Raw genomic sequence first — 72,089 nt, forward strand, 5'->3', positions numbered from 1 at the left:
TAGATTTTATCTGGGCAATGCTTATGTAGGGAAAGTCACATCTAGCCCCGCAGCCCTTAAAATGGCGTCGATCTTGCCATGGAAAGCCACGTCTAGCCCTGCAGCCTTTAAGATGGCATCGATCTTGCCAGGGAAAGCCACGTCTAGCCCTGCAGTCCTTAAGATGGCGTCGATCTTGCCAGGGAGAGCCACGTCTAGCCCTGCAGCCCTTAAGATAGCGTCCATCTTGCCAGGGAAAGCCACGTCTATCTCTGCAGCCCTTAAGCTGGCATCGATCTTGCCAGGGAAAGCCACGTCTAGCCCTGCAGTCCTTAAGATGGCGTTGATCTTGCCAGGGAGAGCCGCATCTAGCCCTGCAGCCCTTAAGATGGTGTTGATCTTGCCAGGGAGAGCCACATCTAGCCCTGCAGCCCTTAAAATGGCGTCGATCTTGCCAGGGAGAGCCACATCTAGCCCTGCAGCTCTTAAGGTGGCGTCAGTCTTGCCAGGGATAGACACATCTAGCCCTGCAGCCCCTAAAATGGCATTGATCTTGCCCGGGAGAGCCACATCTAGCCCTGCAGCCCTTAAGATGGCATCTATCTTGCCAGGGAAAGCCACAACTAGCCCTTCAGTCCTTAAGATAGCTTCGATCTTGCCAGGGAAAGCCGCATCTAGCCCTGCAGCCCTTACAATGGTGTTGATCTTGCCAGGGAAAGCCACATCTAGCCCTGCAGCCCTTAAGATGGCATCCATCTTGCCAAGGAAAGCCACAACTAGCCCTGCAGTCCTTAAAATGGCATCAATCTTGCCAGGGAGAGCCATGTCTAGCCCTGCAGCCCTTAAAATGGCATCGATCTTGCCAGGGAAAGCCACGTCTAGCCCTGCAGCCCTTAAGATGGCGTTGATCTTGCCAGGGAAAGCCACGTCTAGCACTGCAGCCCTTATGATGGTGTCGATCTTGCCAGGCAAAGCCACGTCTAGCCCTACAGCCCTTAAGATGGCGTCGATCTTGCCAGGGAAAGCCACATCTAGCCTGCAGCTCTTAAAATGGCGTTGATCTTGCCAGGGAAAGCCACGGCGTTGATCTTGCCAGGGAAAGCCACATCTAGCCCTGCAGCCTTTACGATTGCATTGATCTTGCCCTAGAATAATGCTGTGGTGTGGCAACTGTCAAAAGGTACCCGATAGAACATTCATAGGCTTTCCCTGGGACCCTTCAATTAAATGCAAGAGTCCACATATTATAATGAATATCACGGTCCCCACACTCTTTGTACAGTCAAACTGATAGCCGAAAAGCAAAATCTGCGAGAAACATTTCTCTGTTACGTTTACCGGTTCCTTCTGCCTAGCCATTAAAGGCGCTCCTCAAGTCTGACAAAATTATTGTGGATCTGGTTTGTATCACCTCTCAAGCATCTTCATTTTAATAGCAGGTAGTGAAAGGGTCACTGAATTTCAAAAAAGGCAAAAGCAAAGCCATCAAACAGTGAGAGTTTCTGTGAAGCATTCAATTTGTAATCTAGTCATTGGTCCTGAAATCATAGAACCAGTGTTTGTATTAATCCTTGTGGGGAATTCGACCATCCGCATGGTGGGCGTGCGCTCGCCTGAGCTTTTTGAAATAAATTAAATGGAGTGATGGTAGACCAACCTCTGGAAAATGTGGGGGCTAATTTACAAATATTTTGCTATGCTCACACCATGACAAACGCAAAGACCTGTGTACTGTGGGTGGACACAGCCTACAGGCAGAGTCCACTCTGACAAATTTAGTTGGAATGTAGTAGCCAGGAGTGCACATGTCATCTTCAGAAAAGTGGAGGGCTAACCTTCCCCCTCGCATGGTCAGCCTGATTAACTAACAAAGGCTCCATGGAATCGCCCTTCTCTTTTGTAAGGCCCTGCAGCTGGTGGCAGAAATTAACATACTGATAGAGTGTACTTCAAAAAGGCCCACATGGGGCCTGGCTGCAGAGGTTAACAAAGGAGACAGAAAAAACCCAACAACCTTTCATATATAACTGTGTCAATCTGAAGCCAGCTCCCATCTTCAGTATCAATGACAGTGAACTGTCATGTCTGGAGCTGGGGTTTCCAGTATCCCCGCCACCCCCAGTAGGGGGAGCCCATTTATAAGATATGAGAATGTGGTTTGCAGAAGCCAGAGAGTCTAGTCTCGATGCAGATTCAAGGGAGACCTGTCGCTTTAATCAGGACCAACAGAGAGATCAATTGACCAGAGAGACTCTTTGATCAACAATAGACAGGAATATGGGTGGGACTTAGAATCAGAAGTTTACTCCCCTTTACCTTTCCTGTAGCAAAAAGCTCTGGTTATGACCTCACACATACACGAGATTGTTGGTAGGGACCCCAGGATTGGTTTGTTAAGGTGGGCTTAGCCTACACCAATCACTGTGACCCAATCGGCTTTAAAAGACGACTGAGCCCTTCTTTTCATAGATCATCTGAAGACTTCACAAGAAGTAGGAAAGAAGACCTCTTTGAACCCTGGCTGAAGGTACAGTATGCCTTACAGTTTCTGCCAGCCAGTGAAAGAAGGTTGGGACATTCAAAGAGCGAAGCAAGATCGCTCCCCTTAACTTCTCCCAGGGAACAGAGGTAGATAAAGAATTCAGAGGAACCTCCAGCCACTCTAGAACTGGTATCCAGCCAGCACACAAGATGTCCTGCTAGGCTCTGCAGCAACCTCCCTGAACAGGGAGTGCGAGAAGGTCTCTGAACCTTCAACCAAGGACAAGGCAGCTGCCTGAAACACACACCTCAGCTTTGGGCCAACCACCTTAAAGGACGACACAAGTCCATTGAAGAATCTGGGAGAAGTGCCTTGACAAGCATCTACTGTCGTATGCCTTAAAGGACATTTTTGTGCCAGTCGAGTTCCTCGAGCTGCAACTGACTGCAATGCTGACCGTTGTCAAGCCGCAGTTGCTTAAAGACATCCAAGATATCTCGACCAGTGCTTCAGAACTGCAGATCAGCACTGAGACACCAATTCCTGACCCCAAGCTGCTGTATATGCCTGCCTGCCTGGACACTCCTTTTATCCTTGGGTAATAATTGTATTTTTGCTCTGTTACAACTAACCAACGATCCACCCCTTTTGCAGATAAGCCTGCCACTCCATCAACGTTACCAAAATTGGAAGGGGAGCTTTATAATGTGTTTGTTATACAATCTGTTTGGATCCCTTCTGGTGTATTAGCGGTGTAGGGCTGATTGGTGGTTTAAAAACCAATATTCATGCCTGGACCACTGGAACCCCCGGAAGTTCATTCGTCACAATCTTAGTACAGAAAATAGCACAGCTGCCTGGGAGCAAATGCTCAAAATGAAGGATGAAATGTTTTATCCTACCAACTTCTTAGGTGGCCAACATGGACGTCATTTGGGGGGTTACAGCTTCTAACTCAAGCAATCTCCTTGGTACCCCTGGCACTACCTCCTCGACCCTTAGACTACTGGCCCTCACACTTATATCGAAAAGAGTAATTGATTACTCAGTGAAAATTCAGTATTTTATTTATTTAATTTATTTATGCTTGGTTTATCACAAACCTTTCACATAACACAATCCTAAAATACAATTCATTAAATCTTATAAAACCAACATCATCATTATTACATCACAATTATCCCAAAACATCCCTTATTAAAAATTAAAAACTTCATCAAAATGTTATCCACGCAAAGCCCAAAGACGGATTTTCACCAGATAAGAACATGATCCACCACTCATCAACAGTTAATGAGGTAACATTCTAAACAAACTTTGTAAATAAAATGATCTAAGTGAAGTTAAAGCAACACAATCAATTATTATATGCTTCAATGTCTCCACTATACCCAAGGCTGAACATAATCTACATCCTTTGTCTGTCCAAGAACCCTGCTTCTGGGAAAATAATACTTACTTGGTTGAGCATAGGTTCAATCTTAAACGCAAAAACTGAGTCAGATGATAGAAGCTCGGAAACTTAGACATGTCTTTGGGTATGACACTCATAGCACGAGATGTAAAGGCAAGATCCAAGGCTAATTTATAGATTTCTCTCTTGTTTTGAGAGTCAATCCAACCCTGGCATCTACAGCCTCAGGAATTTCTTTTACCAATGTCTCCATTGAGGTTTCTAAAGTCTTTAAGCAGTCAATACATTTCTGTGTCCAGGCACCAATGGGCCAAGTAGCCTCTCTAACTGCTCCCATTCTTAAAATGTCATACAGAGCAGTAGAATCCTGCATGACACATTTCCGCACATGAGAGACAGAGATTTCCAAAGTGTCCCTGAATACAGGGATTGAAGTGCCAGTTCATATTTACATATTGCAATCGATAGGCCCGTTGGAAGACATAACACCTTCTTCCAGAACGCACCTTCTAGGGCTTCCCAAATTTTCCATGGTAAATGTAGGCCTGCCTCGGTCCCATAAGTTAGAACTGCTACTGCCTTCTGTTTATAGAAGGTCAAAATAGGTAGCATGTTAACCTTACCATACCTCCTTTAAAGTATGGACCATTGGGCGGATAAGATCTTAACTTTAGTTTTTAATTCTGCAACACAGGGGTTTTCATACTAGCTTCTGTTAATAAGGATCCCTCAGTGGAGCATTGTATTGACATGTTCCAGATATTTATTACCCACTTGCCACCTACATTTTCTTTCCCTTCAATGTACTAAGGATCAATATTTTTTCACATTTATCCTTAGGTCATTGGTTGTCATGTAAGCCTGTAATTGTGTCAATCTACGCTGGAGTCCTTTGGGTGTTTGGTCTACGGGGACCAAATCATCCACGTAGAACATCCATGGCACTAGACTCCCATTCACCTTAGACGGGAAGGCATTATCTTTGTCCAATAAAACTTTCATATTCGATAGAAATAGGTTGAATAAGGCAGTTGCAAGAGGGCAGCCTTGCTTCAACCCGCTATAAGTTTTAATTCTCTTGGAAAGCAAGCCTTGTGATTTTAACTTGACCTGCATCATGGTGTTTGAATATAAAATTGTATTTGCTTGTAGCAGGTCTCTAAAACAGTTCCAGGATACCAATTTCCTCCATAAACTGTCTTTATTCACACCGTCAAAAGCTTGTTCCAAGTCTATAAATAGGGATTTACATCAGTACCAACTCCTTTGGTAAACCCTGCTTGATGGGGATCCAAGCAACCTTCTTCCTTTGCCCAAGTAATGGGATGGCATAGCACTATTGATGCAAACAATTTGCCCAAGACATCAACAGGGCTGTATGCTGATACTTTCCTGGATTCGTCCTATGTCCCTTTTTGAAAATCGTAATAATTATTGCTGACTTTCAAAAAGAAGGGGTGGACTTTGCCTTCAAAATCTGTTTAAACATCAAAAAAGTGAACTTGGACCATGATTCTCGTTGAGCATATAATTAGTGAGGCCACCAGGTCCTAGGGAACGAGATGGGTTAAAGGTTCTTATATAGCTCTCTATTTCATCTATTTCAAAGTCTAGGGACCAATCACCAATGGATTGCCTGTCATCTTCCTCAACGACTGGATTAATGGGAGAAAACATGGTTTTAAAATGCTTAACTCAGCAACTTTTAGACACCCTTTTAATCAAGAGGGAGGTCTGAAATGAATCATTGTTTTTAATTAAATCCCAAGTTTATCTCTCATTTTTTTTACATTGTTTGTTTGTCTTGCATTGGTTCCACCTCCTGTTGGTATTTCGTCATTCTAAACGAGATTAGCCAATTCATATAGTTTTGCTTCCTTTTTTTTTATTAGGACGCTTGATGATCTCGTCCCATCTCGCTTTAAATTTCTAACATCCGCTCTCAGTACTTTCCTTTGTTTAATCTGTCTTCCGGCCACCTCTTCATAGAGAGAAAGAATAGGGGTATATTCCAAACCGGGCTTACCCCTGTCCAAAATCTCCATATATTTAAACAAAATGAAATCAACATCATCAGGCTTTATCATTCATCTATTCTTCCCTAGTGTAACACCAAGGGTTCTTAGATTCGCCAATTCAAATTGCCTCTTCCAGCTCTTCCATGTCATTCTTAAAAGGCTATGATCACTGTTGATCATGCAAGAGAAAGGTTCTGTGACACAAGAACATTATCCAGGGAGGTCTTTATATTTGCCCGTCCCCAAGTTGGTCGTCCCGGCATATCCCCTTAGTCTGACCATTCAACATCTAGCATTCCCTCTCATTCTGTTTGCGCATCCATAAAGCCACTCTCTCTTGGTTGGGAGAAGAAGTCGTTTTAAAAAGGGGCAAAGGATTGCCCAATATGTCCAAACATCTGATGTTTAGGTCCCCACAGATGATAAAGTGGGGATTGCACAGTGGAATGGACGCCTCATCCATTAAATCTCTAACAGAATGAATAAAAGAAGTATAGTCTATCCTAGCCGAGTTCCAATATAAATTGAACAAAACAATAGCCTTAGATTCACGAGGTGCATTTTTTTTTTTTTTACATTTGTATAGCGCACAAACAGCCCTTGGGCATAGAGGCGCTGTTACTTGTGAAGAACATAGTTACAGGGGTACTGGAAGTGCAGGTTAGACATATACATTTATACTTTATAGACAGTCAGGGTAAATGTCCTGCCGGCATAGATCACAGAATTGCAAGGATGGGGTGGATGGCGTGATTAGGTGAAGAGTAGCGTTTTTACCGCATGTTCATGGCACTTCAAGATCAACATTTGAATAAATCAATTTGGGTTCCTTCACTCAACCACAGACAGGCATTTCCCACTTTTCTTAACAGAGTTAACAAGCCTGAGTAGGGTATTACCCTTATGCCTTTCAGCGCTGAGTTTATATGCATAGAAATCCCATCATACGTTAGAAGTGAGCGTATCCACGTTTCCTGCAAACATAAATGTCACCTGGTTGATTATCATTGAACAAATTATTCCAACAGACCACTATTGGCAAGATATAAATCACTCGCTCTGGCACTCTAAGTGTGTTTAGTCCCTTTCACCTTTTCAGAATAAGAACTTCTTGTAAAGTGTAAGCCATGGCATGCTCGGAACCATTCATGTGTGGCTAGCTGTATTCCTATGTATGCAGTGTGTGTCTATGGGCCTCATTACACGGTAGGCGGTAAGGGTTTACCGGTACCGGTATTTTACTGGTACCGGTAAATCCTTACCGCCTTACTACGAGGTCCCTTTGCGGGTTGGGGAATTTAACGCCTGCTTTTTGCAGGCGTTAAAAACCAACCCGCAAAGGGACCACTGGAGCTAATTACTGTACCGCAATTTGAGGTACCGTAATTAGCGCCTTCCCCATTCCCATAGAGCCCTATGGCGCAAAAATGGGAATGGGGAAGGGCAATGGTGGAAGGGGGAATTACTGCCCAGCCAACCTTGGAATAGGGCGGTAATTCCCCTTTCCACCAAGGCGTGCCGGTATTTTACCGGCATGAACCATGGCGCTAATAGCGCCATGGTTCACCGTCTTCCGTGTATTGAGGCCCTATGTGTGTACACACCATCTCTGTGTTTATAGTTTAAGTGTGATGTGTTATGTCTTATGTGTGACACTTCATTGTAAACTGTGTGACCAGTCATTTCTATGCACGTTTGTACATTTAGGAAATTAACATTTGTATAGATAATGTGCAATGGATGAAGATAGCTCCGTGATTGCTGTTTGTTGGTCTGGCCCCTCCTGCATCAAATCAAAATGCATCATTCTTTCTTTACCAAACAGGTTTCGATAAAGATTTCTTTTATATTTTCAGATTCATTTAAAATGTGGTTTTGTGCTTTGCATTTCCGCTTGATTAAACAGGAACAACTGTGTCTACCCACAGGGACATCATTTTGGGGGGTGCCAGTGGTAGCAGCTGTTACCCCTGGCCCCCCTTTACTACCCCTAAACCTGTTCTTGCTACCCCTTAGCTACTGGATAAAGAGGCAGTGCCAAGAGCAAATATCTGTTTTCCACCTGAAAAAGGTGGTTGTAAATGCAGCTAAATGTGCCACAGCTTTTTTCACCAGGAATCTAGATCTCGTTAACCATGAAGCCACCGTCACCAACAGGTTGGCAGTCAATTAGTGAAGAATGCCTGAATGGTTGGGTTCAGACGCGGGGCTGTCTGTACAGCTCATACCCAGTACTGTAGCAACAGGGAGGATATGGGTGCTAGGTCTAGCTGGCTGGGAATGAGTAAAAGCAGCCTGCAGTACTCGGTGACAGCACAGCATGAATGCAGCTCATCAGTGTTTCTCGTTGTCTGATTTGCACCTCCAGTGAGCCACTGAGCCTGTGATGGGAGGGGTGTGCCCCAGTGGCTTCTGCCACCAGTCCTGCCTGACACTTTGTGACCTGACCCAGATCTGCCAGACATGCATCACAGGCACACTGTAGATAGAAGCATGGTGAGATAATTAATTTACATGAAGTTGCCCTCCGAAGTAAACCATCTGTTATTTCCTCAAGGAAAAAATATATATTTGGCAGGATAGCTCAGGGGCAATGCACTTGCTTTGGGAACAGGAGGATGCAGTGCAACATGGGATCAGTTCCATTGCTTAGCAGCTGGAGGAGGCTGGGATTGCGCAAGATATAAAGGACCAACCAAAATAATAAAATGGGCATTTTCTAGGGGTGGTGCCATGGAGCTGCTGCTGCTTACATTTTAAGATAATGAAAACCTGTAATTACTGTGACCTGCAACACATCTTTCCCCTCTATCTCCCAGCTAACAAAAAAAACCTGTGGGTTACTTAGCAAATAATACATTAATATATTGATGTTATTTGAAGAAATACAAAGTGCACAGATATAATTGTAGGCACAGGTCTCAACGCCACCAAGAATGATCTCTCTCATGTGCTCTCTCACGCTCCACCTCACATTCACATTTATTTGGTAATATGGGCCTATACACACTGATATTAACGCTACATATGGTGATCCATTCTTGTATGAAATGTATACCATATTACAATGATATCCTAACCATATTTTTCTTAGTGTACTGAGGAACAATGCTATGTGATGCCACTTCCTCTTTTGTCAAGGGGTGAAAGGTTGTGTGCTATCACTTCCATTGTTGTCACTTTGGGGCGAGCCAAATGACATCAGTCCATGTGATGTCATTAGAGGTCAAGGGTCATTTGATGTCACTTCCGCTACCCCAGGCATTTTGGTGAAATGAAGTCCCTGTCTACTCATGAAAGAACACAATGCAAAAAGGTCAGTATGTTGGTGTACAATTAAAGAAGGGATGGTAGGAGATGTGGTCTACTGGGTAAATTGGAGAAAGTGAAATAGCCACAAGTCTCAGATTTTCTCTTGACCAACATGTGTGATCCTGGGCAAATCACTTTCCCTCACTCTGCCTAATTTGCCCTAAATTCTCCAACTTGAGATCATCAAAAGTAATTCAGTTAAGCGTTCACTGTGAAGAAGCAAGTGGAATCATGTATTTAGAATGCCAGACCTTAGCTGCCCTTCGATGACAGTTCTTGGGGGATTGAGCCTGCACTTGGGAATGATCTCAGCTCTTGGGCTCGTAAGGCGGTTGGCTCCTTATGATGGTTAGTCATGCCAAAATGTACTTAACCTGGTGTATAACGACACTATAGGATAGATGAGGTTACAGTTAGCATTTTAGTGCCTGGCATTTGAAGCAGCATTATTGTTATACCTGAAATGTGAGGCTTTTAACTGTTTGTGAATGACCAGATGAGGCAGTACTACCACACGAAAGCAGTGTTTTCCTTGCCTATGGTGGTGTTGTCAGCTGTGCCCCAGGCATATGACTTTACCCATAAGATATTGGGACACCACTGCAGTTAATTTAAGGTTGAAAAGTGAAATTGAAGTTTGTCTGCAGTAGTACTATTTATCACTTTATGAATCTTACGCTTATTTTAGTTTGTTTGTGATGTCACTTCCCGCAATGTCACCAAGGCGAAAGATCATATGACATCACTTCCAGTGATGATGTCACTTCTTGTAATGTCATCCGGTACATGATGTTCATTCTGCTCCTCCCGGCACTCTGGTGAATTGGCATCCTTCTAGACAAGTCATTGTAAACTGCTGGAGCTCCCAAAGACACTGTTTGTTTTCAACGGTGTACACCAACAGTTGCTGTTGCAGGCATAAAAGAGGTCCTGAACACTAGGTTTAGGGGGGTATTCAGTAACCACTCTTTCTCATAATAATAAACTGGTAAAGGAAATCATAGTTAAAACAGAGATTCTTACCTTCTGAGCATAATGTATCCCATGGTTGGCAGATCTCCAAACTTCTGGCAGCCTGTGTGTAATGAACTGCCGTGCTGTGATATTCAAGACTGATGTTCTGCGTGCAAACACTGCAGCATGCATATGCAAGAGCATCGTGGTTTGTGTGTCCACAGCGAGTTCAATCACCATATTTAGGGAGGAAACACGTATGTGTGTGTATGTGTGTTCTATAGAGATGGGTATTCTATCTCCCAGACTTCCCATTGCATAAATAGGCTAGACCGCCACATTTCTCTCTTCCTAAGTTATTCAAGAGCCATCTCGGAATGTATTTGAAGCAGATGTGTCATTTATAGACTGAACACGATTTAGCCTTTAATTCAAGGCTGTTCACATCGCTGGTCACATTATAGGCGGTTTAAAATCTTTCATGTAGTAACGCATCTAAAAATAAAGATTGGTATCCCAATTTGATGAGCAATTATAGCAGACAATAGTCATGTAGCATATTCACTGCAAGTTGCTGCCTGTCCGTTGATAGTTTATCCCAAACTGCCAACAACATTATTTTTGTCTTTTGTTTCCCTTTTGTTTTTGCTGCCTGTCCGTTGATAGTTTATCCCAAACTGCCAACAACATTATTTTTGTCTTTTGTTTCTCTTTTGTTTTTGCTGCCTGTCCGTTGATAGTTTATCCCAAACTGCCAACAACATTATTTTTGTCTTTTGTTTCTTATCACCGAGTACTGCAATATGACTATTACCCGGCTCATCCGTGTTTGTCATAGGACCATGCTACTGCCGGTCGGTGCCATTCCATTGCCTCATTAACGCGTCTCCTGTTGGTGTTCAGTCAGTAGACCCACTGTTGTTCTCTTAGTAACAGAATTCTCTCTGTTTTGCTTCACCTGGGTGGTGATTCAACTTGTTTAGTAACTGCCCAGTATAAATTGTTAGGCCTGTGTTTCATATTCACGTGCTGTGTTCCCCTATACAGACCTAGAATGTTCTAGTTGTCATCCCTTTAATGCATAGACCACATGGCCTTGTAATGAGGTAAGCCTCATTCCGAGTTTGGCGAATTTACCAGAGGTAAATCTGCGAAATGCAATTACTGCTACCATCAGGATAATCCCTCGGAACTGGAGGTGCATCCTCCTTATTCTGAGGTGGTGTTAATCCCCATTTTGGAGTCCCATATGATGAGGAAAAAGTATCAGTCGTGACTCTGGTGGATTGGTGAATACTTTCTTAGTAGAAAGCAGTTACAGCATGAACCTCTCAGAACCCGTTAAACTTGCTTTCAATTGCACTTTAGTAGGGGTATTTACTGACTCAATATCACCCTCACTAGCCCACTCCTCACCAGATGTCCTGGCTTGATCCTCCTCAGAGTCCTCATATGAAATGTCCCTTCTTCTTTCTCTCAAAGTCTCGTTCTTGGGTTTCGGTTTGTTATAGGATCGGGCTCCCCTGGAAGCCACTTTGCCAATTCAGCAATCTTGCTCGGCAGCAGGGACCCCAGGGAGCCTGCCCCAGGCCAGGGAAAAGCAGGTGCTTAAAAACCCTGGTGATGCGACTGGAGAGGGTGTGGTTGTAGAAGTCCTTGTTGAATCTTAGTAGGCACGTTTCCGGTTGATCTTGTATCCAAGTAAGTATCCTGCTGAGTTTGTTTCCAGGGGTGGAGTACATGCATGTTCCAGATGAACCGGTACACAGTTCAAATACACACTATGTAAAAACTAGGTGTGAACAGGCACAATCCTGAGAAAGCCTCAGAGAGGGTAAATACAATCACAAGTATAAGGAAAGGAAGGATAAGCAAAGAGGCAGCCACGCGAGCCGCGGCAGGAAAGCTCTGAGAACAAAATAATGGAACCAGTAATGGAAGGGTAAGCTAAGCGGGAGCCACGGGAGCTGCTGCAGGATAGCAATGAAAGGAAGGAAACAGTATGCACCGAAGAGGTGGTGCTACAGAGGAAGCAAACAGTAGAAGGCAAGGGGACAAGACCGAAATAAACTTTGGACACGCAGCATAACCGCAACACAGAAAGCGAGTTGCAATGCTCTCAGCCAAAACACAGGTGTGCGGATATTGGAAGCTAATCTGCCATCTTGAAAAGGATTAGACAGTTACTCCTAGAACGTAACGGAACAGGCAGTGCCGCTAACGTATCCTCCAACGATCCCAGACTTTCCATGGTCGGATCATGACAGAACCCAACAGTAGCATGAGACACACAGTTTTGAGCATCCCCTTCCCTCCGAGCTCCACAGCCTTTATTCCCACAAGAGCACATGCTTTCCAAAGTAAGGCGTGGTCCCAACAGGTCAAGGTTGCACACAAAAGACATCCTGCTTGCAAAGAACAAAGCTCCATTATATCAGTCTGTGACATTGACAACAGCTGCAGTCTTTTATGTAAGCCAGTGGGATCAATGAGGTCACCCTGTCGTAACTCAGTCAAGGTGCCCACACTTCTTGAAGATTCCCTTTGAGATGAGTGAGAGCGTTAGCAATACGACGATTCTGCTCCCATGTGCTGCTTTTCTTAAGAAAGCGAGTTTAGATCCTGCTTGCATATGCCAAAAGGGAAACACGTCAGAAGCGAGAGATGAGAATGTGAGCATTGCAAAAAGCTAAGCGAGAGCCCTTCATTGCAAAGACATGCTCACTACGTCCTACTGTGACTACCTCGCATATGTAAGAAAAACTGGGCCTCATTACAAGGTTGGAGGTAGCCTTGCCGGTAAAACTGGCAAGGCTACCTCCAAACTTGCAACAGGATCTGGCACCTGCGAATGGGCAATTACAGGGGTATTCCGGCTCCGCTGGACCCCGTAATTGCCCTTTCGCGGGTGCCGCAGCCGGTAGATCCCCATTGGGCTCAATGGGAATGGGGATGCCTGTAGCACCGGCACGGTTCATTAACTTGCTGGTGCTACAGGCATGCTGTGCTCGCGGGTGCCTTTCATTCCGCCAGGTCAGACCTGGTGGAATGAAAGGCACACGCGAGCACAACTCAGAGTTTGCCGGTCTGGATACAACGGTACCTGTAAGCTTACCAGTACCGTTGTATCCGGACCAGCAACCTTATAATGAGGCCCACTGTTTATTCATGGCAGGTTACAGGGCATAGTCACTCTAATACTGCAGTGCCAGTACATAAAATGTTAATTTCCCAATTTTCCTCCATAGTCCCCTCCTATTAGACCGACCTACACGCCAATCACATTGCACTCATCTCTAGAGGAACAAACATTGCATTCCATCAGGTCATATCACGTTATAGCTTCCTCAACTTGACAGTAAAGCACTTAAACAGGTTGTGACACTTCAGAACAGGGGGTGCATAACTGATAGTAAAGGCTTTTGCCCACCATTAAGAGACAAGACCACGCAAAAATGATGACAATGACTACGAGCAGAAACTGTCTGAGAGATGCCCCCAGGGATCCCAGTTGCCCCTCGATCCACATCCCGAAGGACCAGGACACCTCCGCCTAGTGTGCAGGAGGCATACGGTATGCTGAAAGTGAGTAATGATGTCAGAGATATTGCTTGTGTAATCTGGCATAAAAGTACAGCACTCACTCTTTACGACTGCAAAGAACCATGTCTGGGAGGCCAGAACCATGTCTAACGCCTTGCAGTTCTTAAAAACCATGGTTCGGATGTCACCTGTTCCCAGAACAGCATAGACAAGGAGGAGGCTGCCTCATTGGCAATATCCTCCGCCAACAGTGAGAGCTGCATTAACCAATTTCTTTTTATCTTAATTCCCAGCTATGGTATCAGGTAGCTCTAGCCTGCCACAAAGCCCTTCCATGAAAAACGTTGCTTAGGGCAAGGCAGTGCGGGTAATGTAGAGGTGTGACAAACTGCTGGCAGAACATATCCCAAGGAGCAACTCCCTCCCCAATTGCCAGATAACCATGGGTATGCCTTATCTCCACAGATGAAATAAGTTACTGGATAAGTGGCACACCCAGCCAGGGAAAATGTGAAATTCCGATCAAAAGTAAATGTGTGAGGAATTGGGGAGCTGGTGGGCTCCATGGTCGCCTATGCATCCGGAGTCACAACACATGGGCTAATAAGCCCATGCGATGTAAGGGGTTGGGACCCCGGACCGCTTTGGGACGACAAGTTCCCATGAGCCTCCCACTCATGTGATTGTGCAGGTGGCCTTGACGTAAGGGGCCGAGGCCTTTTAGCTCCTCCTCAGCCCATGTTGTTTACTGGTGATTGTTTAAGGGGTGCAGGCAGAGGCCGAGGAACAGGAGCAGACTCCAGCACAGGATCGAGGGGTTTTTGGACATTGACTTTCGAGTGAATTACTGTGCATGACCAATTGTACGCACCTGAAATCTCCAAAAGCCTGTGAAGATAACAGGCATTTCTGAAAACGAGTGGAAGAGATATATGCTCACGATTTCAGGAACCTATGGCAGTTAATGCTCGCGCATAAACCTCTGGCCAGCTCCAGACACGTGTTTGTAATTCTATGTTTCTTTGTGCTGCTATGTGTGTGTGTTGCTACCAATAAGGCTATGACCATTTCAAGTTACATTTGCTCAGTATGCTTGTTTTATGTTGTCCTTGCTTTTCTTTTACTGTTTGTGCAACCATGATGAAGAGAAGTACATAGTGCCCTTAATTATGAAAGGGAATGCCTAAGGAGCTGCAGATGCCTTTAATTAAGAAAAGGCAGAGGTGTATTAAACACTAGTGGGCATAGGCACCAGGAGACAGGGCAACACTCTCATTCACATTTCTCAAGTGTGGGTACAAAAGTGACCCTGTATTCATAGTATTTTTCTTCCCTAAAATCCTCTTCCCTATCCACTCAGTTTGCTTAACTCCCCCTACCCATCCACAACTTCTCCCTAACATTCTTCCCCCCCATTGGCTTTCCACGTGGTTACCGGTTGCCCACAATCAGGAACCCATGCCAACCAAGGTGGCATGGTCAACTTCCATTTGGGTTCTGTGGTTAGGAAGAAGTTGTGTTGGTTATTGGCTTGACGTAATCACCAGCCCTGACACAGAAAGAAAACACCACCCAAGGCCAATGGAGCCTGTCCCTTTGCCTTTAGCAGATGTGCTGAAGGCACTTCAGGAGATACAAACAGAGTTCACACGAAGCAGGAAACAAATACTTTAAAGACCCAGGTCAGTGGGTTAATTGCTGAGAGTACTCCCTTGCAGGGATCAGCTTTTGTACCACCATCAGTGTCACAGAGTCGGACAAACACAGTGGGTGTGCAGCAGCAGTTTGGGGTCCCTCTCACTCCACCAGTGTTGCTTTCAGGGGATCCAAGGACGTTTTACATTTTTTTGACGCAGTGTAGATTACACATCCCTTGTAAACCTACTGCTTTTGAGGCTACACAAGGTAGGACAGTATTAATCATTTCCTATTTATCTGTTGATGTGGCTGCTTGGACTATTCTGTTCTTTCAAAAGGACGATCCGTTATTGTATGACTGGGATCAGTTTATGGTAGAGTTTGGCCGCCTATTTGATCGTAGAAACGTGTCCTTGGATCAGGACAAGGAAATGTTGGCCTTGCAGCAAGGTACTGGGGATCTGGTCACCTATGTGACGCAGTTTAACAGACTTATGGTAGAAACAGAATGGCCTGAGCATAAACAATCAGTGTTTTATCTGGGTCTGAGAGATTAAATGAAAGATGCAATAGCCCATGTGGAGCTACAGCCTGAATCTTGTAGTGTTTGGAGCGATTTGGCATTAAGATAAGACCATAGAATAAGTGAGCGAAAAGGAGCACAGAAGAAGCCAGAGTTGGTTCCCTTTGCATGGTTATACAAGGGTAGGGAGTTGACTGTTCGACAATCAGAAGGAGAACCTGTGCAGATTGGGAGTGTGAGGGTTCCTCTGACTTCAGAGGAAAGAGAGAAGAGACAGACAAATAATCTGTGTTTATATTGTGGCAAGTCAGATCACTGTATACAAAATTGGCCCAATACTCCAGTACGTAGTACAGACAAGCGAAAGGTTGAGTTGGGAAAAGAGGTGGCTCGGTTGATGGTGGAATGACAACACTGATCCTGATAGCATCCGAGTTCCAGAGTAAAATAGCAAATACAGTCCAGAATAAGACAGCCCATTTGTACCTACTTGCAACATTCTTATTTGCAAACACCAAATGGTGGATTCAGGAGCTACTTGAAACTTCCTTGATATCATGCTAGTTGCGAAATTGGGGGTACCCACCATTCCTACAGAGGGGACTGAACCTGTACGAGCTGTAGATGGTTTGTGTTTAACTTCCGGACCAATCACTACGTAAACACAACCTATTAGGAGGTTGTGTTTATCAGGCCATGAAGAAACAATAACCTTTGATTTGATAGCAGGATCTCAGTTTGGCTTAATATTGGGAATGTTGTGGTTGTAATGCACAATCCCATAATTGACTGGGGTGAGGGCACCTTAACGTTTGACTCTAAACAGTGTGTCTCACATTTGAAGGACTCTTTGGGCTCAACTCTTTTCCCGGTAGAAGGCGCTGTGACTCGTGGCTGATCTACCACATGCTGTGTCTTTCCCTTAAGTAGCGATGATAATACCACATGGGGAACAGAAACGGTCACCGGATGGCTGGGTGCCAGGAAGTCTGTCTTTTCCACCAATAGTGCAGAAGCTGCAAAAGCCTGCAGACATGATTGAAGTCCTGCAACTACTGGATCTAATGCTACACTATGATAAGATATAGGTCTATGCCTGTCACCGAGTAACTGAGTCAGCACATCTTAAGAAAACCCCTTGTGTTCGTCGCAAAACAAGACACAGCCAGAGCCATTGTGAGCACTTTCCTAATGGTGACAAGGGCACCTTTGGCTCCCTGAGACCATGGCAGTGGTTGGTAGATCAAATCATTTCTGAGATTTTGAAGGGGCTTAACTATGTGCACATAACCCAGGACCTACTTACCATCCTGAGGATCCCTCTCATCTGCTTCTTGGTTTGAGGCTTAGGGACCTTCTGGATCTCTGCAATTCGATCCTGGAACAAGTGTCATTCCACTGCAGAAATCTCAAGGCTCTGATAGCACACCTAGCAGACATACTGTAATTTGTCCTTAGATGACTTGTGACCCTTTTTAGCAAGCGCTGCCAACAGAACCAGTGTGTTTCAGTATGCTTCCAAGGAGCTGTTGGGAAGGAAATTAACCTTTCCCACTCCCCTAGCTGCTTTAGAGTGAGGCGAGTTCCATAGATTGACATGCAATGTACCAGGGGGAGAGGGCCGTGCTAAGAAACCCTGCACAAACACAATATTGCATGAAATTCAGATGTATAGACGTAGTGTGCACATATAAAGAGACACCATTTTTGTAGTTATGATAGATACATTCAGCCCTGCATGTCCGCGCTGTAAACACAGGCGCGATGAAGAAACCTGAAGAGGCCCCACGTGCTGATGGTAGAAGGGCCAGCGCTGCCTATTCCCACAGAAACTTCTCTTTGTTCCTTAACTGTTGCAATTATTTGTTATCCCGAAAAGGAATGCGTCCTGCAGGCCAGTGAGACTGCACCAGGCTCCTCGCTGAGCACATTCATCATAGCCAGGCCACCAGCAGACCTCCAACCCCCCACCCAGACCACCAGGAGTTATGACACCCCACAGCTGACCCAATCCAAGATCACGATAGTAGGTGACCTCAGACCAACAACCCTAAAGCCGGTGGTCATAAAAGATCTGAAAGAACAGGACCAATTCACCTTATCCCCTAATGACACTCTATGTAATAAGAGGTACAGGGTGGAATAAATGATAGTCCAAACCTTGGGTGCGGAGAGTGCGATATGAACTGAGCAAAGAATGTGCGGTTCAGCATGATCGTGATCCTCCCCCTGTTCCAGTCGCAGAGTTTCCCAGGTACATGCCATAATGATAGAGAAGCATTGTCTTGCAATAGTAACACATGAGGAATGTGAAAAGATACTGGGGTTCATTATGAGGTAAATCCTCCAAAATACCACCCAACAAAATTATCATTACCGCCACTTATTCAGGTCGTATTACCACTGGATTATAAGTAATGGTGGCGGTGTAAATCCCCATAGGACTCAATGGGGCATTTTTGGCAGAATTGCCAAAGTGGTAAGTCTGCCACAGAAATTCCACCAGAAATGGGTGGAAAGTCAGTGGATTTCCCTCTAGCCAATAGCTCGCAAAGGGAGGCTGCTTCTGAATCTACTCTGTCTGCCTTAAATGTTGTTCTTAATTCTAGGGTATAGGTTTTTGAACTCTTGAAGAGTGAGGTCCATGTACATGCATGCGTTTTTATCAAAAATGACCACCGATTTAGGGAATACTGACTCTTATTTTGTGGCCCTAAAGGAGATGATTAATAACAACGTACTCGGGGCACTGGCAGATATGAAGGCAGAATTATTACAAGACTTAATTTTAATGTCTCACTTGAAGACTCAAAAGATGCTGTTCTCTGTAACCTTGAACCAAGAACCCATTGGTTTGCATACTTCTACAATCAAAGCCTGCTGCGAGGAGAAGGGACCTAACGTCATGGGCGCTGCTGTCCAATCTACACTGGAGGAATTCTAACCTTGCAAGCTAGATGGAGATGAGTCTCCTGTAGAGTCTGTGCATGATCAAGCTACTTTTAAAAACAAGGACAGAAGTGGCAAAAAGAAAAAGGGCCTGGCCAAACGTACGCAGACACCTAGAAACGTCAAGGGGAGCTGATCAAAGAAGAATTCATCTTTCAAATTCTTGCGTGCCCTGCCAACAGTTAGGAAGCAAGAGAAGGTATTGACGAGTCCTGCTAATAATGAAGAACTCTGAACCTTTATGACCAAATCGAGTTTGGCAGAAATTCTTTTACAAAATTAAAGGCAAGAATAAATTAACCCAAGTCCAAAGAGAAGTGGAAGTGGCTTGCAGACCAAGCCCACTGCAAAGCCACTTGTGCAAAATCAGTCTGATCGCGCTCATGTTTTGGAGCTAGAGGAATACTTTTTGGCCAATATGAGCACGGCAGTATCTGATCCCCGGGTTTCTGCCATCTCGCCGGCAGAATTGCAGGGTGCAGCAACCAGGTCTCCAAAATCACAGAAACGTCTAATGATCCAATGTGGAGCAGCATTGGACGTCCCGGTGAAAACTAGTACTGCAGCGAGACCTGTCTATAAGCCAATTCCTGACAGTTCAGTTTCAACGTCCATTCAACAAGTTCATGCGGATTAGAAATACAGGGCTTGGAGGTGCAATCGGTTCATTATTGAGGCCCTCTTTCTGGTGAGAACTACCACATTATGTATCGGAGTACTACACTAACTGTGTTGCATGCTTTTCCGGCCCTGAGAATTATTTCAACTAGAGACATTTCACGATAACTTATATTGGACGAAAGATTGGACATTGCAGTGCTAGATTCTCTTCCTAGTTTGTGCAAAACCATCTATTGGCTTATGTGCTTGAGCTGGGTCAGAGGGATTGACTTAAGCCCCTACAGAGCAAATCAGGTTGTACCTTTTAGTTCTTTGTCAGTAACAGGTACAGGGAGCAATGGCCTGCCTCAAACCCTAACTGTAAATGATAATTTTCTAAGTTCTGCGGTGACTCACGATTGGTCTCGGGCAGGGGAGTTGCTAGGTCTGGAAAAGACCCGGGGCTAAGCTGATGTCGGAACTGTTGGGACTGGGGGCTAGCTAGACTTTTGGCTGTAGCTCCTGAGATTCTATCCGGGGCTACAACCAAAAGATCAGGGGCTATAGCCCCCTTAGCCCCCCCTAGCGACGCCCCTGGTCTCGGGTACCTGAGGCTTGATAATGAATGATTCAAAGGCTCAGTCCAACAGGCCGGGTTTTTAGCGTTATATGTTGAAATGTAATTTCTAAGCTTGGTGAAATGAGTTGCTGTTACTGCAGGAAAGCTTTTGGTCTACAAAGTTATTCTGGATAGTATTAATGTGCGCCAGCAAATAGCATTGAAAAATCCAAAGTATAAGCCTCTGGGAGTTTACCAATTGCAGCTAATAATGACTGGGCGCAACCAATCACCATTTTGTACAGCTATCCACCATGCATTTTAGTTGCACGAGTGAAGACTCATTGTGATTTCTGTACCATTTTGGTTATAAACGTGTATTGTAATAACTTAGAGCAGAGTCAGGATGTGGTGATAGAACATCTGGAAGCGCTTTTATTAAGCCTCTCAGATTCTCAAGAAATGCACCATGTAATCATTGCAGGTGATTTTGATATAGATTGTTTGGCTAACCCTCACTCTTTGGGTGGGGGTGGTTGGGCTGATGCACACTGTGCAAGAGGGTGGAAATGGCACTGTTTCTTCAAACACTGGGACTTAGTTCCTTTGAATGGTAGCGTGGTGGGCGATTTTGAAGGTAGAGAAAGTTGGCAACACAATAGAAAGAGTTCTAGGATTGATTTTTTTTATCTTTGTAACAACTAAGATGTTTCAATTTTGGGAGTGTTTTAAATGTGTAATGGTGATCATAGTGACCATTCTATCTTGTTGGGGTACTTTGGGCATCCTTATTTTGTAAACTCTACATGCAGAGTCCCCAGTCTGAAAGCTAACAACTATGGTTAGTATGGAATGGGAGGACAATGACTACGTTCATTAAGGAATTTAGAGAGACTTGGGGCCTCATTCCGAGGTTGGCAGTATAGGCCGCCATTGCCACTGGCGGGTTGCCGCCAGCCCAGAAACACTGAATCCGCCGCCTGACTTCCCGGTGCCACTGGGACGTTACAAGTTCCAGCCACGTGGGAAGTCAGGCGGCGGATTTGGTAACTCCCCATTTCCTATGGGACTCCACGGGAGTGGGGAGACGGAAGCACCAGCACCGTTGCTAACAATGCCCGTGCTTCCTTGACAACTCTGCCTCCCCAGCTGAAGCGCCAGGCATGGTCAGACCTGCTGGGCGCTACGGCCTCTGCAGGCAGACTTGTAGTGTGGCGGTCTGGAATGTTACTAGTTACCATTCTAACTTATTCACAATGCTGCAAAACATTAATCAGAGATTTAGGGTTTCAGAGTTTAGAGTAACACCAAGGAGAAATAATGATGTACCGGAGCTTCAGGCAATAAAGCGAGAGAAGCGAAGGAACATTAGAAGGCTGAAGAGTGACATTCAGGGTGAAGGAGGTAGCATATGCAACACCCAGAAAGAGGTAAATGAGGAATTCCTTAAGTTTTACAGACACTTGTATGAGGACACGGGGGAGGATATGGGCCAAGACATACTAGACACATTGGAGGACATTGAGCTGCCCACCTTAGATGATCTAGAATGTTCTGAGTTGGACGCACCCGTCACCTCAGATGAGCTGGAGGTAGTGTTTCGGAACTTGCCCACTTGCAGGGCGCCGGGTTCGGAGGGGCTGCCCAGCGAGTTCTACAAAACATACCAGCAAGAGTTGCTCCAGCCACTGCTTGCCACTTTCAACGAGGCCTATGAGAAGGGAGAACTCCCGTTGTCCCTCCGTGAGGCTGTAATCATCCCGCTCCTGAAACCAGGCAAGCCGGCCGTGGAGCGCGGGTCTTACAGACCGTTGTCCATGCTCAACCAGGACAGCAAAATACTCACAGCAGTGCTGGCTAATAGACTGAAGAGGGTGATTAAGAAACTGATACACCCAGATCAGACGGGATATGTTGCGGGTAGGAACATCACCGATAACCACCGGAGGCTACACCATGTCATAGACCAAACTGAGGAGGACACGGGCGAGCTGGCTATAGTGTCGTTAGACGCGGTCAAGGCCTTCGACTCGGTACGATGGCCCTGGCCGAAAGCGGTCCTGAAGGGGTACGGAGTGGGACCCGGATACCTCAGATGGGTACAGTTGTTTTACAGCACTCCGATGGCGAGGGTCAAGGCAGGGTCCACGGTCTCAGATTCTTGGCACCTGGGCAGGGGGACCAGACAGGGATGTCCCTGGTCACCTATGCTATATATACTGGCATTGGAGCCGCTGGCAATATGCCTGCGTCAACAATATGGGGAGGTGGGCATAAACACGGCCAGTGGAGAGCATCTGATATCATTATATGCGGATTATATGCTCCTTTATTTGCGCTACCCAGAAGAAAACCTACACTACGTCCTAGAGGTGATAGAACGGTACGCCATCCTCTCCGGTATATCGGTGAACCCTGGAAAGTCCAGCCTGTTCCCTTTGGGTAGATATAGGAATGTCCCGGTGCAGAGGCTGCCTGTTCTGCCAATACCATGGCAGCCCGTAACATTTAGGTATTTGGGAATAAACATTTACCATAAGATCGAGACAGAACACAAGCACAACACGGAAAAGGCGATAGAGGGGATTAAGAACAGTATGGTATTTTGGTCCAGATTGCCCCTGACCATGATGGGGAGGGCGGCCTTGCTCAAGATGGTGGTCCGGCCTAGACTCTTGCACTTCTTTATAAATGTCCCGTTTCTGATACCCAGGAGCCTATTCGCGAAACTTCACAGCGTGTGTAGGGGTTTTGTGTGGGGCAGCTCTAGGAATAGGGTGGCTCTGTGGAAGCTCCAGAACCCGTGTGACAGTTAGGCCTGCCTAACTTCGAACTCTATTACCTGGCGGGGCAGCTGCAGTACGTGGCCAGGTGGCTCTCGACTGAAGATTCGGCAGAAGCCAGGCTCCTGCGCGAAGATACAGCCCCATACTTTCTGATGGAAGTGGTGTGGTTGGGCAGAGATCAACTGGTGGGCAAGGGGCGGCTACTGAGGTTCGGCTGGGAGATCTGGCACAGGACATGGAAGATTGGGGGGGACTCTGAACCATACTCCCAGCAGGCCCCTTTGGCGGCTCTGTGTGGGAGCGACTCTCAACTACTTGAATCGGTCCGCAGGTACTGGGAACAGGTAGGCCTAGCCACCCTCGGGGACATATGGCAGGAAGGGGAGGCTGTGGACTTTCAGCTGCTGCAGGAGGAGACGGGAGTACATGGTGGCCAATATATAACCTACACTAGGCTGGTGAAAAAGACTAGAGAAAGATGGCCGGAGACAGTGCTCGCGGAGGATCCAGATGCCTCCCTGGAAACCATGTATGATGTATCGGAGGGCGGGCACGAAATATCGAGGATATATGAGCTCCTGCGAGCAAGGGCAGGGAAGGAGTTGCTCCAATTGAGACAAGATTGGGAGGAGGAGGTGGGAGGACCCATGACGGATGGGCAGTGGGAACGGGCCCAGAGGTACCATAAAAAGGTGTCCCGTAACGCGAGATTCCAACAGCTTCAATTGTATGTTACCCACAGGGCTTATTTAACCCCCGGGAAGATTGCAAAGTTTGGGGGATCCGCTATGCAGCAATGCCCCAGGTGTGGGGAGGTGAACGCGGGACTGCTACACATGTTTTGGGCTTGCCCAGAGGAGCATAGATTTTGGAACGAGGTCAAGACGAAACTGGTTGGCGGGGGTGGTGCTGGATGTGGAATCGGCCTGGTCATGCATGCTTGGACTTTTCCCTAGACCCCGGCATTTGAAACACATAAGCAAGATGAAGGACCTGGCCTATGTCTTGGCCAAACGTAGGATCGCCATGGGCTGGAAGGCGGCCCACAGACCTAGGGTGGAGTTATGGTGGACAGACCTCTTGAGGTGGGCGGAAGCTGAATCCGTAGTCGGTTTCAAGCGGTCACCAGGGGGGGCGAAGAAGAAGCAGGGCCCTTGCTGGCCTGGCGGCAATTGGTGGCCTCGTTGGCAAACCCTCACCAGGGTGACAACGAAACAGAGGACCCGGTTGATGGCTGTCTAGGTAGTGTGCCACCCAATGATGTTCCCGTAAACAACATGTGAGGACTGGCTCTAGTTTAAAGGGGGAGGGGGGATTTGGGGAGTTTGAAAATGTGTTGGAATATGATGCTTTCTATGTTTTGAAACAGTTGTAGTGTGTTTGTTTGACCTTAAAAAATAAAATAAAAATATTTTTAAAAAAAGAAGGCTGAAGAAAATGGGCCAGCAGGATCCAAATTACCTCATATTAATTATGCAAGAATGTACAAAGTACTTAAATGGAATATAAGGGATGAGAACTATGAGGCAATTGAGAGCAGGGGAAAATATGCTGCAGACTATATTATGAAAATCAGATACGAGTTTTTGGAAACTAATTCATGAGAAGGAGAAAGTCCATGTTGAATTGCAGGAAAACCCCATCACCGAAAACGATTGGTGTAAAGACCGGAGTGGGGTCTGTACTTCTGCTCTCTATATGGTAGAGGAGAGACACAGAGACACCTGCCAAGATTCTCTAGTATTGGTAGTTGTAGTCGAGCAATCAAGGCCTAGCTTCTCGGGAGGTGATGCGAGCTGGTTCTTAAGTACAGTATAGTCCCCGAGCACCCACAAAGGAATGTCCACACACTGTATCGGTTAACACAGTCTTTATATAATTAATATTCAAAGTCATATACAGGATCACGATAACTTCACTTTGTACCGCGAAAATCCACAATGGTAAATATGTACAATTCTAAAGTGGTATCACTAAAGTTATTAGATCTTATTAAAGTGCCTACGGTCAGAATGACACACAGATCAAAATAAAGAGGAAACCAGCAGAAGAGAGAGGAAGGAAAGCAAGATGATTGAGCAATTGGCAGAATACTGGTAACCACCGTTAAACACAGTTCTGTGTGGAGATCCCCCCACCTGGGCAACCTGTAGAAGAAAGATACAAGCCCAGTCCATATATTGTTCCCACTAGACTTTCCAATAGTTCTGCAACCCCAAAGTAAATTAGCGTTGTAGCGTTCCTCGTCTGGGAAATCGACAACCCTTCTTGAGTGCCCTCCCTGTAAGGTAGGAGTCACGGGTCGTCGAATGTCCGACGGAGGACAGGTCGAGCTACGACAGTGAAGTGTCACTTCTCTCCAGACACTCACTACAAGTTATGTCATTTCAGCAGGGAGCTGCCACCAGCCCGTACCCTGCTCTGTGGGGCACACACAGGTGCCCAAAAACATACAATAGGGGCCCAGGGTTGTAACCCCTACCCATGGGTGCCATAAGGGTATCCCATGGGTCTGTTCACCACACCAAAAGAGAGAGAGCTGCACCCCCAGGAGTCCCACATGAACTCCTGCACGGGAAACACGACAGAACACATGATAAAAAGCAGTAAAGGACAAGGATACGGAGGCCCTGTCCCTCCGTTGCATTTCCAGCATCGCAATTGGGTAACTCATTTTTCATAGTTATATGCTTCTAAGGATATGTCCCCGCCAAAGGAAGTAGCAGGCTTGTCTTTGGATTTCAACTTTGTATGGATATTGAACAGATTATTCATAGGTCAAGTCAGTTTAGTGCACCTGGCTCTAATGGGTCATGTAATGGGATTTTTAAGTTCAACCCTGGTTTGTGGGCTTCGATTCTATTAAGATTATTTATATTGGTCTTGTATAAGCAGGAGTTACCAGCCTCTTAGCATACAGCAACAAATGTACCCATTTTAAAAGGGGTGATAAGCATAACCTGTTTTACTATAGGCCGATCGCGCTCCTGGATACAGATTCTAAAATATGTGCGTCCCTCGTTCTGACTGAACTATCTTCTTGGGCTTCTGCCATGGGTGTGCTCGAAACTTAATCAAATTGGGTGTAGAAGGGGAGTGGGAACCTCCATGCCAGGACTTATTATTGATCACATACACCAGTACTCTTGGCAAAAGCATACTTCTGAAATGTATTCCGTGTCCATTGACCTACCACTAGCTTTTGACAAGACTGATCGAAATCGGCTGGTGAGTAAGCTAGTGAAATGGTGTATTCCGCCAAATCTGTTGTCCATTCTGATTCAATTCAACACTAATTTAAGAGTTAGACTCAGTCGGCACAGTAATACTACTCAGCCCATTGTGGCATCAAATGAGCTGCACCAGGGTTGTGTCCTGGTGCCCTTATCCTTCAATATCTACCTGTCTGATATTGGAGACAAACTTGTTGACTCAATGTGTATTTCTCCTACCGTGTATGGAAGCAAATTGTGTTGGATAACATGCGCAGATGACATCTTGCTTTTGGATTGCAGTGGAGTGGAAATCTCTCGTCTTTTAGATGCGTTTGGTCTTTATTCTGCTAAGAATGGACTGACCATAAACCTTGTTAAATACAAGTTGTTGGTATTTAGAACTAGCCACAAAAAGGCTGGCTCAAATACTTGGGTCTTACTGTTTGTGGTATCAAATCAAAATTATGCCTAACTGAGCACTTTTTTATTAAGGCTAAACACATGTTGTGCCAAACGAATGTCCTCCATTTTCCATTTGGAAGATTTTCGCTTGAACCTGTGAAGAAATTCTAAGAATCTAAATTGATTCCAGTCATTTATTACGGCCTGCAAGTCCATCACCAGTTAAATGATTATAACTTTGGCTTTATTGAATTAATTCTGTGTAAGGGTATTTAGGGCCTTCCTAAGGGGTTTATGGTCATAAGACCGAAAAAATAAATCGCGAAAAAAAAGGGCGAAAAAAAAAGTCAAATTCTTTTTTCTGACGTTTTTTATTCGAAATGGGGGGGTTCCCCCCAATCCCCCTTTTTTAATTTTTTTTTTTTTACCATTTTTTTTTAATCCCGGACCCTAAAACAAATATATAATTAAAAATGAGGAATTCAACTTTTTTTTCGGTCTTTTTTTTCGACCTTATTGTACGTCGCGATTTTTTTTTCGAGATTTTGACCAACCACCTTCCTAAGGCGGTTCCTATGACCCTCATACAATATAAATTGGGTATTACCTCTCTGAACACAAGGGTTCTATGGAAAAAAATTAAACTTTGTAGGAATTTTTACCAACCTCTACCCAATTCTTGCTATTAATTAATGAAGAAAGCCAAAATTTGAAAAAGGAATACTTTTGTTTAGATTTGTAGGACTCAGTTGGAAAAACAATACATCAGTATTGAGGATGTAGAGAGTAACATCTCACTGGTTAAGAAATGTCAGTGGTGAAATGACTGGGTCCTAACCTGTGAGAAAATCCTGTCTTATAAAAGATACAAGGAACATTGTAGGAGCCATTGGAAATCTGGCTGATCTGGCTGCAGTGCCTCATATTTACTAATTTATCCTTCTTGGAAATTCACTAGAACTATCTTCTGGTTCTGTCTAAATCTTCTGGCGACCATGGAAAACAGACTTTTATGGAAGGAGAAAGATTTATTTGGATCAACCTGCCATTATTGTTTTAACAGCCTACAAAGGCCCATGATTTAGGCCCCTCGCCCTCCCTGTCTACCTCTGGCTGCCTGCCCTGTGGCCCCCGAGATGTCCTACTGCAAGCCTTTGACCGCTGCCAGCATACTACGGCCGCAACCGAGCCTGCTGATATCCTGGTACATGCCCCCGCTAACAGGTAAGAGGTGTGACTGCTCCTCCTCTACTGCTGTGATCCCTCCACTCCTGGTCCCCACCATGACTATGGCCTGCTCTTCATGCCAGCATCACTGTATTTCATATGTATAATCGGAACTGAGTATTCCACTAGTTCCACCCCCTACCCGGCCTTTCTTCCAACCCCCTGCAACCTCCAATTTACCTTGCACTATCCACACAGCGGATCGATACACTGGTGCCTGCATACCTTGTTACCTTTCCCCAGCTCCACCGAACATGATCGCACCGGCAGATTCCCCTCTGACCAGGCTACCCAGCACCCATCGTTCAGGCCATGCTATGCATCCAACCAAAATTACCAGTGATCCCACTACTTAGAACCGCACACAGATAGCTTGTCTATCTCACCCTTATCAAGAAAGACATTACTACCTACTTCTATCTTCTCCAAACTCACTGCCACTACAGAGAGGCTGTGCAAGTATGTCGACACCTAACCATCCTGACTCTTACGCCATCTGCATGTTGAAGCACCCCCCTGCACCATGAGGCGAGGCCTTGCCAATATGTACAAATACACGCTGTAACCTATATGTGAATTCCTGCACTTTATTAACTGTACCATGTTCTATGCACTTTTCTGTAACTAGCGCCTAGATGCCTCAGGACGTTGTGTGCTGAAATAAATGCAAATATAAATAAATAAATAAATCTTCTGAATCATTGAAACATTTATTGCTTGAATGTCCTGACTTGGTTATCTTGAGAATCACCATTTTTGAGTGTGTGGTTCACGGACTAAGACTCAATCTGTGGGAATATTTATGGGAGAGATTTTATCTGCATCATTGTTCTAGATCTATTTGAATTGCCCTATATCTGTATTTGGTCCAAATTGGTCTTATGTACATTTTGTGTGCATTGTTTTTTTTACTTTGTTTGCCGTTCTTATAATCAGGGAGAAGGAATGTGTTACTTTTATGTATTCTTTTGTGTATTTTTATGTATTCTTTATGTTAAGGTTTATTTGGTTAGACTATAATACATGTAATGCCTTAGGTCTTGGACTCAGCCTCCCTCTTGGTCACTTCGATATAGCAGTCGAGATAACTGTGCCATTGCTTTTGGCGTACGCATGCACTTTTCTTCTCTAGCACTTATCCTGTCTAAATCAAATGTGCCTTCTTTGGAAAAAGTGCCTGGGTCACTCAGTCTGTATATTCGTGCCATTGTTCCAGGTACTTACGTGCTTTTGGCGAGTAGTGAGTGAACAGGAAGTGTTATGGACTCCATTTAGGAGGAAGCAGCACTTGTCTAGATTGCCGTGAACACATTCTATGGGTTAAGACAAGGTACGGCTTCTGACGGATCAGGCCCATTCTTAACTCCATCTGCATATGGATGCTATCGAGGCCCGTGGCTTGCGGTGTGGGTACGGCTCATTAGCTTAACCGCTCTGCCACATCTATCCAGAGGCGTAGGTATCACATTCTGCATCCATTCCTCCCCTGTACAGAAATTTCAGAAACACTTGTTAGTGTTGGTCGTATTCAGATAACTACTGGTTCACAGCCTATATCCCCCATGATGCTACTCACAATGCAGATCAGTATTCAGCTTTTCCGAGACACAGATAGGCAAGAGTCAAAGACAAGTCATATAATCTGTAGAAACAAAGCCTGTTACAGCTCACACACTAGATATAGAGAGTGTGAAATAAAGGTGGAATTGCAACCTGTGTTACACATTCAGGGTTTCCAATGACAAGGTATGGGTTAAGAAAAGACAATCATGGGGTTCTCATCCAACATATTTTCTTTGCGCTCATCCAGAACACATTCACTCTAATCCAGTGTTATCAGTGAGATCACCCTGTCATAACTCAGTTAGTCAAGGTGCCCAAACTCCTTTAATATTTTCATATGCTTTGAGGCAAGCAAAATTGGTAGCAATATAACGACTTCTGCTCCCCGGTGCCGCTCTCTTAAGAAAGTGAGAGCTTAGATCCTGCTTGCATATGCCATTATGGAACCATGTCAGAAGCGGGAGATGAGAAACAGTGGCGTTGCTGGTGGGGAAGGGGGGCCCAGGGCCCCCCTGTGAAACCCTGTGCCCCCGCTTGCGCCCCCCCTACCTAAGATGAGCAGTGACCATGTTCTCCCCCTACTTTTGTCTGTGCCCCCCTACTTTTGTCTTTGGTCTCCTCTGTGCCCCCCCTAAATTTGATTCCTGGCGACTCCACTGATGAGAAAGCGAGCATTCCAACAAGCTAGATAAGAGGCCTTCATTGCAACGACATGCACAGTCTGTCCTACAGTGTCTGCCTCACATACGTAAGCAACGCTGTTTAAACATGGCAGGTGACATGGCCTAGTCACTATAATACTGCAGTGTCCGGAACAGGGAGAACACAACATTTTAATTTTCCTCCAAACAGAGGACTCCACAGTGGTTTGGGGGAATTAATACCAGTGGTAATACCACTGGGATAATTCCACCAATTTTTGGAGGTAAACTGGTGGAAATACCTGCAGTCGGAACTTGGCGGTGTGATAAAAATTGAGGTAATTCCGTTACCACCACTTTGTAACTGCACCGCCAAACTCAGAATTAGGCCCATTGGAAGTGCCACAGTTTGTGAATTATGTTTGTTTCCACTTTGTTGGTAATCCCAGGTCACTTTCCTTTGCTCTCTTCGTAAAAGGATAGGCTGAACATCCATCACGTGGGCTATGTCTCTGCCTGCCTGGGCGTTCCAACACCAGGGAAACAAGGGCAGTTCACAAACTCTAAGAGGTGTCATTGTTCGGGAAAACATGTGTTGGAAATTCTGCTGATTCGCTCTCTCTCTCTTTGTCTCTCTCTTTATCCCCCCTCTTTTTCTCTCCCCCGCCTCTCTCTGTTTCTCTTTTGTATGAGCCTTTCAGTTGCATTAAAAAACGCTGTTTAAAAATGAACCAGCTGTCTGGGTACCTTTTGCTACACGGTTTTTAATGGCATTAATGCTGGCCACGATCTACCGAGCAGCAAGAGGAAGGCAGAGACTGTACCGGGCTTCAAAAGGAGTGACCGGATGGACCCGGCCGACTGTGGCCGGAAATGCCTGGCCCGGCCGACTGTGGTCGGAAATGCCTGACAGGTAGCCTACGGAAATTTTTTGGACGAGCCCCAGTAGGCGGGCTGCAGATAAGAATGTCCTTTCGCCTGCCCAGGCGGATCCCACAAAGGGATAAGCTGTCGATCAGATGCTTAGACCTCATGTATTCATTCAGAAATCTGTGGTTTTAAAAGGATTACGTTTGTATGTTATTTTTGTAGGCTTGCAGGTAGAATTTAATGTAGTCCCCAGGGATTTACTAGGCATGGGAAACCCAAAGGGGATTTTATTTTGTATCTAACTTAATACAAAGCAAATAGGGTTTGGATCAGGTGGTGAGACGATTAATTGTGTCTCTGTTAACCAAGCTGTCAGACAGGGGTGTGCATTAGCACCCCTAATATTTTCACTATATATAAATGCAATGGCAATACAGATAGCTAGTCTTGAAGCGGCTGCCCCAACCTTTCATGGGAGAACTTAGATATCTTCCTATTCGTGCATGACATTATTTTAATCTCCAGGAACGTTCATATATTTGATGTTATGTGCAAAAATAAAGGGCTACAAATTAATATTAATACAGCGAAATGTGTGACCTGTTGTTCCCATAAAGGGCAAACTCCACATTACACAAAATAATGAAGAGATACAAAAACTAGAGTCCTTTCAATATTTGGGGGGTAAGCACGGCTCAGAATGCTGGCTGATGCAGAAAAGAGTACCCCGACCCTTGCTAAATCGGGGAAAGCGGGAGCATAAAATAGTTTGCAAATATCTGCGGGGGACCAGTGATTGTAGCCACCACAGAGGTATTTTGTGTGCAGGCGGTGAACTCGGCCTATTTGAAGCAGAGGTTTGGGGTGTGTTAACGTAGGATTCACTAGGTAGAGCGGAAAATAAGATAATGATAGCGCTATTATCACTTCCGGATAGTGCACCAAATGTACAATTGAGGTTATAATTGGGGCTAAGGTATATTGGGTGACAGGCAAGAATAAAACCCTTTATTTATTGGGTGAAATTGTGGAGCTTGGGTTCGCCCTAAGGAAGTTCAGGGACATCCAAAGATCAGTCTTTGCCATGGCTATTGCCGAGTAGATTGATGTCATTAAACTTAGATCAATTGTGACGAGCCCGGATAATGTGACATCACAGGCAAAAAATATGGTCTGGCCAGTTCATGAAGATTGGCCGCTAGCAATGTAATAATGGCGAGTTCACATAATCAGCCTCTGGATTCTTATTTAGAGGCCAAATGTACTTTGGGGCTCACATGCTGTTCATCAGAAATGGAACCCTTTTCTGACAAAGATTTGTTTCTGGAGTTAAGATAATGGGCTCCCATTGGGAGGCTTTTAGTGCAAAATGGAATAGCCGTTCTGCGATCAGCAATTGTTAATGTTTCCCTGGTACAACTCACAATGTAGTGGAGTATTTGCTCTTGTGCCCTAAATAAACTGTACGCAGGAGACTTTGGCGCATGTCCATGTTTTAGTGACTACATGTTAGCCCTACCCAAGGAGCCCTATTTATGTGTCATGTTGGTCACCCGACATACAGCTAAATACTTGGGCAAAGCCTGGTGATTAAGACATAAAGGGATTCTGCAGAGTGCCTCTGCCCTAATAGTGGGCCACAAGTCTCGGCCATCAAAGTATGGACCCAACATCACAGTAAAGTTGCATTGGCTTGAGAAGGAGGAGGAGATCATGAACTAACAGTGGATGATGTGTTCTGTAGGCGTTGCAGACATATGTGTTTCTTGGAATGTGACCTCAATATTTCGGGATTCTAAATGCTATATTTTAAATTACACATGAAGATCATCTTGTCAAATGATGCATAGTGTATACACTAAAGAGCTTGAGGAACATTGCAGGCGTTCATTACACTATGCACGTTTGGTATTCTAGCGCTTTACACCCCGAATAAATGCAGGATAATAGGTCTGAGTGCAAAGAGATACAGCGCATAGAAGGCAACAAATGCTGGATTTTAAGGTGTCATTAAACTGCAGATTTTAAACTTTATTGGAATGTGACCTTGATACTGAGAAGACTCAAAATGTCAGATTTTGAAGCACAATAATGCAAAGATATTCTTGTCATGTTTAGTATTATTTAGCAATTAAAGTAACCGAGGAATACTTTGAGTGTTCGTTATGCTATTCAAATTTGGTATTGTATTATGCACTAGCACCTTATCCTTTAAATAAATATAGAGTATCAATCCTGAGTTGAAAGAGACAAAACACTGAGGAGGAGCTAAATGCTAGATTTTTAGGTATATTTAAATAAAGACACATTTATACTATCTTCTACAGTTGATGACCTAAAAAACTAAAAAAACTGAGGAATACTGCACGATTATGCTATCCGAGTTTGGCACTGCATTATGGACTAGTGTTTTGTGGCCCAAATAAATAATGATATGCAAGTCAGGCGTTAAGGGGTTAACTGCGCCGTAAAGAGCGTCGGCGCCGTTAAACCCTTAACGCCTGATTCACACTTTAACGCCTGCTTTTTGCAGGCGTTAAAGTCCAAGGCGCTAAGCGACCTTAGTGCTAATTACGGCACCGTAATTTACGGTGCCGTAATTAGCGCCTTCCCCAACCCCATTATGCCCTATGGGGCAAAAATGGGAATGGGGAAGGGCAAATGGTGAATGGGGAATTACCGCCCCACTCACCTTGGAATGGGGCGGTAATTCCGCCATCCACCATGGCGGAATCCGGCATGGACCATGGTGCTAGTAGCACCATGGTCCACCGCCTGACTTGTAATGAGGGCCACAGTGTTGAATTTAAAGATTTAAAGGATGGGGATTAGGATCATTTCCTACAAGTTGGTGTCTCTTAACCTAAAAACGAATACAACCTTGCTGTGCTCAATGTGATCCTTTTAAGGATTGGAGAATGTTATGGGTACATCCATTGCGCTGACAGGCCGTATTGATATGTAATGTGATTAGATGATTGCCTTTGGCTTTGCTCGTTGGTGCTCTTTGTGGAATGTGTTGCATATCTCACTCGCAGACCAGCTGCATGTGCTGAGCAGCCACTGTTTGCTTAAAGACCAAAGCACTGCATTTTCCCATGCTATATGTCAGTAAAACATAAATATCCGGGTGCACCGGTCCCTGTGCCCTGATGACTGCGGCCCAAAGGGCGTCTCTAAAAGGGACCTGGGCCAAAGGTGCTACGCCGAGGCGGCCGGGCTTTGCTGAAGAACGTGATGCTCACCACTGCCACACTGACCCAATGCTCCGGGTTACTATGAGCACTGGTTTTCGTGGTTATTATGAGTTGTTATGTTGAGTATATAACAGTTATTTCACACTACATTATGTTATTAAATCATGTTATGGTATCCTACATCAAGTTAAGTTATACTATGACTACATGTTTTTGTTATATTCTGTTGCACTGTGCTTTGCTAATATAGCTTTTGGATTGTTATATTATACTATGCAATGTAATTGGCCATTTGTATAGTGCCTTTTCCCATTGGTATGGTCTCATGGCGCTGTAGGTGACCGCCCTCGGGGGACCAAAGTCCAAGGTATGGGACATTCCTCAGAGGAGTTTCTAATGCGTGTGTGCATTTTAGCCAATACGAAGGTAGGTAGGGGTGGCCAAGCCCCTGCTAGTGACCCATGTCGAGCTGGTATGCGGATGGGTGCTGTGAGGTTGTCGGGACAGTATGTGAGTGCAGGAGACTAATTATGTGTCCATCTAGACCGAATTTTGTTGTGGGACATAGCTGCATTCCAATGGCAGAGATGGTGAGCGATGTGTCTTCGAGTAGTGTATGATAGCAGATGCGTGCGGGTGGCTGGCCATGCCTGTGGCTATCTTCCATCAACATGGAGTGCGATACATACCCATGTGTCCTGGCTGGTTTTGTGTTTTCGTAGACGTTGTGCGGATTCTGTCCTGCGGTCTGCTGGAGTTATTCTCACCGTTGCTCAGTATGTTCTATGAGGGGTTCATTGCTGCTTTGGCCTATCTGACAGGCGGTTAAATAGAATAGCCTGAGGTGTGGAATGGGCTTGTCAGGGTGTGGGAGGTGTGGGATATTTCAAATAAAAACCCCAAACCAGCTAACACCCCTGCTGCTGCTAAGTTTCCCCCATTTTAGATCTGGAGATGGGGGGGGCTAAAAATATTCCTGTACAGAATCCATCTTCTAACCAAAGAACCAGAAGGCCCTCAGACCAATCCCAAACAGGTAGCCAGGGAGGTAATCCCACCAAAGGGGCCCCTAACTCCCCTGATTATATCAGCCCCCATTACAAGGGCAACAGACCCATCCTGGGGTATATGTGGACTCCCCCTGCCTAAGGGGGGTATCCAACCAGGTAGCTACCAACCCAGGAAACCTCCCTCGTAACTTTCCCCAGGAGAACAGTAACCCCTCAAATGCCGGGTTGAGCTTCTTTCCCCGGTATTCACCAAACTTCAACCCCCAAAACAACTCTCTGTTCTTTCCCCACTTTCCTGAGCCAACACAGCCCAATCCGGGAGAGGGGAGGCCAAGGGTGGAGGGTTACCTGAACTATCCCAACCAAGGATATTATGGGAGAAGGGAATGTTACTCTTCCCGTGATCCATCTAGGGTAGACCAGAGACCCCCGTACTAGCCAGAGTGGGTGTCCCAACTGGAGCGCCAGGTCCAGAACAAGTGACAGGATCTGGGTTGCACATTGAGGGCTCAGTAAAACCCTCAGATGAGCATGCCGTCTCAGACCTCCACAAATCAAGGAGAGAACCCCGACAATTCACCGGTTCCAAAGGAGGAGGCACAGGTGGAAGGAGGGTGTAAAGCCTTGGAGGAAGCTTCCGTCCCCACTTGTGAAAAACCCCTGGAAACCCAGGAACCAGAACCAAAATCTCCTGCCCCCGAAAGTCTGCAACCTAAGGAACAGAGGGCGGGTAGGAGAAATAAAGAGCCTAAAAAGACCCATTTTGTGGAGGAGGTTAGTGTCTTCCAATTTGAAGGAGAGGGGTCCTCAGAGGACTCTGGGAAAATGATCTTCTCCTTCAGGGATGGGGGAACTCCTCCCAAAGAAAAATGGGTCCCGAGAGATCCTAATTAAGACTGGGTAGATGTGGGGACTGAGTTAAAACCACCCATCATTGAACCCCAAAATGACAAGCAAGAAAATCACCTTGCCCAAACCAATTCTGGTGACTGCCTCCAAAAAGGGGGGGGGGACAGCCCAGAATCAGAACCAGGGGAGCCCAAAACTCCCCCAATATCCAACTGTCCTTTTTTTGCAGATCCCCAGGCTCCCACACAGGATCATGCCCAAACCTATTCTGGGTACTGCCTCCAAAAAGGAGGGGGTGGCCCAGAACCAGAGAAAGAAGATTCCCTAGCTCCCCAAAGCCATTCTGGGGACTGTCTCCAAAAAAGGGTGGGCAGCCCCGAATCAGAAAAGGAGGAGCCCGGGACTTCTCAAATCACTGAGTGTGAAATTGCCTGTTCAGATTCCCAAACCACCCAACTCCATAGTGGGGACCTCCTCCTAGAAGGAGGGGGCAGCCCAGAACCAGCACAAGAGGAACCCCAAACCTCAACAACCACTTCTGCTGACTCCCTCTAGAAGGGGGGGGGACAGTCCAGAGCCAGAACAAGGGGAGCCCGAAACTTCCCAAACAGCGGTTTGTCAAATTTTTTTGCCAGATTCCTCAACTCCAACACCGTCTCCTGCCCAAACTATCCCGGTATCAGAGTCAGAAATGAGTAAATGGACCATCCAGCTTACCAAGAACACCCATTACCTTTGCCCATTGGAGGAGAAGGAAGGTAGATTCTACGCCTCTGTCCAAGTGCAAGGGCAAGGTGCAATTCCAGCACTGGTGGACACTGGATCCCAAGCAACTTTGCTGTCAAAGAGGATGTTTGAGCAGCTAATTTCAGGAAGGGGGGAGAGATACCAGATCCCTCTCACTCCTCTTCCTGGACAGATCCAGAACTTTGACGGCAGGGAAATTCCTGTTGAGCGATCTGCAGAGCTGGAAATTAAAATTGGGTGACACAAAATGAAGCACCTGTTCATAGTTGTGGTGCCAGAGGCAACCCCTGTCTATTAGGGAATTACATCCTCCATAGGCTGTCTCCCCTAATAGATTGTGTGAATAAGGTACTCTGGACCCAGACTCGCAGGCCAATTAAATTAAAACAAAGTGTCAACCATGTTAGTCTAAATGGCAGATGGTTGAAAAAAAACCAGACCAAATTAAGTTTTACCTTCAAAACAATGACATACCTGATGTCACCATCATAGCTGTGGGACAACAAACTGGTGATGGGAACTCCTCTCTATTTCTGCAAATCAACCTTCCTTCCAGTCTCAAGTGGCATTCCATACTGGAAGGGGATACTCTAAAATTCTATAAAAATTCACAATCAGAAAATTCCAATTTCATAGCCAAAATTGATATCAAACCAGCAAAACACTTAGCTGGCATGCTGAAGAAGGGTGAACCACTCTTTCTCCCGATTCAGTTAAATGATGGGAAAGAGTCTGTCCTCCCCCGAGTTGACTTGAATAGCAAAGAAAGCTTCATCAGCAAAGTATTATTAAAAAAACTCTCAAAAGACCAGACCTTACAAGCCGTAGAGTCGGGGCAGCAATGGGTATGGGACCTGGAAACGCCCCGCTCCAAACATCTTCTGCTTAGCATTTGCATGATCAAAATTTATAGAGATAAGAAAAGCATAGTACATAATTGTTGGGTAGTGCGAGGTGTTCCTTCTGCCTTTTATATGAGCAGTCACCTCCTCAACTAACTCAAAATTAATTTGGACCCCAGTTATTGCCAAGCCCGGTCCCAACTGGAGAGTAAATCGCAGGGTCCCGGCAATCCTAAAGGAAGCCTTCTAGTCAGCTTAGTGCTACGGTAGGAAATGGAATTTCAGAAATGGAGGAGAGGTCACCATCGTAGGCCTCACCTACAAAATCTGCATCCCCAAGGGAAATTTGATGGAACGGGAAGACAAATGGGTCCACATAAACAAGCTAAAGAATTGCCATCCCAGGCATACTTCTGGAAAATAGAAGAGCCTACCGGAAACCCAGAGGAGGAAAATCCGGAGATCTAAAAAGAATGATTAAATGTTCATTGAGTATGTGCGAGGAAAGTGTTAAGACTATCATTAAATATATAGACGGGGAATATTGTCAATTGTTATTAAATGCATCCATCCACCCCACTACACCCCTCGGGGAACAGTAGTGGGGAAATTTCCATAACCGTGCTATGTTCTGTTTTCTAGTACTGGAATTAAACCACCTAATCACCAAAGAGGACATCCTCGGGGACCGGGAGGAAAAAAAAACAAGAGATCCAAAGTGTTGCTCCACACTTTCAACCAGAACCAGCGAGGAGAGCGGTCGCATCAATCGCTGATGGGTGAAGCAACTGGATTTCTTCATATGGACAGAAGAAAAAAGAAATCGCACGTGCCGAACTCCGCCACGGCTGGACGTCATGCTGAAGTCGGGGGGGGGCGATGTGTGGAATATTTCACCCTAACCAATGCGCCACACTGCACCCCTTTGCCAATGGGGGAAAGAAACTGCCAAAAATGGAGGCGCTAACTCCTGTGCGTGCCAAATCTGCAAAATTGCGCATGGTTTCATAAATCACAAAAGGCTGCATACCCTGCCACACACAGGCAAAGTTGATGCCAAAACAAGAAGTCCCTGCAGGAGAATGCCAATGGGTGCGGTTACCTGTCACATGAATCAAGGCCACAAAAGAGGGCTAAAATCTGAAAATGCCCTTAGTTACAGCTTCCTAATCAATGGCAACCTTCAAAGTGCTGTTTTGGCGCTAAATTCAGTCATTCTCCCAGTGAATTATTGAAAGAAAAAGTGTGCTGAAATCATAGATTCTCCAGGCAGTCAGAGGAATCCAGGCCTCACTGACTGACAGCTGCATAAGAAGATTAGCTGTCAAACCCAGTTTAATCGTGTTTCTTTTTCCTGAAGAAATTGCAAAATTCACCTATTTAAAGCATGTTTGTGACAGGCTTAATTCTTTTAAATGCCTAAATCCCTTATAAACCGTGTTTATTTTTATATGTGTTAAAGAAAAGACTTTATTGTGAATTTTAAAAGCAACCCAGTATTGGAGTTAAGTAACTGCTTAATTCTGATTGGGCAGTGACCAGCCTGGGAAAGTTTGACATTTCAGTTTGACACTCCCTTGATACACGGAAGCCTTAATGGTTCCCGCATATTGACAACAAGGAGCACAATGAGACCTCATTAGACATTTGTCTGGGGCTGAGCCAAGAACAATGGCAAGCTGTGTGACTGATCTCTACAGGGAAGCTTCCCTCTCCAGGAAGGCGACACACCTCTCTGTTCAAAGGACTGTGACAGCTGCTGCCTGGGAAGGGGAAGTTACAAAGGAGAACTTTGATGCTTAAATCCTTATTTGTGGTTAAGTTTGAAACTCTTTAACTGTGCAACCGGAAGAAGGATAAGTCAGACAATTGGTAGATGTTAACCTATTTTTAGGCTTTTGCTTTGAAGACATTGATGAATTCTGTATCACCTAAGGAACCAAAGTTACAGGGAAATCCTCATTGTAGCAGAACTATTATTGTTGCAAGCCCAAGACTGTATATTCATACTCCAGTGATAATCACCTAGACATGCACTGTATCTGAAATTATTAGTCCAGACTGTTATGATTAAAATTGATAAAATTCTATAGAATGAGAAAGACAGCTCTCACAGAGATGGGGATTGAAGGGGAATATAGCCCGTCAAATATGAAATGCATATGTCCGCTTTTATTAGGGAACATAATTTTAGAATTGTACATTTGTGCAAAAGTAAAGTTTTGGTGAAAATCAATGTGGGAGTTCCTAAATCCTATCCTAAAGATGACAGCTCTGTTCTGACTGCCAACCAAAACACGGCAAGTGCCTGTGGCCACTCACAGCCGTGGGGGTGTGTTTTGAAATTCTGCTCACATCATAAACCTGGTGATGTCATTTGGTAGTATAATTATAGTAACTTCACAACACATAAAACACACTGCTTCCAGAACACATCCAGATTTCCGCGCAGCATCTTGTTCCTGACTTCTTCATCTTGTCCAGAACTCTTCATCTTGCAGCTGACTCCAGATTTATTTGCAGAATCCAGGCCTTAGCATTGCTGAACTCTTTTTAGCTAGGCCCAAATTCAACCATCCCAAAACTTAAAAGAATAATTCTGATTCAGTTTGGCTTGCTACCATTAAGGCTTGCCCGCTGAAACTCACATCCTGCTAATCTGCCATGTCCAGTGACCAGAAGGGCCCATCCAAAATCCAGTTTGAGGTACAGTCCAAAATTGACCAGAACCGTGCCACTGATCCAATCCCTCCAGAAGTGCCCTGTTGCCGGTAGACCTGAACCGATCCCATGACCAGAACTTTGACGGTCCAATTTTAATTACAAGGGACTGTAAGTATTAATAGGAAGAACAGTGACCCATAGTATATTTGCATTGTCTTATCCCATCTCAACCCATCCCATTTTTAACTTCTGAACCATTCTTGTGCTGATTTTCTCTCATCTGTATTACAAAACCATAAGTCATTAGTGATTTTGAGTAACTCAAGTAAATCCCAGAAAGGAATCGAGTATCCACCAACAGAAGGATTACGCTGGCCACGTAACTGTGAAGATTCATGTACGGCATTCTCTTTTTCATAGTCATTAATATATTGTAATGAAACCCATCTGTCATTTTTAAAACCGAATTTCTGTTTTCATTTTCGCGCCTATTTTGCAAAAACACCTCTCGCTAAAACATCCATAGCTTCTTCAAATGTATAGGGAGAAACAGAATGTTAACTCTCACTGATACCTAAGACCCTTAGCTACACCCACAACCAAAAAACGCATCGCGGAACAGTGTTTCCAAACATCACATAGTGGAATTTTGCCGCAAATTGACATTTTAGCAAAAGTTTACACGTGTCGTTTTCCCATTCAAAGTGTTTCTTAAATCCCATACTGAGCTAAAGTGTGTACTGTTGTTTATATCGTAGCTCATGTGTGTTAGGACCTGTTTAGTGTTGCTTTACTAAGAATGTTTCTCCATTTAAGCATTTTTGCAACCTTTTGCAGTATTTCACAAAGCCATTTTCACCTGTCATTTTAAAAGTGTCTGTTTCCAAAAACAGTTTTCTCTCTTGTTTGGGGAGGGAAGATTGCATTCAACTCTAGAAATTATATTTCATTCCTGAATACTTGCTGATTACTGACATCTGTGTTGGATTGCTCATTTGTGCCTTAAAGTACTTTGCAGGGGGAAATATTAACCTAACCGCTATCTGTTCACAAACCAAAACTGTTCTTTTCCTGTGTTTTACATTCTGCATTATCATAAGTGAATTCAATTGCTTTACTTATTTTGAATTGTATTGTCACCACTTGGTGATTGCTGCCCCATATATCTATATATTAAAATGTATGTGTGATTTGAACATTAAATACATACTTACCTTTACAAACTAGCCTGATTCCTGGTTCAGTTTGACCTTGGAGGTATTTTGAGATGTGTGTGATATGAGTGGTATTTCATTCAGAATTTTGAACTTAATAGACACAAATAAATATGGGTTTTATTGTGCACTACATGCTAGGCGAGATCTGGGTGTGTGTGATTGAAATCCTTAACAGGTGAAAAAGCCATGTCTTGAGGGCCTTCCGGAAGGCAAGGTGAACTTACAGGCGGTGGATGCTGGGTGGAATTGCGTTTCAGATTGCGGGAGCTTGGACGGAGAAGGAGGCTCCCCCTATTGTTCTCGATTTGAAGGTGGGGGGTGACAAGGAGGGGTGCGGCGCCTGATCGCAGGTTTCTGTTGGGCTGGTAAGGGGTGAGCTTGTTTTGAAGGTATTCTGGGCCTGTATTGTGCAGGGCACGGTGGGTGATGCACATGGCTTTGAAAGTAGACCGACGCGTAACAGGGAGCCAGTGGAGGACACAGAGGGCATGTATGATGTTCTCTGTGGAGCCAAGGGCTGGGAGGAGCCTAGCTGCTGAGGTTTGGACACTGTAAGCTTTTGAGTTGACATGAGGTGTGCCCAGGTAAAGGGAGTTAGCCTAGTCTAGGCGGGAGAGGACCATAGTCATGGTTGCAGTGACTCTGTGTGGGTAGGAGTGTTAAGGTGTAGATAGCAAGATTTAGAAACACAGTTGATGTGGAGTGAAAGTGTCATATCTGCGTCCATGGTGCATCCCAAGTTCTTTATTGAGTTGGATGCGGGCGGGGGGGGGGGTTACCTTTGGAGGACAGCCAGGGGATTGTTTGGGGGAAGAGTGTCGTCTTCCTGCAGATCAAAATTTCGTTATTTTTGGGGTTGATGAGGAGTTGCTCAGTGGTCATGCAGGGGTCAATTTCCATGAGGAACGGTCAGGATGGGGGATGGAATGGATGGAATATGTCTTGAAGCATCTATGCACATCTATGCTATGTACATTTATGTTATGGATTTTGGCATGCACTTGTATGTAGCGGTAGGTGCTGTTAGGCTATGTTGTATTGTGTAACATAATATGTTACATACTCTTACATCATGTGCTGTTTCATTATGTATTGAAATGTTATTGTATGCTATGCTTTTCTATGTTATGATATGCTATTTTTAAAACCACAAAAGTTGCCGTAGTGCTACGTTATGCTCTGTAATGCTAAACTCTGCTGTTGTGAACTATGTAAACCTTGGTTGGGGTGATGAATGTAAATATATTTTATGTACCGCGCTTAGGCGTAAGGAAGCGCTATAACTAATGCATTATCATGAATCATTCATTATCAGGTTTATTTTGCTGTATGATGTGCTGTGCTGTTCCTGCTCAGTCCACGGTCTCTCGGCCCAGCTCGCCCCCTGGCGCTGGAGAGGTCGGGGTGACCCGGGTTATGCAGAAGAAGGCTCTCCGATGGAGTACATTATGCAGCAGGATTCGCCGTGCCAGCGTCCACTATCCCAGCAAAGGAGGCACGGGCAGTAACATGGTAACCCGACAAGCAGCGGGCTCGAGGTTTCACGAGCCTCGGCGCGTCCGCTTGTGATCCGCGTGCACGTCCTCCCGCGGCACCTACATGATGAAAGGAGTACCGCAGCGCCGCTGCCAGGCAGATTATTAGAGCTCTTGCTGCACGGGGGGATGACTGTGTGCATGCGCGTGGCTGTCTCAGAATTGATTGCCGACGCTGATGAGGGGTGGCCGCCGTCGCCACGTCTTCATAGCCCAAGTGCCGGGGATATAGCGGCCGGGCGACGTCTGTCTACATTAGTATAAGGTGCTGATGTATGCGCAGGGGCCGCATTGGGGTATTTGCATGCCTCTGCTTTGTTCTGCAGAGCTCGGCTCATAGTGGAGGGACTACCACCCCTTGGCGTCTCTGCATGCCCCAATCCCCCTCGTATGTGCGTACGTCAAGCGTGTGTCCCTCCCCTCCCTGTGTGATTATTAAATATACATCCTGCTCCCACTCCGCCCGGAAGCTTTTTTGTTTTCAATGAAGTTTGATTCTCTTTTGTCTGACGTTTGAGCTGCCAGTGTCTGTGGTTTACCTTGTGAGGATTTCACAGTCTGTAGTTGCTGTCTTTCCAGTGCTAGAAGAACAAGCACTGGCAATTCCAACAGGTTGGGCTTTTGTGGGGGCATGGGAAAAGTATTTTCCAGGCACTGCTGTAGTGGTATTAACTGGCCATTGATGGTAGCAGGTGCAAAACGGTGTGAGTAATTGGGCACATAATAGCAGTGCCTGGCAAATGTTGAATACTTATTGCACAAGTCAAAACCGTTTGCTTTGCCAATGCTTGTTTTTAACAGGACTTCAGAGAAGGACACACATAGTGCGTATACAAATTGAGTGGCTGAAGGCAGACCTGGTTAAACCATTTGTATTACACCAGTAACCGGTTTACAGCTCCAATTAAGTCATTAACTCTCAGAAGACTGCTTTGAAACAGCAATGACAGGCACGCCAAGCACAACGTTTGTTGGTAAGGCTTGATAAAGTAGCTCAAAGAGATCCCAGGAGGGTGTGCTTTGGCCAGGGAGGGTCACGAAGTGGGTGGGAATGCCCATAGGGATTAGCATGGCCATGGGCAGTGAATGCATGGGTAAATAACCGAACAACACCTACAATCTTTTTGTCCCCACTCATATGCAATTTCTCCCTAGCTGTACTCTAATGCAATAGTTTTGGCTTATAGGTGGTGCTTAGGTGCCAACTAATAGTTAAAACTAAAAATGCCCAGATTATCGGGGTAACCTACAATACAGTAAGCACACCTCAGTGCTTACTTTTGATGTGGGCTACCACCTGAGGAACTTTTATAAATATGCATTATCATTATTATTTTCCTAAATTTGACTTCGCCTTCCTTAGCTTCTGCGATGGTATGCAGGATCTCATTTGTTTTGCTGCCACATCCAGCCAGGGTTCACAGGCTGCTGGGCAGTGCCTTCCATCTTCAATCAACAATCAGGTAGGCCTTAGGGCTGGGTCCTCAGGATGCAGGCTGCTTAATTTCTGTACCCTTGATCTCACCATTGGTGGGTATAGGCTTTGGGAGCAGAAGGCACATAGCGATCTGGTGCTGTCTGGTTCAGAGTATTGATGATGATGCCGCTATTGATATATTCGCACCCGATGCAGGTACTGCAGCCAATCAGGTTGCTCGAATTGTGGGCTGAATTCAACAATCCATGCCCGTGTTCTGAGAGCAACCTGGAAGCTGCTCGCACCCACCATGCCATTTTCCCACATCTATCACTCCTTACCCCTCTAGCCCCCTACCTCCTGTCTCCGTCAGTTGAACCCCTCCCACCCCCATATACCTCACTTACCTTATTTCTCTGGCAGGGGAGCCTGCCGCCACCACATCCCAGGCTGTCATGGACACTGAAGAGGGACTCTGATTGGAGCCCCGCCTTCCATCTCCACAGTGGTCAGGTTAGGTAAATATTTATTTTAATGAACAGGATGCTGCAAGCACGTCGCACTCATCCAAACAAAATAGATTGCTGGAATGGATTGGAAATTTGAGCGCTGAAGGACTGGCCCTAGGCAGATGGGAGACCAGTCACTTGAGAGAAGGAAGCCAGTCCAGGAGAGAAGAGTAACCAGTCTATGGGCGATTGATTTTCAGAAGCCACCCAAATAGAGTGTTTGCTGAAGGAATGATTTCAGGCTGAGTCCCCTGCTAGTGCTTCAAAATCAGATGCTGAATTAAGAAGGTAAATAATATTAAAACCCCAAACAAATCTCAAATTGTCCCTATACATATTCCTTTAGGTAAATCTGGGAGGGCAAAGCAAAGGGAATTGCTGGGAATGCAATATGAAAACAGGGTCACATGTGCTGGTACCTCAATTCTGTGTGCTCCCCCACCCTTATTGAATCCAAAGTGAGGTCAATGTTGAATATGTGATTACATTGTTGTCCTTCAAAGCCCAATCCAATTGCATTGAAAGACAACATTTAAAACTTAATACATTTTGGTGCCAATTTTATGTGGAATTGCCTTTGTAAAGTGAAATACTATTTGAATCATAGGTAGTGTCTTACACGAGTATAGAGTCCTTTGGGTCATGGTATAGTTGCCACATACCATTGCCTGGATGATAATATGCTTTTAATACAGCGAGGGAAAGCCATAGTTATAAACTGGATGTTTGTGCAACAAACTGCTTGCTGAGAAAACTAACTCTAATTATTGAGAATTGTGTAAAGTGCATACCCCTGCATTCCCTTGCCTTTAGATGCACAGGTAAATTCAGATGTGATGTGAAGGGGAAAGACGTTCTTTAAAATTTTGCATTTTACAGGGGAGCAGTATGTTTTCAGTCCTACATGCAGGCTGGAAAAAAAAACTCTCTCTCTCTCGCTCTCTCTCTGCAGGCAAACCAATGTGAATTTAAAGCTGCCGATTTAGTTGTATTGGCAATCACCCATACACACATCCACACACTGGTACAGACTGAAAGGAACCCACTCTTGTTCAGTGAAAGTTACACATAAATGTTCAGAGAAAGCTGCACCCATGTGTATTGAGAACACAGTATACATTTTGAAACAGGGTAAATACATCACTGCATGCAATTGTGAATCCAGTTAAGCCATTGTTTACAGTCAAGTGGCCTCGCTACATAGTCAGAAATCCATTACGTCACACCTGCATAGTGTGTGCGTGTTACTCTTCTTGACCTGGACTTCACTTACCTTTGCTCTTTTAAAGCAGGGGATCAGCTGAGGTGTAGAGTCTCCTCACAAGCTTATGTCTGCTGGTCTGCTCCATGCATTATGGCCTTTTCATAAACTGGGTGGCGCTTAAGTGTAGTATTTATTTATTTGGCTGTTTCATGGAGTGCTACATGTCACATTCCTGCTGCTTCAAAGTGTATGCCATTCAGGTACAAAGCATCATGACGTCCTGGGTGGATAGCTCAGCTGCAATGTGCACGCCTTGGAAGCAAGACCACACGAAGCAATGCAGGTTCGATCCCTGGGTCCACACTTAGAAACCTCTGGGTGTTCAAGCGCGTTATAAATACGCAACTAAGACACAAAAAAACAATTACACAATTAAAATACAAAAACCAATTCCTGTAACAGCGCCTCGGTGCACGTGGGCTGTGTGACCGCTTTAAAAATGTAAAATAAATAAAAAATCAATAAATGTGAAACCAAACATGAGATAACATAACAAAATAGTATACCAAAAAAACAGTACTGTTTCCAAGAAAATAAAGGTGGCAATAAATAAATAAATAAACACATGAATAAAAATAAAACGGAGAAAAAAGATATGCAACTCAGTTACAAAATCAAAATTTTCAAGGGGGCGATTATAAAAGTAAAACGCAAGGACGGAACCGGGCGGGGTCTAGAAGTAGATGTCCAAAAGGGGAGTGTGGGGGGAGGAAGAACCCCCCCCTTTTGGACATCTACTTCTACATAAGGGCAAAAAGGACGGTGTACATTAAAGGTACTCTTTCATGTGCCGGAAAAAAGCATTTGGCAGTTAAAGGCAGCGCATAACACAAATTGCATGGAGTAGCAATGCTCAACCTCGTAGCAGAAACATGCCAAAGAGTGCATTAAAGCATGCCGATAATAACGTCACCCAGCAGAACAGGCATGCAAAGTCAGAATGTCCCAAATAAGGTAGACTGAGTGCTAGGCAAAGAGAATAATAGGACAACACTCTCTCTTTCTCTCTCTCTCTCTCTCTCTGACATAAAGGGAAGATGATTCACCCTCTGGCACCTCTGCTTCCCTTTCATCTAGAGATGTTGTGTTTTGCCCATAAGAACGTTGTCTCGGGAGGATAGCTCAGCGGCAACGTGCTCGCCTTGGAAGCAAGACGACATGGAGCAACACAGGTTCCGTCCCGGGCCTGTGCTTAGAAACCTTTGGGTATTAAGCGCGTTATAAATAACCTATCATACACTGAGATAACAGCAACCAGGCAACTCATAGTCATTTGAAAGAAACCATGGCTTCCAACTGGCATGCATCCTTCCATGCGCTCCTAGCACTTTGCAACCTTGAAGCATGCATCAACGCCTATGGGGGAAAAAGCATGGTTCAGAAAGCTGCATCAAACTGAAGCTATTACCTGAGATCCTCTCAGAGCATGTACACCAAATGCTTTACTGTTAGCTCATTGCGTAGGCAAGGGGACGTGGAATAGGGACACACAGGCAATGCTCTGAATATGTATGCCAATCTCCATTAGTCCAAGTCCTACTCAGCATCATCCCTGTGATGGCACACCCTCCTCATGGGGGTTGTTCAGTAGTCACTGGTTTGGGCATATTCGGGAAGGACTGTGTGCGATGCGCCCTTTTAAAGGGCCTTCAGTTGAGGAGGATGAGCTGTGTTGTTTGAAATAAAAGAGAGCAAGTCTACTATAGATCCTATTGGATGGTGATGACCTTCTCATTCAGTAATGAACCATGAGAGTGCTCATGACCCAGTCAGTTTGACCATAGTTCTAAAGGATTACACTGTATCCTCTCTAACATGCGACATATCCTCTTATATTAGCATATCACATAATTGGAGGCGTACCCTCTGGGTGGACAGTGATTATGCATTCAAGGTGCAAACGATTTTTCAAGCTACCCTTCCCACACTGGAACGGTGCCTTCTTGGATGTTTAAATGGCAATGGTTCGATCGAAGAAATATATCTTTTTCTTCTGCTAATGTCCCATATTGGGGAAAATCAGCTAATAATTGTTTTAATAGATGTTAAGACAGCATGGATAGCACATCAGCAGTCTTGAGGTTTGGCCAGGGTGGAGAAAGAACACACTTATTTGCAGATGAAAATGGCGTTCGCCAGGGTGGTGTCCAGGCTCTACTTCTGTTTTTGTTATTTGTTAATTAACTTTCTGTCAGTCTTTCAAATGCTGAAGTTGATGACCCAAAAATAGCTAACCGAAAGGTCCGAATTTTGTTATATGCCAACGATGCGGTTATTATTTCAAAAGGTTAGGCTGGAGTAAATAAACAGATGCAGATATGTGGTGAATTCTGCAAAAAATTGAACCTTTTAGGTAACAATGACTAGAGTTTGTCACCCGACGAGGAATCCTAAAATACATATCTCAATTAAGGGAAACACTATCAAAGAAGTGAATACGTTTGATTATTTGGTTTAATCAGATCAAAATAAAGAGTCATTGGGCCTCATTACGAGGTGGGCTGTAAGGGATTACCGCCACCGATAAGGGCACCGGTAATCCCTTACCGCCCTACTAGGAGTTCCCTTTGTGGGTCCTTCCCTTTTACCAGGCGTTAAGGACGGGACCCACAAAGGGATATCGGGGTCAATAACGGTACCGCAATTTGCGGTACCATTATTGCAACCTCCCCCTTCCCATTGAGCCCTATGGGAGCTCAAATGGGAATGGGGAATGGCTCTGGTGAATGGGGAATTACCGGTTCCTCCGACCTCGGAATGGACCAGTAATTGCTCCATCCACCAGACCGGAGTCTGTACGATTTTGGAGGCAGCCATGGTGCTAATGGCGCCATGGCTACCTCCAACCTCGTAATGAGGCCCATTTTCTTGCAGAGGCAGTCAGAGGTTCTGCGTGAATGATGTTTTCATGGGGGGATCAGACTTCCAGTGGAAACCCTGAAGATGTATAAAGCACAGGCTGTCTATGCTGCTATGTACGGTATTGAAATGTGGGGATATTTAAAGCCAATGTCACTGCCGCGTACTGAAAGCAAGTTTGTTAAATACGTTTTTGAGCTTCCGATAAGCACTTGTTTTTGGAAACTTAATTAATATCTGATAGGTACGATGTTGTGATTAAACCTCCTTTTTACCAGCGGTGGTTACAAAAAAATGGAAAGATTCAAGTGGTACAGAGATGTAATGTTGGACATTATTTGCTACCCTGGGGCACAACCCGGAAGTAGTATAAGCATGTAAGAATGTTACCTAACAGGATTGGCTTATCTCTTTTAGTTTCAGAATCTGGCACAATCACCACTTCGACAGTCAGTCCTGTGAAAGATAATCTGAATTAATGATATGATAGGATAGGTTATTTATAGACCCGAGGATCGAACCTGTGTTGCTCTATATCGTCTTGCTTTCAAGATGAGCATGTTTCCTGCTGAGCTATCCTCCCGAGACGATGGGGGTCATTCCAAGTTGGACGGTAAGGGTTTACGGGCAACGGTAAGGATGCCGGTGCTGGTAAACCCTTACTGCCCTATTCCGAGGTCCCTTAGTGGGTCCCAGCAGGAACGGGTGGTCTGACCACACGTTCTCTGCGGTTCCCCTTCAGGGACCTTGGAGCTAATGATGGTACCACAATTTGTGGTATCGTTATTAGCGCCTTCCCCATTCCCATTGAGCCCTATGGGGGCTCAAATGGGAATGGGGAATGGTTTACTGAATGGGGACTTACCAGGGCCTCCAGGGTCGGAATGACCTGGTAAGTCCCCATTGAGCCAGACCGGACCCGGACCCGGTATTGGAGGCAGCCATGGTGCTGATAGCACCATGGCTCCCTCCAATCTCGGAATGACCCCCGATGTATTTCGAACCTCTGATGTTGCACGCTGGGAAGCAAACGAGACTACCTGGCTATCTAATCTTTAAATATTCATTTAGCTTGGAACCTTATCTAAAGGATATCTTTCCACATACATGAGAGCATTTTACATGAGGTTTTGTTTGAATGTTTTTCCATTTTGTCTCAGATGTATTGATCTAAAGAGAGATGGTTATGCCCAATTTCTTACAAATATTCTACCCGTAAACAGTATGAGGCTATGTAAGACCAATTGGGCCATTTCAAACTTTTTAATCCAAGTATGGAGCATGGGATGTAAAGCCATGAAACCTATATGATTTTAGATGTCATTCTTGATGGGAATTGATGTAAATTTATGATTATGTGTTCAGGAATTTTCGAAGCTGTATTTTTATGGGTTTGAATATTTACTTATTTACGTATTGTGTCTCTATGGGTATAAACCCGATATCTTCACTGAGGATAATGAGCCTCATTGCAAGTTTGGCAGTGTGGGCAAAATTCTGTTACCGCCATTTTTCTTTCCAGTTACAGAATTATCCCAATTTTTCCTGCACCGTCAAATTATATGTTTTGGAGGATTTACCACTGGTGGAATTGCAGCACAGTAAATCTGGCGATTTTCAGAGATTAATTTTCACCTCCTCCTTGTTGCTGGAGGTAAATCCTTCACTTTACCTACACAAATCGGCAGATTTACCACACTGTAATTCCACCAGGTGTAAATCCACCAAAAATGCCCATGGAGTCCTATGGACTCCAAAAATGGGGAATTACACTGCACAGCCACCACTTGTAACTCCACAGGACCAAGTGTCGGTAAAAGTAATCAAGTTTGGTGGCAATTCAGCACATTTACTGCCAAATAACCACCAAACTCATGCGTATTCATGGAATTGTTCATTCAAAGTAACCGTATACGCGAGTCACAGCTGGAATGCCCCCAACATGCCCCCACACAGAGCTAAAACACCCAGAAACAGCTACCCTTTTGTGATCCATGGGCACGAATACATGCACTCGTAAAACAGTGTGTGGGTCCCCCCCAAGCAGGCCTGCATCTTGGGGACCCTGCGTGGCACCCGCCAAATCTATTAACAGCACCCCAACACCATGCGTATGATTTATCTTAACTCAGGTAAAACTCAGAAAATCTGTGTGCAAACCCCTGTATACCGTTCCTGCACAGCGCTACAGTGCATAGACGCACCCGTAAGTTAGATTGGAACCCCGGCTGTGTACATGGAACCCTAAATTTGACACCCGATCTTACCTCTGTGTGGTGAATCCTATGCCCAAGTGTCTGTATGCCTGCCTTCAGGTGGTGGATAGAATCAGGACTTTGCGTGGCCATTTCCCTGCCAAGAGGTTGTGCAGTTGGATCCAGGAATGCATATTGTTCGGTGCAATAGTGGATGTGCGATGGACTGCCTGCGTGCCGTCTTTAGTAACACCCACATTTTCGCTTGTTCTTCCTCATTTCACGAGTTCCACCCCCTTACCTGCCCTCTGCGCAAGCCACGCCCATGTTCTGCGTGGTGTCTCACGCAAGGCACTCGACCACTCGCAGGGATGTGCCAAGCCTGTGCGAAGTCCCTGCAAAATACGAAAAAAGTTCTACACAGTCCATTCCATGAATCAACAAACAGGATTTCGCACGCAGTTTGGCGTGCACATTCCCTATGTACTGCGCAAATGATTCCATGAATCAGGTCCTGTGATTTTACTGTCATTTTATTGTGCATATTTTATTTATTTCTTGCTATTTCCTGTTACTCTTAGGGCCTGATTCATGGAAAAGTGTGCAGAGATCCCACAAAGCTTGCGTGCCTAGAACAACTCTGCGCAAACCTGCACACAGAAGTTTTTCTGTGTGCTCCAGGTATTCATGGAATTGTTTGTGCCCATAACCGTATACGCAAGTCGCTGCCAAAACACCCCCGACACGCCCCAGGCAAAGCAAAAACAGCCAGAAACACCTACTATGTGTGCTTCCCGGGCGCAAATACATACACACTTTAAACTGTGGGAGGTGTCCCCCATAGCAGGCCTGCATCTCGGGGACCCTGCACTGTGTCCCCTGTAACTGTTTCCGGCACCCCAACAACATGCGTGCGATATATCGTAACTCTGGTAAAATTATTAAAATCTGCATGCGAACCCCCGTAAACTGTTCCTGAACCCCGCTAGACTGTGTTTGCGCACCCCTAAGTTAGATCGGTACACTGGCTGCATACACGCACCCCTAAATCCGACACTTGATCTTAGCTTTGCACAGTGAATAATGTGCGCAAGTGCATGTATTCCTGCCTTTGTGTGGCAGAAAGTATGCAGGCTTTGCGTGGCTAAATCCCTGCCGACAGGTTGCACGGTCGGCTCTATGAACACGTATTGTTCACTGCAATTGTGGGCGTGCGATGGCCTGCTTGTGAGCTGTCCCTCTCAATACTAATAATAATAATAATAATAATAATAATAATAATAATTTTGCATTTATAGTGTTACGAAGCCTCAGGCATCTGAGCGCTGCTTTTTATTACCCACAGTGTGGGGTGCTCATTTATCGACCTCGGAAAGATGAAAGGCTTTCCGAGGTCTGACTTTGGTCCTGCTGGGATTCAAACCTACATCAGCAGGCTCTGCACGGATGTCAAAGCAAGCGCTCTACTCGCTGTGCTATCTGACCAGCTCTCTCGCCCACCTTTTTCCTTGTTCTTCCTCATTTTTTGCGTTCCACCCCTGACCCTGCCCTCTGCGCAAGCCATGCCCATGCTCTGCATGGGGTCTCGCGCAAGGCACTTGGCCTCTCGCAGTGACGTGCCGAGCATGTGCGAAGTCCAAGCAGAGTACGAAAAAGTCCAGTGCAGTAGATTCCATGAGTCGACAAATGGGATTTTGTGTGCGGTTTGATGCGCAACATACTGATTTTCCACGCAGATAATTCCATGAATCGGGCCCTTCTTGTTTGCTTTGATGGCGATCTGTCAGAATAAGCCTAATTGCGCTACACGGAAAACAGCGGTACAAAGTTCCGATTTTGGGTTAATTTCGCCACCATTTTAAGATTCAACTGCCATTTTGATTTCTACTCGTGTGTTCTTCGTTCTAAAATGGTGGACTATGTTTTCGACTTGCAACCAAGCCTTCCTACCTTTGAGTTCTGTTAATGTTTAGGATGTCTGAGAGCCAACTGTTTGGACTGAGCAATGAGACCTTGTGCTTCATATGAACTGTTGTTTAAGTGTTGTCTGCGCTCACAAGAATCATCCTTGTATAAACATTGGGACAATGAAGAACAAACCTTGAGTGTATGCATTGGTCGAACTGTATTGTAAAGGAACTTGGTACAAGGCTTACCGCGGGATCCGAGAACATATATCACTATTGTGTCTTCATGGAGATGCAAACCTATGTAATCCTTTTGCATAATTTTGTATAATCTGTATGTGAACTAGGAACAAACTCTAGACCATGAATTATTAACGTGAAGTGAGGCTGGACAATATTACACGAAATGTATAAAAGCACAAATGTTTAGATGTCCAACACTCTCTCACCTCTCCTTGTCGGCTAGTACACATCGCAAGGTGTTGGGAGCCAGATAGCTATCTGTTTTGCTTTGTAAACTGTACAGTAATAAAAGATCTGTGAATCTTTTTTGCCCGTGATTGGTGTATTTCCTTTGTGGTACTCAGTCTCGATATTTCTTTGTTCTTTCAGATCGCGCCCGAATACGGACCCTCAAGATTGATGCCACCTCGTTGAAGAGTTGACGCGGCTATCGGACCGGGATTGGACGGCGAGAAAAGGGGGCCCCTACTTGGATTAGACGCGACACCTCAACAGTACTGCACGATCCGATCCCTGGACGGTGAGCAAGTGGTCCGAGACGGCATCTTGACAAGGGTCCATATATTGAGGCGGGCAGTTTTGCCGAATTCACCAATCACAAGGGTCCTTTGTTGTCCTTTGTAATCCGATCAGACCTCCCTTTGTCCTTTGAATCAGGTGAGTCATGCTCCGATTCCTAAGTATCCTAATACTTGGTTGTAGTATTGTACTCACAAGCACAATCAGTGCCAGGTAACACCAGTAATCTGAGTCTAATCTATAGTATTCAATTATATTTGGCACAGACAAACTAGACATGCTTCCAAACTTCAGTTGCCAATCAATGGTAGTTTTGAGATTTCACGAATAGAGTATTTAGAATCCATATTGTTAAAGAAAAAAGCTAGACCTGCAGCATTTGATGTAATACAAAATTGGAAAAAGGAAGCTATGCAGCAATTTAAGAGTAAAGAGAAGCATACACGTCGTCACATGTCAAACTCAGAAAAGGCATTATTGTATGATCAACAAAAACAGTCAGAGTCCGTTAGAAACATGGATAGAGCTTTTCAACTTGATATACAGAAAATATATCCGTCTAAATATTTTCATGTCTCAGATGAGCTAATTGATAAACTTTTAAATGAACGTAGGCCTGGTGCCACTGCACCACCTCCTTATGTACCTATTTCTGCTGTCTTACCTCTTCCTGTTGTCGTTCCTCCTCCTGTAGCAATTCCTGTTCTTCCTGTTGCTCCTCCGCTGCCAGTTATTGCTCCGCTTCCTGTTGTTGTTCCTCAACCTGTACCTTCACCTTTACCGACTATTACTGTTCCAGTAGATTTGTCTTTATTGCCAGTGATAGTGGGCCTCATCACGAGTTGGGCGGTAACGCTGGCGCTATTAGTGCCGGCGCTAATGGCCCTACCACCAAACCCCCCGGCGCTATTAGCCCCAGATCACGGGTTTGGCGGAAGGGTTATTGCCCATTCCCCATTGGGCCCATTCAGGAATTCCTCATTCCCCATTGGGCCCAATGGGGAAAATTTGCGCTATTACCGCCAGCGGATTTCCCGCCAGCAGTAATAGCGCACATTTTCGGCAGATTTGCCCCCAGCCAGGAGCTGGGCCGAAATCCACCGAAGGCCTGATTTGGCGGACCCTTAAATCCGGCGGTAATAGCGCAACCGTCGGATTTAAGGGTTACCGCCGAAGTCGTGATGACGCCCAGTGTCTCTACTACCTGTTGTACAGAATTCGTCTACTCTCTCTTTTCCAAGCGGTTCTGGTCCGCTTGTAGCTGATAAAGGGGCGAGTGCTGAATCAAAAATTGTAACGAAGAACACAGTTTCCGAAGAGACGAGGAGATATTTGAATGCATGGGCTAAGCAATGTATCGAGAAAGGTGAACAATCTACTGTCTTGGCTACACTCTCTAATCTAGAAAGTATTCCCAATCAGAATGTCATTATTGAGGGGATGGAGATACATTTGGCTGTAATGTGGAATAGATTGATGGACACAGATGTCCCACAAGGGTTGAGGGATTTGAAAGTTTTAGCTTATTCAAGGGATACTGTGGAGAAAGTACATGAGCATGTCGACAGGGTTTTTGAGTTTAGAAGGGAGTTAGAATGGTTGATGAAATAGATGGTGATAGTTTGGACGCTTTTTACGTGCAGAAATGATTCCTTCCTCCTTATAAGTCAACGAGTGGAAAAAAACGCGAATTTGCACAAGGATACGCTTAGATGGATTTCAGATATGTCGATATCTCCCGTAGAAGTATATGATACGTATAGTCAGTATACTCCAGAAATGCACAGGAAAGTGTTACAGGTAATGGTAGAATACCTGCAGGATGAATGTATAAAGAAAAAGATTTGTTGTCCCGCAGAATTATTGAATATCTATAAGAGAGCTTTTGCATCTGATACTACTTCCACCACTTTAGCGCTCGATTTGGTTCTGTTGCTTAGTAAACGTTCAGAGTTGCCTACTTCTCAGTTACCTATGAGAGAGGTTCCTCTGACATTTGTTCCCAAAGTTGAGATTTCGGCTAATGTTGCAACGGTTGCAGCAGCCTATGATATTGCACCTCACTACGTATCACAGTTTGTTCACATCCCGTTCTCAAGACAGGAAGTGAATACTATTAGACAGTAGATTCCAGACATTAGGAAGAATCCAACAGGGTTTTACAAAGAAATAGAATCTATCTTGCATTCGTCAGTTTTTACTCTTGGCGATATAGACTTGTTGTTTCCTGTGCTCCTACCTGCTGATTTATGGAAACAGATTAGGACTGTAGATGATCCAGCAGAGTTAGGTGACACATGGGTTAACTTGGTTAGGTTAGATGGAGAAAGGACAGCTGGTGAAAGACCACCGCAGGTGATATTGACTTTGCTAGATAGAATATTAACAAAATTGAAGTCTTTAATTCCTGAGAGAAGGATTGTTTGGGAAAAACTCACTGCTTGTACCCAAGGAAAATCGGAAGGTGCTACCGAATTCTTTAATCGGTTTGAACAAGTATTCTCAGATTTTAGCGGATAGGATTTAAGCACAGAGTCAGGGAAAAGATTGTTTGTGAATAAGTTTGTGCGTGGATTGTTGCCTGATATCCAGTCACAAATTAGAACTTCCAAGAGTGCTTGGCAAGCTAAATCACAGTCCAAAGTATTGCATATGGGTCAGTATTATGAGAATAGAGTCAATAATGAGAAATAAAGGATTGAAAAGAAAAGGGGAGATCTGAAAACCAAGGTATTATTGCAACAGATGGTCAGAGGGCCTAGAGGCGGAAGTACACAGTTTCGAGGTCAGTTAGTTCCACAAAGTAATGTGCCGTTGGGTACTGTACACGCAAACCAATGTGCTTATTGCAGAAAAGAGGGTCATTGGCAAGCACACTGCCCGATCCTCCAGCAAAGGTCGAATAACACATACAGTGTCATGGGTAGATCCAGAGGCCGCCCTGGGGTAGGAGGTCCTGGTGGAAGCCAGTTTGCTCAAAATTCTCAGTCTTTTTCGCAAGATAATCAGCAACCTAGTGTAGATAGCAGAAATATATTTGATAATCCTTCAACTGCCTATCTTTCTGAAGATCTTGGGCCTCATTATGAGGAGCGCGGTAAAAACGGGGTCATTAACGGCATGGAGGTACTAGCGGGTCCGTGCTCGTATGACACTGCTAATAGCGGGTGATTACGAGTGCACGAGCATGCATAAAACCCCATGCCAGACATGGCCATACCAGCATGCTGCCAAAGGCCCTCCAACCCCCCGATAGCGCCATCACGGGACCCGCCAATACCGCCTCAGCCTACGAGGCACCCCTTAATACCGACCCGGTAATAACAACATGCTAACACCGGGCTCGTAATACCGGCCCCGCAAGTAACGTCATCGCGTCGGAATGAGAAATGCTGCGGCGACCATCTTTAAAAACACAATCCGTTGCCATCCTCCCAAACAACAAGTTGCATTCAGGAGAGACCAGTGGTAATCCCTTCACCATGTCGAAAGCTACCCGTAAAACAACCTCCTGCCTGCACAAAAAGCATTTTCAAGACACAGAACTTAATATGCTGTCAGACATCCTTGCCGCACATGCTGACGAGATAAATCAGCAGAACCTGAAGCGTGAGGTGCAGCGCAAAAAGGAGATCTGGGAGGAGGTAGCCCGCAAGGTCTCGGCTATCGGAACCACCCCATGGACAGTGAAGGATTGCAAAAAGAGGTGGGATGACCTCCGCCTCAGGGTTCGTAATATCCTGGCAAGCAACAGGAGGGAGGCCATGGCAACAGGCGGGGGTCCCCACTCTCCTGCCAAACTGACCAGCCGGGAGGAGACGGCAAGCACGTTCATCCAAATGGAGTCCATCGAGGGATTTGGGGAGATGGAGACAGGTGTGGCAACATCTGTAGATGGAGGTGAGTGACCCTGCAGATCCCTGTAGGGCAGGGGTGCACAACTGATTTTGACAGAGGGCCGAAAGTACCTTACATGATGGCTATAGTGGGTCAAAAAGTAAATGTGGGTGGGGCGGTAGGCGCGGTGGGGCGTGGTGTGGCAGGAGGCTTTTTCAACCCCCTATTTTTATTAAACACTATGCCCCATAGCCCCCACCCCTCAAGCAAACACTATGCCCCATGGCTCCCACACCCAAACACTATGCCCCATGACACCCACCCCTCATGCAAACACTATGCCCCATGGCCCCCACCCCTCATGCAAACACTATGCCCCAAGACACCCACCCCTCAAGCAAACACTGTGCCCCATGGCTCCCACCCCTCAACCAAACACTATGCCCCATAACACCCACCCCTCATGCAAACACTATGCCCCATGGCCCCCACCCATCATGCAAACACTATGTCCCAAGACACCCACCCCTCATGCAAAAACTATGCCTCAAGACACCCACCCCTCATGCAAACACTATGCCCCAAGACACCCACCCCTCATGCAAACACTATGCCCCAAGGCACCCACCCCTCGTGAAAACACTATGCCCCATACTCATACAGACCCCAACCCCCCACCCCTGCATACAAACTAACAAGTATACACCATGCACCCATACAGACCCGAACCCCCACCCCCCAACTCAGCACACAAACCCACAAGCATACACCATGCACCCATACAGACCCGAACCCCCCACCCCCAACTCAGCACACAAACCCACAAGCATACACCATACACCCATACAAACTCGAGCCCCCCCCCAACTCAGCACACAAACTCGCAAGCATGCACGCATACAGACTCGGACCCCCCACATCTCAACATACACTGAACGTGCACACAACAACAACAAACATTCAGGCAGACCCGACCCCACCCTCCCAGCATCTCAACATACACTGCACTTGCACACAAACACATTCAGGCAGACCCGACACACACCCCACACCCGCATCTCAACATGCACTTTCACACAACAACAAACATTCAGGCAGACCCGACACACACCCCCCGTCCGCATCTCAACACACACTGCACTTGCACACAAACACATTCAGGCAGACCCGACACACACCCCCTCTCCGCATCTCAACATACACTGAACTTGCACACAAACACATTCAGGCGGACCTGACACACACCCCCCCCTCCGCATCTCAACATACACTGAACTTGCACACAAACACATTCAGGCAGACCCGACACACACCACACCCCCGCATCTCAACATACACTGCACTTGCACACAAACACATTCAGGCAGACCCGACACACCCCACCCCTGCATCTCAACATACACTGCACTTGCACACAAACACATTCAGGCAGACCCGACACACCCCACCCCCGCATCTCAACATACACTGCAGACATACAAATACAAACACACCCATAGACACCCGACACCCCCCCACCTCCGCATCTCAACATACAATGCAGACATACAAATACAAACACACCCATACACACCCGACACACACCCCCACCTCCGCATCTCAACATACATACAAAAACAAAAAACACAGGACGGAGCCGAGACAGACACACACACAAACATACAGCCCCCCCACCATGTACTTACCCAGACGTCCTGGAACGCTGGCGAGGCTTCTGGCACTGCCCAAATCGTTTTGGGTTGGGTGTACCTCTACATCTGTGCACCCCGGTGCACAGATGTAGAAGTATACCCAACCCAAAACGATTTTTAGAAATGGAGGGACAGATGCAAAACAAGAGCCTCTTGCTTTGCATCCGTCCCTCCATTTTTAAACATCTTTTTTCTCCGGCTTTTACCCGGGCCGCCAGAGAGAGACAGTATGGATGGAACAAAGGGCCATCCATACTGCCCCTCTTCTGTGCGGCCCGTGGGGGGGGGGAGGGGTGGGGATTGCTCAGCCCCGACTTCATTCTGCCGGGGGTGTGGGTGGAGGAGGGCCCCGTAGCCCCCCCTACTCTGCACCCCTGCCAGGGCAGATTAGGTCACTGAGCCCCAGCTTCCCTGGCAGCATACACACACACACTGTGTGACTCACGGCCCGGCAAGGAAAACAAAGACTTTCTTAATGGAGGGCGACCTTTGCTGCTTGCGGGCCGCCTTCCATTAGGAAAGTCTTCAACCCTGCCGGGCCGCATCCAGCAGCATCACGGGCCGCACTTGGCCCGCGGGCCGTATGTTGTGCACCCATGCTGTAGGGGAAACCATGACGTAGCACAAGTGATGTGGAAGAGAGTATAGGCAAGGCAATGCATGTCCCAACACACACATTAACATATTCTTGTCCAGATGGAGGGCCAAACCCTGCCACACTGAAATGCATGCTGAGTGCCAATCCCATTACCAACACATAGCCAACACACACGGACCGTACCCATGTAAAACATCACATAAACCCCAATACAACGGCATGCCACCTGCCATGCAGCAAACACAAAAATGCCCCCTCCATACTACCGTGTGTGACACACCTGTGAGATATGAATGCATGATACATGAAATACTCCTCAGCACCATATAATGCATCTAGCAAATAACACCATCACTGATGCCCTGCATCTCTTCTACCCCCCATAACCCCAGGCACCAATGGAGAAGATGCCAGCCAGGATCCCACCACAAGGGCATCCACGTCCCTGCCAATGACAACGGCCAGCGACAACACCACCTCTGGGCTGCCTCGCAGCCCACACCAACACCCAGTGCACCTGACACTGTGTACACTGAGCTGCCTACACCTACACCAGTGGAAGGCGTGGCCATAGACCCACTGATCAACACCGATGATGCAGAGGAGGAGTATGTGGACCAGGAAGAACTGATGCATGTGGCATGTCCACACTCCCCAAGCCTCGTGCCCACACACCCACGCCACATTCAGCCCTCACCCACCTGCAGTAGTGCGGATCCCTGCCTGCACGATTCAGACCTAAGCAGCATCCACGAGAACAGCACTGCCATTGCAGGCCCCATCACAGCACCGCTGGCAAGGGTGGAGGCCAGCCAGGACTCTATGTTGGACCTGCTCCAGCAATATATTGCGGATGGGCAGGACACGAGGCGTGGGATAGCCCAGGCCATAGCGGAGACCACAGCCGCCATAGCCGCCATCACAGACACCGTCAATACCTCGGCATTGTTGATGAGAGACTGTCTGGGGGCCATCACGCAGGTCCTCACATCCATCCTGCTGCACATGCAGCAGCCACAACCCGCACCAGGTGTGCAAATAACCATAGCTTCCACCCCATCCACCACACCCACTTCCTCTGCCCCCACTTCCTCTGGACCCTCCAGCCCTGTGCGTCAAACACGGCGGAGTGCGAGGCACACTGAAATGCGCACCCGGACAGCAAGAAGTCCCGGAAATAGTGTGGGAGAACTATGGGAGTGGGTCAGATGGTGTTGGCGGTGAATGGGAGTATTAGGGGGAGTACATTGGGGGTTCAAGAAGTTCACTGGGGGGGTTTGGGAGTACATTGGGGTTCTGGAAGTTCACTGGGGGGTTTTGGGAGTTCAGTGGGATTGGGGGTGGGAGGTTACACTTTCTTCAGTTGATAACAATACACCCGTTGTGTTAAAAAAATTCAATGGCTGGACATTCTTCTTTTCGTGTGTATCAATTTAATGTATGACGGTGTACAGTGGCCAACTCCCCACATTCCCTGTGTGCATGTCCACATGGACACAGTGTACAATGTGTCAATGACACATATCTATCAAGGTCCCTGTGGGTCAGAAGTATTCGTCAATCAGTGATTGGCGTACTGCACGGCCATCTTGTGCATCACATACTGGCAGGGGTGCTGCTTCCCCTCCATCTTCATCCTCATTATCCTCACCCGGTGCATGCATGTCAATGTCAGGTGGCAGTGGTACATTTCTCTGGACGCACATGTTGTGCAGCATGACACAGGCCATGGTGACCTTTGCCACCTTCTCAGGCGCATAGAAGAGTGCTCCACCAGACCTGCTTAGGCAGCGGAACCGCGCCTTCAACAGGCCAAAGGTCTGCTCAATCACTACACGGGTACGGGTATGTACCCGATTGTACTTCTCCTCATGGCTGTTCCGCGGGTTTCGCACAGGGGTAAGTAGCCACCGCTTCAAGGGATATCCTCCATCACCTGCAAGCGAATACAGATAGGTCTAGGAGAGTCACTCTGAGCTGCCACCTTCAGGATACACAGTCAAGGCCGCAGCTATTTGCTGTTGACCTGCACATGTCCCTGTAGGTATGCACGAATATTGTTTAGATGCATTATATACTGCAATATGGTGTGGTAGTCTGGATGGCGTTGTACAGATGATGCAGGGTGAAATCATGCATGCTGATGCGGATGTACTGTGGTTGTAGGACTTTGCTTGGCCTCCCATTTCTGCTGTGTATACTACACTGTGCATGGTCACACAAGCCACATTGGCACAGTTGCAATCCTGTTCAGTCATGCATTGCTTGACATACCCATGTTGGCCAGGTTGTGCGTCTTACATGTTGTCATTTATATGCGCAATTGGTCAAATGTGTGCCAGTGATGTGTCATGTTGGGGTTGGGAAGTTCAGGTCAGGAGTGTTTAGCTCTGCGTGCATTCTCCACTCACTGTCAATTCCCACCCAGGTGGAGTATGCATCCCCCCTTTCCCACCCAGGTGGAGTATGCATCCCCCCTTTCCCACCTAGGTGGAGTATGCATCCCCCCTTTCCCACCTAGTTGGAGTATGTGTTGAGGCAATAAACCAGGCCAAGTAGGTTATATTAACAGTTTATTGCTTGTGGGATAGACTGGATAGTAGAGACCCCCAACCTCTCCTCAGCATAGCACAAACTGAACAATCAATTGATAACATTCCAACACTCCATGGCAACATGCTATGACATCCCCAGAGTTCCACCCAGCACAGCAGTGCAGAACCATTAAGCCATCAACATAACACACACCCCCCTTATCCAATTTTAGAAAAACTATCCACAAATAAATGTTTAATATACCTAATGAAAATAAAACACAAGAAACTATGGTTCATTTTACTCAACTAAACTCCCTTTTCTCTCCTCAAATCTCACCTCCTCACCCTCGCAACTCTCCACACCTGTCCACTCTCCAACTTAACCGCACCCTCAAACACTTGTGCAACCCTAACAGGATCCGAATATAAAGGATCCCCTTTCTTCGCAATGACCGCTTTCCTTATCCTCACCATATCACCCACTTCTACAACCGTTCTTTTCCTTGGAACTTTTTCATTGACTTTCTTGACCCACTTCCTGTTTCGCTCATCCATTCTCCTCTTCACTTCATCTACCACCTTATCCGTTTCCCTCTCCCGACCTAGCCAAGCTGGAGACACTAAGGTGATACTCCTCCGTCCTCTCATCAACTCGAATGGACTAACTCCTGTCTCAGCATTTGGAGCCATCCGCAAAGCATACATCCGTTCTTTTACTGCAACCTTCCTATCCAGACCACATGCACTCGCATTCCTGACACCCTCCATTATACAGCGATTGACCCTCTCAATCATACCATTGGCTTGCGGACAATATAATGCAGTCTTTTTATGCTTGATACCGCATTTGTACATGTACTCCTGAAAGAAACCTCCAGTAAACTTTGCGCCATTATCTGTCAACACACTCCTCGGCAACCCTTCCCTCTCAAAAATGTCCTCCAAAAACGTCACAACCGACTGCCCTTTGACCTCCCTCACTATTTTGAACTCCGTCCAGCGGGAGAACATATCCACTACAGCCAAAACAAATCTGCCTCGACCTCTACCCATAACCACTGGGCCTAAAACATCCATGGCCAAATCCTGCCAGACACCCTTCGGACTTTCACCACTTCTCACTGGCTGCACTACAGCAGATATACTCTTCCCCGACTTTATGCAATCAACACATTCTCCCACTGTCCTCTCAATCTCACGATCCAAACCTGGCCACCAATAATCAGCCTTAATCATTTCCTTGGTCTTATACGTGCCTATATGACATTGATGCGCAATAGCTATAAGTCTTCTCCTTAGACACCCGGGAACAACCAGTTTGTCCCACCTATATATTTACCCATCTTTCACAGAAAGCCCAAATCTCACCTCCCACAAAGCTCTTTCTTCACCAGACAATAACCTCTTCTCTGGCCAACCATCTTTATTGAAAGTAATTATGCGCCTCCACACCTCATCTGACAACAACGCTTCAACCCATTCCTCTTTGTGGAGCACACCTTCTACCGTAGCAAATACCATATGCTCGATTTCAGCAGACCCCTTCTCATCGTCCTCATCATCAACTCTCACTCTAGACGCGTGATCAGCCTGCACGTTATTCTTACCAGCCACAGCCTCAATATTAAACTTATGGCATGGCAATCTCGTCACCCAGCAGGCAACCCTTCTCGACACTGTCAGCGTAGTTTTCTATGAATCGGTGGTAGAATTCTATTGTCCCCAGAAATGACCGTAGCTCTGCCTTATCTTTTGGAGATTGCATTCTTTTTATACCATTCACTAGCTCTCTCTTAGGTCTTAGTCCCTCCTCAGATATTTCATGCCCTAAATACTCCACTACCCGAGTGGAAAAGACACATTTCTCACTTCACAACGTAATACCACGTGCCCTGAATATTTCCAAAACCACATCCAGTTTCCTTCTCAATTCCTCTTCAGTTCTTCCACAAATCAACACGTCATCTTGGAAACACCATACGTCGGAAATTCCCCTGAACAATCCATCCATGACTTTCTGGAAAACCGATGAGGCCGATTTTAATCCGAACTGCATGCGCCGAAACTGGTAAATACCTTCGTACGTAATAAAAGCTGTGAGTTTTCTTGACTCGACATCTAAGTTAATCTGATGATAGGCACTAGCCATATCTAATTTAGCAAAATATTTGGCGTTCCCTATCCTGGTCAAATGTTCTCCCATATTGGGGAGTGGATGCCGATCAGCTACAACACAACGGTTCAGCTCTCTCAAATCTACACAGACTCTCAAATCCCCCCCAGACTTTTTCACAACAACAACAGGGGAAATCCATTCAACTGCTTTGGCTGGTTCAATAATACCAGCTTTCTCCAATTTCTCCAACTCCATTCTCACGGCATTTCGCATTGACATTGGCAGTGGTCTAAGTTCGCCGCCATGGGCTTGCAGCCATTTTTTAGGACAATCTCATGAACCATCCCTTTTAGGCAACCAACCTCACTGTTAAAGACATCAGGATATTTGACAATCAAATTCTTGGAACCATCATCTAAACTGCGGTCCATAGGAACTTTTTCTATATTCAACACCTGTTCTTTGCTATTTGGGTCTAGTTTGATGCACAGTCCTCTCTGCTCTTTCCATCCTAACAATGTCTCACCCTTCTTGGTAATATATAACTTACCATAGGTAACTCTATTCTTAAATTTAAAAGTTGCAGAACAACAACCTAACACGTCAATTCTACTGCCATTATAACCCCCTGGTGTCTTGTCTGACGGACTTAAATCCTCCATCCTACCACCAACCACATTTTCATACACAGACTTTGACATCAAAGTGATTTTAGAACATGAATCCGCTAGCATCTTGACATGGCAACCATTTACTTCAAACCAAGTGGAAGGGTGTTCACATTCATCAATTTCAGAACATTGTACCATATTTACTGTAACTATTTCATTTTCTGAACCTTCACATTCATCTGAGGATGGGCCATCGGGCTCCTCAATCAACATAATACTTCTCCCAGCACCGACATTGTAATTGGTGCAGCAATTTTCAAAATGCCCCCATCTTTTACAAATGTTGCAATTTGCTCTTCTCCCCGGACAGATCGGAGAAGAGGATAGATGACGGGCGCTCCCACACCTAAAGCACAAACGTTCCTCTCTCCTTTTTCCCTTGTATATTTTCTCTTTGGACAAACTTATTCGCCGTTTGGACATTGTTGCCACTCTTCCCTTGCTGCATGTCACCACGTTTATAAGTTTTGCCCTTCCTTTTCTTTTGGTCTTTGACCGGATATCTCTTTTTGTCACCAATTTTTAGAACTTTGATCTGTTGAACCACTTTGGATTCCTTCGTGGTAAGCTTCGCCACGCATTGCAGGGTATGCTCAATTCTTTTTGCAATACCAACTACTTCATCTAAGCAAGGGTCATCCTTTAGCCACACTTCTTCCCTAATCTTGTCATTAGCACAATGCAACATGAATTGGTCTCTAATATGCTCATCCAGTTTTTCACCAAACTTGCAGTTTAGTGACAAATGTCTCAAGGCAGTAATGTATTCTTCTACAGTCTCACCCTCATGTTGAGACCTCATCCCAAAATGATAGCGTTCCAATACAGTACTTATCTTCAATTCAAAATGTTTGTCCAGTTTTGCCAATGCTGCATCAAAATCATTCACACCCTCCTCCACATCCAATTCGCTCAAACTAGGCAACGTTTCAAAAATTCGCTGCCCCTCATATCCAAGCAGATGCATGAGCATAGATACCGTCCTTTCTACTGACATACCAGCTCCACATGTGGCTTTTACATAATGTAGAAAGCCTCTTTTCCAGGGCCCCCATTTAATTCTTGGGGGACCAGGAGCCGGCAGGAACATTTGCGGTCCTAGAATTCCAGACAACGCCATGTTTACTTATATGTTGTCTGCTTCCCTTCTATACAGTTGTGGCTGTTATGATGGACCTCACGGTTGGCACCAGTCCGTTGAGCCTACACACTTTAGGGTACAATTTCCTTAATATATCCAACCTGTTTGGGTGTACCTCCCAGCTGCTCCTCTTGTCCAACGTTGCCGCCTTCCACAAGTGGCCCTAGGCAGTTATCTGCGCCGAAATCGGCTTCCCAATTCAAACGCAGTGCGAGGCTTACATCCGCATCCGCGCTTGTATCGAAATCGGCTTTCCAACACAAACACGATGCAAGGCTTCCATCCGCATTCGCGCACGTGATAGTGCCGTTCAATCACTGTGCTTCCCAATGCAGACCTCCGCATCCGCACACGTGACGCGTCACCTGCCTGCAAGCCGGGTGCTTTCCTCAAGCTCCCCCTTCACGCTCCGGGGCTCGCGCAATTCCGGGTGCCTCGCTCGACCTCCTTTGGCACCCCGGAACGCGCACACGTTCGCTGCCTCCTTTCGGAAAGTGAAGCGGGCGGCAGAAAAACTCACGGAGCACCCTTCACACGCAGCCTACCTACCTATCTAGTCTACCCTTGTGGCACACGGGTAAATGTAAACGAGCGTCCCCATAGGGTGAACATGAACAAATATCTACTATCCACATGTATGGGAATGCTAAAGAAGGCATTCTAAAGATCCACCACACTGAAATGAGTAGCAGAAGCTGGAATCATTGTTAGTATCGTCATTATATCAGGCACAATTGGAAATTGTGGAGCAACAATCTTATTGCTAGCATGTAAATCGATAATGAAACAGAAAGGAATCGCATTATCCCCTTTCTTATACACTGGTAAAATTGGGCTATTGCACAAACTTCCTGTAATTTCTTCAATTACTCCATGATGTACAAAGTCCGAAACTATACATTTCAAAGCTTGCTCACCATAAACTGAAATCTTATATTGTGGAATTCGTGGCAATTTAACTCCTGGTTTCAAAACAATTTTAACAGGCTCAATTTGCAAAATACCAACATCATTGTCGTCAATTACCCATAAACACGCTGGAACTTCACTAAATTCTGGCGGAAAAGGTCTAGTCAAAAACTGTGAGGCAGAAAATTGCTGTGGTGAAATCGTCTAACGCACTCCATCCAAAGAACAATTAATTACTGCATTTAATTCTTTCAACAGATTCAACCCCAACAAATTCTCTCCACAGTTTGTTGTCAGAAGAAACGGACAGTAATCTGTAAATGGACCCAGTGAAATTGGTACCAGCACAGAAACCGGACTAACCATTGGCGTACCAGAAAACCCTACAGAAATATTATTCTGCCTTGACAGTGGAATGTCTGGAACCCGTGAATGTTCAATGGAACACTTCTGTGCTCCTGTGTCTATCAAAATTAAATGCTTCCATTTCCCCACCATCATCTCGACGTAGGGACCTTTCTGATTAACGGGAATAGGCATCGTTTCCAGACCCTGCTTCGGGCTGTCCTAACGAAACAGTATATCGTCAAAGACAAGGGGCCTCATTACGAGAATGGAGGTAATGAAAAAAGGAAGGCAGAATGGTAATACCGGCATCGTTAATGGGTCCGGGGCATTATGACCCGACAACCTGCCAATACCGGCACCGCCCGTACCGTGCCCCCTCATACCGGCATGGGCCGTTCACGCGCCCCTTCGGGGAGTAAATACTGGCATGCCGGTAATAGGAGGACATCACAACCCACGCGGGCATGCAAATACCGGCATCCCAAAGGCGGTAATCAGGGCCTGCATGATGGCGGCCATACAGGCATCGCGGACCACCCGTAAACAGCAATCAGCAATCAAGCCAACTGCCACAGGTGCACACAATCACCACAGGTGGACTCAATGGAGCCTGGCCCAGTATAAAAGGAGTACACCCACACACCACACCCCTTCCTACACCAAAATGATACCACTAGCTGTTGCAATCATGGTGCTGGAGGACATGCCTATACTGCTACAACTACAGCAACAACAGCAACTACAACAACAACTACAGCAGCAGCAACAGGCAGCACAGAGGAGATGCAGGAGGAGAAGGAGGGCGAGACAGGCCCAGCAATTACCACCAGTGCAGCCAGCACCAATACCTCGCATCAGACACAGTCCATTCAATCTAACCCTGACCAGATCCATACCTGTACCAGTTGGACCGGGACACCATCACCACCATAGTGGACATGATAGGCAACGACATTGCCATCCTCATAGAAATACGCACTGCCATCCCCCCGCTACTAAAGGTGGTGTCTGTGCTCCACTTCCTGGCCTCAGGCACCTACCAGCACACAGTGGATTCATGGAATTCCTCACAAAAGTGTCGCATGCGGCTGGCGCACAGCGTGCCCGTGCGAATGTCTGCGCCAGCCGCGTGCGATAAAATCAATTTATGCGCACAGCGTATTCATGGATTCTCGCCTCCAAAAGCAGACGTGGTGCAGAGTGGCGCAGCGACCCTACAGCAGCGCCAGTTACGCCCCCAAGAACGCCTTCGCGCAAGGAAAAGCCATCAAGATCGCAAAACCATCGCAAAGGGCTGCGCCAACCCTGTACCAGTTTACCGGACTGGCAAACAGCAAACGCAAAGCGGGGAACGTGTATTATGGGTTTCGGGAACACACGTGCGCGGGAAGTCTCACACGCGATCTGGCCTGGGGGAGCGTGTGCGTGTATTTCAGAGGTGCGTGAGAAGTTTCACACGCGAATGGGCTGGGTGCGTGTATTTCAGGGGTGCGCGAGAAGTTCCACACGCGATTGGCCTGGGCGCATGTATTCCAGTGTATTCCAGAGGTGCGCGAGAAGTTCCACATGCGATCGGGCCTGGGGGAGCGTGTGCGTGTATTTCAGGGGTGCGCGAGAAGTTCCACACTTGATTGGCCTGGGCGCGTGTATTCCAGAGGTGCGCGAGAAGTTCCACACGCGATCGGGCCTGGGGGAGCGTGTGCGTGTATTTCAGGGGTGCGTGAGAAGTTCCACACGCGATTGGCCTGGGCGCGTGTATTTCAGAGGTGCGCGAGAAGTTCCACACGCGATCGGGCCTGGGGGAGCGTGTGCGTGTATTTCAGGGGTGCGCGAGAAGTTCCACACGCGATTGGCCTGGGCGCGTGTATTCCAGAGGTGCACGAGAAGTTCCACACGCGATCAGGCCTGGGGGACCGTGTGCATGTATTTCAGGGGTGCGCGAGAAGTTCCACACGTGATTGGCCTGGGCGCGTGTATTTCAGAGGTGCGCGAGAAGTTCCACACGCGATCGGGCCTGGGGGAGCGTGTGCGTGTATTTCAGGGGTGCGCGAGAAGTTCCCCACGCGATTGGCCTGGGCGTGTGTATTTCAGATGTGCGCGAGAAGTTCCACACGCGATCGGGCCTGGGGGAGCGTGTGCGTGTATTTCAGGGGTGCGCGAGAAGTTCCACACGCGATTGGCCTGGGTGCGTGTATTTCAGAGGTGCGCAAGAAGTTCCACACGCGATTGGCCTGGGCGCGTGTATTTCAGAGGTGCACGAGAAGTTCCACACGCGATTGGCCTGGGTGCGTGTATTTCAGAGGTGCGCGAGAAGTTCCACACGCGATTGGCCTGGGCGCGTGTATTTCAGATGTGCGCGAGAAGTTCCACACGCGATCGGGCCTGGGGGAGCGTGTGCGTGTATTTCAGGGGTGCGCGAGAAGTTCCACACGCGATTGGCCTGGGCGCGTGTATTTCAGGGGTGCGCGAGAATTTTCACACGCGATTTCAGCAGGGTACGTGTATTTCAGGGGTGCGCGAGAATTTTCACATGCGATTTCAGCAGGGTACGTGTATTTCAGGGGTGCGCGAGAATTTTCACACGCGATTTCAAAAGGGTACGTGTATTTCAGGGGTGCCGGGGAGTCCTACATGTGATTTGGCAGTGTGGGTCCTCCCAGGTGTCCCCTGTACACCCTCCACGGCCCCTGCAGGCAGCCCACACCACAGGGGACTACCCTGCATCCCTGGTCATGTCCCGCAGGCAGCCCACCCAACATGGGCATGCCCCCCAGCAAAGGCACATGTCTCCTTGGACAACTGATCACCAACGCATGTCCCCTTGCACCCCCACCCCCAGCATTGCGGGGCACCTGCCAGCAGGCCCCCACTCATGTCCCACTCATGTCCCCCTGCGCCCCCACCCCCCAGCATTGCGGGGCACCAGCCAGCAGGCCCCCACTCATGTCCCACTCATGTCCCCCTGCACCCCCACCCCCCAGCATTGCGGGGCACCTGCCAGCAGGCCCCCACTCATGTCCCACTCATGTCCCCCTGCACCCCCACCCCCCAGCTTTGCGGGGCACCTGCCAGCAGGCCCCCACTCATGTCCCTCTGTACCCCCACCCCCCAGCATTGCGGGGCCCCTGCCAGCAGGCCCCCACTCATGTCCCACTCATGTCCCCTTGCACCCCCACCCCCCAGCATTGCAGCGCACCTGCCAGCAGGCCCCCACACATGTCCCTCAGCCAACATGTCATCACAATCTAGATCCCTGGCCCTAATGGTCAGCCTCCAAATGCAAAACACCCACTCGAGTATTGCATCCACCCACTTAGAAATGGCAATGACATGATAGAACCCCAATAGTAAGTTTGGAAATGAACACATGGCCCTCACATACACCCAATGGGTGTCAGTGAATCTCAAAACCCATATCATGATATGCATGATACCAATGAGATGATACTACACATTGAAAAAAATGTATTAAAAACAGCATAAATGGAATTAAAAATAAACAAATGACAATGGGAATCAAAAACCAAAAGCAGCATGTCCGTAAAATAATGAAAAACGACAAATCATAATCCAAAGGAAAGGTGTCCAAAGTCACAGTTCAAGAAAGTAAATCCAAGGTAAAAACAAAACCGAAAACCATTGCTCCATGGGTAAATCAAAAAAAAAAAAAAAATCCAACGGTCAACTATATACAGATAAACAAACCAGGGTCCATGATCCCAACTGAAGAAATGAAACCTACATAAAAATACTACCTAATGAAATGAAACTATATACAAAAATGTGGCCCATTGTCCAAAAGGTCCAAAATAAATAAAAAAGCAAAGGAAACCTAACACTAACTACATAACTATTTACAAGGGCAGCGGGCTAGTCCGACGGCTCACTGGTTGTTGTCATGGGCCAGGGCATCATCGAACTCCTGTTCAATGGCTTGGAGGCGGGCATGTTCCCTGGCCCAGAGGTCCCGCAGGGATAATGCAGTATCCAGCTCCAACTCCCTGCGAAGACCCTCGAGGCACTCAGCCCGCCTCAGCACCCTCCTCATGGAGTTCTCCGCCCTGACCATTGTGAGCCGTTCCTCCTCTTCCCGCTGCCGCTCCGCACCTATCTGCTGGCCCAACCACTCCCACACGGAAGCCACTCCCATTCCAGGGTTCTCCTGCCCTCCGGCCGATGCCTGCACCCCTGATGTTGATGGCCCCGAGCCATGATGCCTCCCACGTCGAGCCTGCCGCTGCCTCCGACGCAACTGCCTGTGCCAGCACGACGGCATCCAGGCTGATGGAAACCACCGACGCCGTCGTGCACGTGCCCTGCCCGATGATGCCGTCACATCCTCCATCTGCTGGGGTCCAGTTGCTGGTGTGTCCACCCCTGCTGGACCTCCGACTCCCGACTGTGGCAGGGATGGGATCCCCACCGAGGTGGCTGCATTGGTCGGGGCAGGTCCACAGGGGGCCCTGGTGGCATCTGGGCTGGAAGACGGCATGGAGTACGACTGGCGCATAGCCTCCACAGAGGAGGAGAGGGTCGCCAGAGTGCCCGACACATGTACGAGACCCGCGACCATGACCGCTCCCAACTGGGCC

The sequence above is a fragment of the Ambystoma mexicanum genome, chromosome 3q (genome assembly GCF_040938575.1).
Source record: "Ambystoma mexicanum isolate Mex_15411 chromosome 3q, UKY_AmexF1_1, whole genome shotgun sequence".
Taxonomy (NCBI): domain Eukaryota; kingdom Metazoa; phylum Chordata; class Amphibia; order Caudata; family Ambystomatidae; genus Ambystoma; species Ambystoma mexicanum.